Source organism: Camellia sinensis, chromosome 2 (genome assembly GCF_055761805.1).
Source record: "Camellia sinensis isolate YWXY chromosome 2, ASM5576180v1, whole genome shotgun sequence".
Lineage (NCBI taxonomy): Eukaryota > Viridiplantae > Streptophyta > Magnoliopsida > Ericales > Theaceae > Camellia > Camellia sinensis.
Genome location: NC_138962.1, coordinates 228,110,794 through 228,182,882, shown reverse-complemented (window position 1 = coordinate 228,182,882; position 72,089 = coordinate 228,110,794). Strand labels below are relative to the sequence as shown.

Here is a 72,089-nt window from a genome sequence, read left to right as displayed (position 1 = left end):
TTTCCCTACAAATCAATTTTTACAATTTTTTATTACACATTTTTCAATAAAAAGTCAAAAAGTTAACCCAAACATCCATATTTTCAACCTCAATTTTTTAGTCCAAAAAGACAAAAAGTGCACTTTTTTAGTCTTCCCAAACTTGGCAATCTTAGTCATTCATTCAAAAAATCACTTTACTATGTTATTGTGGGTGAATTATATGTTAAAATGTGTCCCACATTATTTGGAGTTGCAATGGAGTTGCCCTACCTGTTCTAGTTATAAGGTTTCAGTTTCCTTTTCCTTAATACCTAGGTTTTAATGAGAAGTGTGGGCCGGGTTTTTCAATTTTGTATGAGAGCTTAGTTGGGTCTGTGATTGGTGTGTGCCGTTTGTCTGACTAGTGTATGTTGTAGTCCAGGAGGGTGTGTTGGAATGTGTTCCACATCGCTTAGAGTTACTCTATCTGTGTTAATTATAAGCTCCAGTTTCCATGCTCCTTAATACCTGTGTGCCGTTTGTCTGGCTAGTGTATATTCCTTAGTGCTTGTGTGCCGTTTGTGTGCTAGTCATAAGGCTACAATTTCCCTGCTCCTTAATACCTATGTGCCGTTTATCCGACTAGTGTCTGTTCCCGGCTAGTGTATGTGTGTGCCGTTTGTTCGACTAGTGTATATCCTGGTCCAGGAGGGTGTGCTAATTATAAGACTATAGCTCCTTTTAATACCTGTGTGCAGTTTGTCCGACTAGTGTATGTTCCTTAATATCTGTGTGCCATTTTTCCAGCCAGTGTATGTCCTGGTCCAGAAGGGTGTGCTAGTTATAAGGCTACAGTTTCCCTTCTCCTTAATATCTGTGTCGTTTGTTCGACTAGTGTATATTCCCGGCTAGTGTATGTGTGTGCCGTTTGTCCGGCTAGTGTATGTCCTGGTTCAGGAGAGTGTGCTAGTTATAAGTTTACAGTTTCCCTACTCTTTAATACCTGTGTCGTTTGTTCGACTAGTGTATGATCTTTAAATTTTGCGTGCCGTTTGTCCGGATAGTGTATGTCTTGGTCCAGGAGGGTGTGTTGGAATTTGTTCTACATTGCTTAGAGTTAATGTGTTCTATATTGCTTAGAGCTGCCCCATCAGTATTAGTTATAAGATTCCGGTTATAAGGCTACAGTTTTCCTACTCCTTAATACTTGTGTGCCGTTTATTCGACTAGTGTATATTCCTTAAATTATGTGTGCTGTTTGTCAGGCTAGTGTATGTCCTGGTCCAGGAGAGTATGTTGGAATATGTTTTACATCGCTTAAAGTTAATGTGTTCTGCATTGCTTAGAGTTCCCCCATCTATATTAGTTATAAGACTTCAGTTTCTGTCTCCTTAATATTTAGATTTTAAAGAGAAGTGTGAACTGAACTTTTTAAGTTTATAAAACTCAAATTGTGGGTCGGTAGCACTTCTCATGCATTTGTTTCTTTGAATAGTCTCTTCCAAAATAATCCTACTACATCCTCATAATTCTTATCTCAAATTTTATCTAAAAATATCATTATATAAGTCAGACTCATTTGGTATATGACCCATAAAACACTCATTACATTTTAATCGCACACAACAATTCTGAAACTATTTCTTGATAAATATTATGGACTATAGCATTAGTGCTTCCAAAAACGAAAAGTCAAGTGCAAAGATCTTCCATGGAACAGGGACACGCGCACGTAAAAAACGAGGTTCTCTCTCCACGTAGCTTTAGATATATCAAGTGCAAAACCGATTTCACATTGACGCGGCCACGTTTGACAAATGTTTTTTTTAAGTTAAAAAGTCAAAAAAATTATTAAAAGAATTAAAAAATTAATAATTTATATTATAAAGTTAAAGTTTTTTTTTTTTATTTTTACATATCTTTTCATAAAAAATTAAAAAGTCATCCCACATATATTAAATTTTTTTACATCATATTTTACCTAAAAAATTAAAAATTACCAAAAAAATTTGTTCCTAAACGAGGCCAAACATCTAGAAACACTCTCCATCTGCCATAAAATTAAAAATATATATATATTGTTAGAAATTCTAAAAATTTTATCAAATATTTCATGAGTGTGGGACCCACACAATGTGAGTCCTACACTATGTGAGAATCATGTAAAACATTTGATAAAAAATTTAGTAGAACTTTTGAAATGTCTAACATTTTTGTTAAAAAAATAAAAATGAAAATGAAAGTGATTTGAAACAAACCATCAGTGGGGACCAAAGAGCAACCTCACATTTGAATCCTCGACACAGACAACCTTGTATGCATTCACATAATTCCAAGCGCACTCATAAATGTATATGTATATATATATATATAGGACCACTTTAATACGTACATTTGTACAATCCATCTTTAATATTCATCCCAAACGTCAGAATATGGTTCATAAATCCACATCAAACTTTGAAAATGAGAATCTTTTGTTATCGGAAAGGTAAAGATGAGAAAAATTAAAACAAAACAGACATATAATGATTTACGAGATTGAACAATAATTTTATGTTTATAGACGAATAATGATCTTATGATGAGCTTATAATCAGTCAACTCTCTGTCTCTTTAGACAAATTGGGCTAGAATAAACCCAAATGTAAATATCGGGTCAATACTATCATTTCTATTTCATTCATTTTTTATAATCTTTACGTTGTGTTTGGTTGGGGATCTGAAAAGAAATTTATAAACGGAAAGGAAAAGTGTAAGTGAAATATAAATATTAGCAGCTATTTTAATATTATAATGTGTTATAGGTTAGGTTTGATTTTCTTTTCTTTCCTTCCAAGTTTTCATTTTATTTGCCTAGTCAAGTCTTCCCCAAGTCAAGTCTCCAAGTCTTCTAAGGAAATTGCCCACCTATTTCATTTTCTATTCTTATCCATCAAGTCTCCAAGTCTTCCAAAGAAATTGCCCACTAATTTCCTTTCCTTTTCTTATCTACCAAGAAAAACCCTCCAAGCTTTCTCTCCTATATATATTAAGCTATCTTCTTATCTTGGTGGAGTGAAGAAGTTTTGGTTGTTTTATTATGTTTTGTGTGAGATTATCAGGGAACTAAAAAAGGGTGTATGTGATAAAGCTTTGGGTTCAATCAATTGTGCAGTATTGGTGAACCATATGACTTAGTCGAACTGTTGTATCCTGAGAGGACAAGTCAAGGTTTTTTTTCGACTGCACCGGTGTGAGACTTTGCCTAGCCGCAGAGGGCTTGAATCTCCTTAAAGAGAGCGAATTTCCTGCGCCTCATCCCTTACAATAGTTTTTGTAATTTTTATTATTTGTATTTTCTGGTGTTTTATTTGTAATTATCACTAACAATAAATAAAATATATTTACATTTCATCTAATTTCACACACATTTTTCTTTTCTCTTCTCATGGCCCTTCCCAAATCGCTCAACCAAACATTGCCTTACAAGGAATTTCCTACCCAAATAATTGATTCAAACACAATTTTATACCATGTTTGGCATTATGGAAGCATAGAATTGGAATTAGAATCTATCTTTAATTCAAAATTTCAGGTACGATAAGCACATGGTATTGAAGACTACACATATGATTCCAAATCCAAAGTTCGGGTTCTATATATTTCAATTTGCAAAAGGATACTGTGTATGTATGTCACTCGATATTTAGTTGTGTTGAATGAAAGCTAATTTAGAGTTTTGAATAGACTCTTCGTTGTCTTTTATTAAGATGAGGGGTCAAGTAAACTTATCGCCAATTCCCAATGGATACCTACCAACCCTATTGTGAAGCGAAACAACAAAAATAGAATTTTTTTTTTAAAAAAAAATTAACATGATAAATACATACATACAATAATAAATACATGGGACCAGCTTTCTTTACAACCTGTAATTTATTACTCTTGTTTCATCATGCATTACCTTTTATGTATATATATATATATATATATATAATGTAAACTATATCTACAAAAAAAATGCAACGAATGGTTAGGGTTAATCTCAAGGGAAAATTAATAAAACATTCCTCTCCAAATTTATATAGTAGGAGGGGTTCAAGATATTTTTATTATTAGTTAAGTTCTTTCAATATTTTCACTGAAAAAATTTGACTTGGAGAAATTTCACTCAACTCATAAAAATTTTGGCCATGACTCAAAGAAATTTCAAAATTTCTCTAGTATGATCACAGAGAAATTTTGAAATTTCTCTATAAAATCAGAGAAATTTCTTTGTAAAAATTAAAAAATTTCTGAGTTAAATAAAATTTCTCTGTAGAAATGTTGAGAGACCTTAACTACTATGAAAATATTATACGTCTTTTATTTTATAAAATCTTAATATTAGGAATTTCAACAAAAATTCTCCTAATCTCAATTATGAAGAGTTCATGTTCAAAATAAATGTAACCTGTTAGTTAATACATTTTCTCTCATCTATTTTGTTTTTTGTATTAATGTTTTTAATATCAACAATGCTATAGAGCTCTAAAAGTAGAGCTCTAAAAAGAGCTCTACTCAGCTGGCAGTCCCAAAAAAAAAAAAAAAAAAAAAAAATTCAAGCTAAAACATCACATCAAACTGGACCCCACACATTTCTATGTCATTAGTACATTATTTAGAGTTCATTTCCTAGAGCTCTCAAGCATTTTTCTTTTAATATATCAAGAGATACATGGCACGAAGGAGTCGAATCTAAAACCTCTGTAAATCAAGGCCAGCTGGACCACAAAACCAGCTACGTTCAGGCTTTAGGCCTCTAAATTTAGGGAGACCTAATGTTTTGATATAATATAATAGGCCATGTGATTCATTATTGAATAAAAATGCCTAAAACAAGGACTCAAACTTTGTCTTACCCCCAAAAAAACAAAAGATAATGCAACATTAGGGGGTATTTTTTTTTGGAGTTTTCTTAAGTGTGCAAGTGCACACCATGTGTCACTTACATAAAAAGTGTAAGTGTAAGGTGTAAGTATAAGTATAAGGTGTAAGTGTAAGGTGTAAGGTGTAAGTGGGTTGCACATGGTGTGCAACCTCAAAAAAGGTGTAAGTGTAAGGTTTAATTTTTTACAAAAGGTGTAAGTGTAAGGTGTAAGTGTAAGGTATAAGGTGTAAGGTGTAAGTTACACACCATAACCAAACCCTTTTTTTTTAGATGGGAATATTTCTTATAGAATATTATTAACAATACCTGTAACAGCTACTTTTGTAGAAAGAAATTTTTTTTAAATTAAGATTGATAAAATCTTACTTTAAATCAACTATGTTATAAGAAAGATTAAATGAATTAACTATATTATCAATTGAAAAAGATTTGTTAGCAAAACTTGAATGTAAAGCTTTAATTAATATTTTTGCATCTCAGAAAGCTAGGAAAATAAATTTTAAATAAAAATTTATTAAAAAAATATTATATAAAAGACCTCATTTTTAATTATTGCTTTAGGCCACAAATTATATAGAGTCAACCTAGCTGTAAATATTCTAATTATATATATTTGTTAGTAAAATTATGATTTGGGATAAATTAATAGGAGTAAATCGATAGCCGTCCACAATTTCACAAGAACAAATCGTAAGAAACAGGAACTACTTCTATAATTACAAACGAAGAACTAATTGCTACGGTTAAGTTACGAAGGAAAACTATTTAATTGATACTCTTATTTTTAACAAATGTTGTGAAATGGATTTGATGATGTCTCTCCCTTTGAATTCCTTCTTTTTGTTCTTTTGCATTGCCTACAACCACTGCAGCCACGGGTCCTTTCTTGATGCATGCAAGTGTGCTCTCTCCATTGCCTGGAAAAATTGTCAAATTTTTTGTTTGTTTGCTTTATCTGATCACAAGTTTCGAAGAAACACTTATCCACTCCACTTCAAGCCAAGGGCGGAGCCAAAACAAAAGTTCAAGGAGTCACGTGACCCCATAATTTTGATATATATATATATATATATATATATATATATATATATTTTATCATTATATAAAAATTGTATTTTTTTTTCCTTGACATGTTCTTTGGCTAAGATTTATTATATTATTCATGAGAGGATAATTTATACTTATAAATTGGGCCGAGCTGGGTAATAGGCCATTATGGGCCACATTGCAAAGGGCCGAGTAAAATGGCCATGAAGTCACTCCGGCTCAAGAAAGGTGTAAAAGTTACTCCGGCTCAAAAGAGGTATAAAAGCTACTCCGGCCCAAGAGAGGTGTAAAGTTACTCCGGTCCGCGAGAGACCTGAAGTTACTCCGATCCCAAAGAGCTTATGGTAAATTTGGTCGTCACTCACAAAATTATCCCGGTTTGTACCAGAGTATTGGTTATTCCGGTCTAAACATACTGTGGTTAGCATTAAAAAGAGCCGAGGTAAGAGCAGTAAATGGAAGAGTCGAGCTAATGTTATCTCGGTCCAATCTGTGGCTTAGCATAACCATGCTTACCTCGGTCATGTAAAGTCTGACCATGGTAGATCCATCTCACTTGGTTTATGCAGTGAGGGGGTGTTGAAAGATAGGCATTATCTTTCAAGAGTATGAATCCTAGGAGGACTCTGCAATGAGGAGTAAAAGTCCTACTAGGATTGTGCCACGCGGAACCTATAAAAGCTTACAACATCACCTATGGAGAGGTAACACACGACTTTGATGCACAGAGCTTTTTGTCTTTGTCTATTTTGCTGACTTAGGCATCGGAGAGGTATCCGGCACACACCCGCCAGCTAGCTCACGTTTGTGTTTTTAGGGAATAAGGCGACGACGTTCAGAGGAGCGCAGACTTGATCAACAGAATTATACGAGAAGGTTTATTTCTTTCCCGTACAATTGGCGCCGTCTGTGGGAACGCCAGACAAAGGACAAAACCTCTTGATCAAGTTTTCCACGCTAAAAGCAATGGCGCACAACGAAGATTTGCCGCAGTCCGCCATCGATGGACAAACACCAGAGGGAGATGCAAGACGCGAAGGCCTACCTTCTATCCCTCCCACGGCGGACTTAGAGCCACAACGACAAAATCCTAGGAGGGATACAAGGGGGAGGAGGCGGACTAACAGCCCCCGTCACTCTCGTTCACAAAGTCCTGACAGACAAAGGCGGAGGATTGATCCTCAAGTTCTGGAGAACCGCGTGAAGCAGCAAGATGAATTAATAAGGAAGATGGCGGCGGACATAGAGGCCATGAAGCGCCAGATGAAGGGAAAAGGAGTGGCGACAGGAGAGGGGCGCAAAAGCAAGACGCCTCCTCGCCGCTCAGAAGACCGTGGAAGGCATTCCACACCATCACAAGCAGAGAGTAGAAGCCTCAGGACAGGCGATACTCAATCTAGAACCTCCAGAACTCGTTACTCCAGGTCTGAGAGAACGAGATCATTGAGGTCTTACACTGAGGGAAGTACCTATCGACCCTCACGCTCGCACCAGACATCATCCAGGCAGACGGAGTTGCCAAGATCGTCCGATTTGCGGAACATGTTAGAAGAAAAGGCACGAAGGAAGGAGGACACTAGGGCGCGCAACCTTCGCAGGGTATCTGCCCTTCAGCGGTTGGCTCCTCGGACGCATGGAAGCGTCGAGGTCGGAATGTCGTTGCCACGCCCTGCCTACGAACCAACGGACAAAGCATTAGCAAGGCTGCAGACCTCACCGTTCGTTCCGGCAATTGAAAACGTGCCCCTTCCTTCAGGTTTCCTTCAACCCAAATTCACCACGTACGAGGGAAAGACAGACCCCTACATACACCTAAGCCACTTCCGCCAGGTTATGGCGGTATATCGGCGAAACGAGGCTTTGGCGTGCATCCTCTTCCCATCAAGCCTTGGTGACCTAGGCTTAACTTGGTTCGAAAAACTTCCGGAAGGCAGCATAGCCTCCTGGGCACAATTGGCGGAGGCGTTTGTCACGAGATTCAGAACGAACACCAAAACCCCGATAGAGATTGACCAGTTACTCTCCATCGACATGGGTGAAAAGGAGACACTAAGATCCTACAATAGTCGCTACTGGGAGACATTCAACCAAATTGGGGACTGCCCCACCAATCTCGCCATTGCACAGTACAAAATAGGCCTTCCAGTCGGAAACAGACTAAGGGACTCAATCACCATGACACCGCCCCTCACCATGGAGGCCTTGATGGAAAGAGTGCATCAGCACATCAGGGTGGAAGAGGATGGCGCCCGTGCCAAAATAAAATCTGGCACGACCGCAGTACCAGATAAAAAGACCACAGCAAAAATCAACGCGGTAGAACGTCCGAACAAAAACGGACGAGGCAGGCGAGACAACGGAGAGAACCAGGATAAAAGATGGTTGAGAATCCGCACAGCCATATCCACGGTATTCAAGAAACCGATCTACCAGATTCTGAGCGAAATACGCGATGAACCTTTCGTTAGATGGCCAGCTAAGCTAAGAGAAGCACAGAAAGACTATGACGAAAGGTCGCGATGCACCTTCCACAAAGAAAAGGGGCACCGCACTGAAAATTGCATGCCATTGAGACAGCATCTGGAGGAGTTGGTGGCAGCCGGTCACCTGAATAAATACATTGAAAGAGGGACGCAACCAGCCCCCCAGGACCACAATAACCCCAATGGAATGCCAATTGACGCCCCACCTCAAGGTGTGATCAATGTGATACATGGAGTATTCGAACCTGAGCGTATATTCGAGCTCAGAGGGTCGATCAAGAAGGCTGAGCACTTAAGGGAGGTACTAAGTGTCCAACCTACCATCAAAAAGGGGAGAACGGAGGCCACGAACGTCATGTCTTTTTCAGACAAGGACTTGGAAAGAATATATTGCCCTCACAACGATGCACTAGTCGTCACCCTCCGTGTCAAGGATTATAACGTCAAGCGAATTCTGATAGACCAAGGTAGCTCGTGTGAGATAATGTACTACGACACCTTCAAACAACTGAAATTAGAGGACAAAGACCTGGCACCAGCTGTATCCCCCCTGATCGGATTCAATTCAATGCCAGAATGGCCAGTCGGCAAAATTATACTGCCAGTCAGAGCAGGAAGTGTGACAAAACAAGTGGAATTTTTTGTGTTGAAAGTCCCTTCCACTTACAGCATAATCTTGGGAAGAACATGGCTCCATGCCATGAAATCAGTAGCATCATCCTACCATCAAGTAATGTGGTTTCCCAACGGAACCGGAGTAATTGAAGAGGTCTTTGGAGACCAGATTATGTCCAAGCAATGCTTTGTCACGGCTAACGGCAGCCGCGCTGTCAAGGGATATGTACATTCGGTGGAAGAACCTGAGAGTAATGAACTGTTCGCAGATGTCGGCAGAACAACTGATCAAAAAGCGGTGGAAGATTTGGTAGAGGTAAGAATAGATGAAAAGAACCCGGATAAGTTCTTTTTGCTCGGTTCGTCGTTGTCCAGCACTGAAAGATTAGAGGTCTTGGAATTATTGACCTCTAACATCGAAGTGTTCGCCTGGACACCCTACGACATGCCAGACATTGATCCAAACTTCATCTGTCACCAACTCAATGTCCACCTGTAGACACCCCATTTTTGACCGTCCTCAAGACTTGGACGTCACCATCGGAACACTTGGTGATTATCCATGTTTGTGTTCGTCTTGAGTTCCCGGAAGCCTTGGCTGCGCGCCTCGTCGCAGGACCTCTCGACTCGACTGTTTTGTGCTTGGTTTGACACCAAACACTTGTGTTTTGCCTTTGAGAGGCAGGGTAGGGCTTGTAGACCATCCCCACCCATCACCGGCCGTGGATTGAGGCCATCGGCTGTGTTTTGTGGCCACCGGCCAAATATTTGGCCGACCGGCACTATAGATGGCCGGTCGACTATCCTTTTTTGGTCAATTGCATCTTTGGCCGGCCGACTACTGTGTATCTACTTTTGTAGATATTTTGACACAGCTGTCTTGCATTTGGCTCCCCTCCATACACGTGTATAGAGGGATCTCTCTCTTTAGAAGCTTGTCTTGTAAGCTTTACAAGACAATAAGCTCTATAAAGAGAGGTCTTCTCTCTAGTTGCAAGAGTTAGACATTTTAGAGAGGAAAACATTGTTAGAAGCTCTGGTTCTAGGGTTAGAGCTTATACATATTCTATCTCTATATCTCTCTCTCTCTTGAGTGTTCTAGGTGTATTTGTTCATAGTATTGCACACAAACACCTACCATTACACCTTCCTTTGACTATTGAGGTTCTAAGGGATTGTTTTCAGAGTTTTGGAGCTGTTTTGAGCTCAAGGAAGGGGCTGGCCCACCATTTGTGAAGAAGGTCAACAAGAGTAACAATCTTATCCCTTTTTATCCCATTCGTGCATACTATTTTTGCCTATCTTAGAACTATTTTTGAGCTTAGTGTATAATATAAAAAAGTTCTATTTTTAGGCCCTCTAAATAGTTTATTTAGAGTGTTTTGTGGTTTGGAGGTGTTTGACCCCTCTTAAGCCTTAAGGGGCTCCATTTTGTGCTATTTTGAGTAAGCTCCAAGACTTTGGTGTTTGGGCCTCCTCACCACTGAAATCTTGAGGGATTTCAGTGGTAAGGATGGTTCCTTGAAGTCCCAAGAAGGATGGGGCCACCCCCTCTCCTTGTTGTCCTTGAAAATGGCCATTTTTGCCTCTTTAATGAGCACCTAGCTTAGGCTCATGTTGACCATGCCTTAGCTGATTTTTGTGCTTATTATGTCATAATATGCCTCTGTTTTTAGTTGGTTTTGATACACCATGCATGCTTAGCATACCTACCTTGTAATGCCATGTTTAGGCCTTAACATGCCTTAGGTTGTAAACCATGGTTCTATCATGTTTTAGGCCTAGCTTTGTGAAGCTTTTGTGCTTATTTTGCTATGTTTGAGGTATGTCCTTAGTCATTTTGGTCGGCCATAACATGCATTATATACCCCCTTTGCATTGTTGGTTTGTTGGCCTTAAGTGTGTGAATGTATAGCATGCATTACTTACTTTATCTTAATGGTTTGGCACCATTTATAGCATCATTTCAGTCCCCTTAGCATGCTTGTATGCTTGCCTTGGATGCCTCTTTGATGCCTCATGAACTTGTGTGGTATGCTCCTTGAAAGTGCATTTGTGCATGCTTTTGAATTCAAGCCATTTAGATGCCATCTAAGTGGTCCTTTGGGCTTTGTTTTATGTGCTAAAACTCGCTTTTTGGTCATTTAGGTCTTACCATGTGTGGTCATATCAAGTGTAGTTCAATGCTTCATTAGCTTGTCTTGAATGCTTGGGCCATTTGTTGCATGTTTAGCTTATCTTGTTTGCTTGGTTTAGCACCATGTTCTTGCATGATTTTCAGAGCTTAATGCATCCCCCATGTCTATGATTATTCCCTTTTAAGTGTGCTTAAAAGATGCCCTTTGATGCTTAAGTGTTTAGGCCTTAACGTGTGCATGTGTGTATGTGTGTTTGGTCCCATCTTCTTAAGCTATTGGCCACTGTTTTGGACCTAACTTAGAGCTGTCCAATTAGTGTAAGTCCATCCCTTGCATGCCATTCAAGTGTTGTTACATTATCCCATGTTTGCTTGCTTTGGTTGCATGTGTTGCATGCTTGAAATCACTCGCAGTTGGCATGCATTCCCTTGGTCAAGTTACTAGCATGTTGCATGATTAGATTGCATCTTGCATACTTTAGTAGTTTGCATAGTTATGGCATGCTTGTTTGCTTGTTTGCCTAGCTTGTGTACCTAGTGTACATTACTTGCCTGTATGTTCATGTTGCATACTAGCTCACATGCCTAAGATTGCATTCCATTTGCATGCATGCTTGGCCTCTTGAAATGCTTGTGATAGAGGTTAAGTCTCATTGGTTTGTTCATGTGCATTGCATTCCATATCAAAAATGCACACTTGATTCTTTGGGTCATCACGCATTGAAATGCGCGCTTGGTGGTCCGAGAACCAAGAACCATATCCCTTTGAGTCGTACACATGATAAGGGATACGATTGGTGCACACATTGCTTGAATTGCATCGCCATACTCTGCCTTGCCCTCTGCTGCTGTCAATTGCAGGTTCTGCAGACATTCTCTGCCGGCCGGCTGTTTTTAGTGTCGACCGGCAATCCTTCCTGGGCCGATAGCTTCATCAACAGCCGATGGTCACATCCTACTGCCGGTGGCCATTCTACTCAGCCGGTGGTGTCTCCCAATGTCCAGGGAAGCAATTCTGAGACTTTTACAGTCTTCAAAGAGGCAGTGCAGGGAAAACAGAGGCAACTTAGGCATGGCAGTGCACTTCCGAGCAAGACCCGAGCATGCGCGCATCGAACCCTCTTCCCGAGGCCCCTTTTATTGCTTTTCTTACGCTCAGTTAATTTGTTAATTAATTAGGTAATTTGTAATAATTAATTAACTTGCGAGTTAGTTAATTTGTATTGTTCTTTCGGTTCCTCCGAGCGAGGGCGAATTTGTAATTAGTGTGGGTGCGTGTGTGTGCATGTCTTCCAATCCCCATTTCTTTCTTCCCTTTTATTTACCTACTTTGATGGTTTGTAATAGGACATGTTTAATTTAGCATACCTTATGCTATGCATGCGTGCATCATTCATCAGTATTGCACGCACCGAGCTCGGCGCATCATGCTAACTGCATTAGTACTTCAAATCTAACTTGAATACATGCTAATTGTGCATTTTCACATGTCATTCATAGAATAGCCGAGCCTACTCTAGTGACATTCCGTATGCGTTGCATTAGACATTTAAACATGGACTTAGATCATGCATTGATTGCTAACGAGTTCTTTGTTTTGGTACGGAGTACGATGTAAGTATTTATGCTTTAGCATCCTTGCACGCGTGTGGGTGTTTCCATGATAGCATGATTACCATGAGGCTAGTTGGTTATGTGATATAAACTGCTTGAATGCCTGTGGGTGAAGGTTGGATTGCCTGAGTTGGAACAGCTCATTGAAATTCGTATTTTAGCCTACTTGCGAGTAGCGAATTCCAAAGCATTTCCTCAAAACAAATGGATATGCAATGCTTGTTCCCAAATTAGGCAATCTAGTCTATACTTGTTTGCTGTACGCATAAACATAGTAATTCTAGGCTAATAACTGGAATAAGAACACATAACGTTTTCAAAAACAGATATCACAGTTAGTAGAGGCCGATCTTCGGATCGGGCGAGAGGGGGTGCACATAGCTGACCTTCCCCGATCGTACCCAAGTTCCCGAGCCGAGGCAACTTTGATGATGACGGACACGTGGCCTTTGGCACCGAGTCAAGGTTTCCTAAATTCCACCATAAAAAATATTTAAGTGGCGACTCTGTATCTGGCAAAGCAGTCCATGTTTGGCACTTCTTTCAAAAATCTGTTTCTCAAAACGATTTGCCGGATTTGGACTCTTTGGTTCAGATTAAGAACCGTGACACAAATCGAGTCTGAACTGTAGCGAGGCCCAACGCGGGCGCGTCTACACCACCCATCTGCCAGACCAATCATTCAGCGCACTTGCAGATCGGCACTCCACCACACCGAGATAGTGGCAGAAGAGGTGGGAAATCTGCTAGAGGCAGGAGCTATCAGAGAGGTGCACTACCCCAGATGGATTTCCAACACAGTCGTAGTGCCAAAGAAGAATGGCAAATGGCGTGTCTGCGTCGATTATAAAACAGTCAACAAAGCATGCCCAAAGGACAGCTTCCCCCTACCACGGATAGATCAACTGGTAGACCTAATGGCGGGGCACAACCGACTTAGCTTTCTTGATGCATACAGAGGCTACCATCAGATTGCCATGTACGAACCAGACCAGGAGGTCACATCTTTTACCACTCCAAGAGGACTATATTGCTATAAGGTCATGCCCTTTGGCCTAAAGAACGCAGGGGTAACATTCCAGAGAATGGTCACCAAAATGTTTGAACCATTGTTAGGCAGAACAATGGAAGCTTACATCGATGATATGGTGGTCAAAAGCAAAGATAAGAACGACCATCTAAGGGACATAGGTGAGATGTTCCAGATTCTGAAGAGACACAAGTTGCGCCTTAATGCGTCTAAGTGCGCGTTCGGTGTAGGATCTGGCAAATTCCTGGGCTTCCTGGTGACAAATTGGGGTATAGAAGCAGACCCCTCCCAGATCAAAGCTATTCAGGATCTGCAGAGACCTAACTCAGTAAAAGAAATACAGCATCTCACCGGCATGGCAGCTGCACTCAATCAATTCATTAGCCGGTCGTCAGACAGACTACGACCGTTTTTTCAAGCATTAAAAGTTAAGTTCAAGTGGGACGAAGAATGCGACCGTGCTCTGGAAAGCTTGAAAGAATACATGTCTTCTCCACCACTACTAGTAACCCCAATACCTGGAGAAGAACTCTTCCTGTACTTGGCAGTCTGTCAGCACGCAATTAGGGTAGTGTTGGTCCGCGCGAAAGGAATCCAACATCTGCCCATCTATTATGTCAGCAAGACATTACTGGGTGGCGAAACAAGGTACTTGCCACTGGAAAAACTGACATTGGCCTTGATGATGGCCTCAAGAAAGTTATCGCACTACTTTCACGCCCACACCATAGTCGTCCTCACAGCTTTCCCATTAAAAGCTTTGTTTGAGAAGGCAAACTTTTCTGGGTGAATCTTGAAGTGGGCAGTAGAGTTGGGACAATTCGACATCAAGTTCCAACCCAGAACCGCGATAAAGGCCCAAGCTTTGGCAGACTTTGTCGCAGAATTCACCCCAAGAAGTCATCATATCTGCCCAGTCGACCTGACTGATATAGCCAAAACCGGGGATAGAAGTTGACACCGGAATAGCGCAACCCCTAGTGTAGGATATTCAGCCAGACCCCAAGGCAGACCAGAATAAAGATAGCAAGGAAGAAGTGAACCAAGCTACACCGAGCTACTCAGCAAAAAAATAAAGACTTGGTACAATCAGATAGCGAGGGGCAGACAGCAAGCATGGACCTTGAAGAAAACACCAGCAACATTCTTGACCCCACGACATCATCTGACCCCTCCACTTACTGGAGGTTGTTCGTTGGAGAGATGTGGAAGCTCTTTGTGGATGGAGCATCTAACCGGCATGGTGCAGGACTTGGCATAGTCCTCATCTCACCAGACGGCCTGGTCGTGGAGCAAGCAATCAACCTTGGCTTCCTAGCATCAAACAACGAAGCGGAGTATGAAGCACTTCTTGCAGGACTCAAATCAGCATTCTACATGAAGGTCACCGAACTAATGGTCTACAGCGACTCACAGCTGGTGGTAAACCAAATTTCTGGCGACTATGAAGCAAAGGATGACAGGATGGCCAAGTACCAAGAATTGGTCAGAACAGAGATCAAGAAATTTGAAGTAATAAGGATAGAACATATTGGCAGGGAGGAAAACAGCAGAGCAGACGAACTAACAGGTTTTGCGTCAATGGCAGATACATCCATCCCTCACCCACTAATAATTGACTACCTACCAAGACCAAGCATTGAGGACCCCGAAGTAGAAGAGGTATGTTGCGCCGAATTAGGCCCCTCATGGATGGATCCCATCATATTGTTCTTAAAAGACAGCATCTTACCGGAAGACAAGAAAGAAGCCAACAAAATTAGAGCAAAGTCACAGCGATTTTGGCTCTCCCCATCTATGGCATTATACAAAAAGTCATTCTCAGGACCTTATCTAAAGTGTGTCCACCCCAGTAAAGTCGAAACATTCTTGTTCGAAATACATGAAGGGGTGTACGGAAGCCACCAAAGAGGAAGATCGTTAGCTTACAGAGCCATTTCGCAAGGATACTGGTGGCCATACATGCAAGCTGACTCAGAGAAGTATGTGAAGAAGTGCGAGAAATGTCAGAAGTTCGCACATCAAATACATTAGCCGGCCAAAGAACTCCTACCATTGACCAGCCCATGGCACTTTGCAATGTGGGGCTTGGACATAGTAGGACCACTTCCAACAGCGCCCGGAAACAGGAAGTTCTTTCTCGCAGCAACAGAATACTTCACAAAGTGGGTGGAAGCAGAAGCATTAGCATCAATCAAAGAAAAAGATGTGAAGAAGTTCGTCTAGCAGAATATCATTACTCGATTCGGCATACCTAAAGCCCTAATATCAGACAACGGCACCCAGTTTGATGGCAGAATCTTTAGAGGCTTTTGTGAAGAATACAAAGATAAAATTCTACAATTCTACACCAGCATATCCTCAAGCAAATGGCCAAACAGAAGCATCAAACAAGGTTGTCTTGGATGGACTGAAGAAAAGGTTAGAGAAGGCAAAAGGCAAGTGGGCGGAGGAACTTCCTCACGTTTTATGGGCTTCCCGCACCGTACCTCGACGATCGACAGGACACACACCATTCTCCTTAGCCTACGGCATGGAAGCAGTAATCCCACTGGAAATTGGCCTTCCCACAATTAGAAGCGAAAATTTTGATCCTGACTTGAATGGAGAAGCCATAGCATTGGAACTCGACCTCGCCGAAGAAAGAAGAGAAAGAGCACTGGTTCACATTGCCTCATACCAACAAGAGTTATCCAGGAAATACAACAAAACAGTGCATCCAAGGCAATTCAAGATCGGAGATTGGGTGCTGCGCAGAGTGATGGGTAATACAAAGGAGGGGCCTCAGCCTGGTTACAAGACCAAAAACAAGAAAAGAAAAATACAAAATCAGTTAAAAAGATCATCTATTTCGGCATCAAGATCAGCATCAATATCAACACGAAGCCCGGTTTCGGACGGTGGCACGACCTCGGTTGATAGCTCGGTGTCAGCTGGAGGTACGGTTTCAGTAGGCAGCTCGCCTGTCAGGTCTTCCACAAACGGCTCCAACCGAACTGATTGTTCGTCAGGGTCACTGACAACCAGAGTATCCTTTGGCGCAGCTTCTTCTTCATCATCATCTGAGTCTTCAAGAAACTGTTGTTGAAGAGTAGCAGCATATTCCGCCATAGAGCCCGGAATGAAGTATGCTGGAGCATTGAAGACCTCGGTCCCTAGATCGTGACCGAGCTGCTCTACAGCCGCCCTCCAACTGTACTTGAAGAAGAGATCCTTGGCAGCTTCATATTGTTTAATGTAAATCATCTCCCCCTTCTTGAAACCCCGAAGCTCGGCGTCATCAACATCCTTCTTCAGCTGCTCTATCTCGGCCTTTTTCTTGCGCTCAAGTTTAGCAAGTTCGCGCAGATACTTGTCTTTGATAACGGCTGCAACCTTTTATTTTTCTACTTCAGCCGAGCTAACAAGACCGGTTAGACGACCGTTCTCGGATTTTAGCTCGGCTATTTGCTGCCTGGCTTGCTCCAGCTCGGCAGTCTTTTCTGTTACTTCGGCAAGCGCTTGCCTTGTAGTCTTACGGAGTTCAAGCACTCGCTTATGAGCGATATGACTCTTCTGCATGGCCTGCAAAAAGAGTGGGACTTGAAATCAAACCAAGATAAAAGAAGTACAAATCAGAAAGATTAAATAGAGACAGCTACTTACAAGCACCATGGATTTGGTGGCCGAGCGGATGGCCTTTAGCTCGGTCAAATTTTTGTGATGTTCCATGTCTGCTAGAAGGCAGACACTCTTGGCAAGATTAAACGCCATTAAGTGATCTTTCTCAGTGACCACTGAGTTTGTGTCTTGTATGTCTCGGTTTTGAAATGTCAGTTTGGGTGCCCACTTGGAGGAGCTAACCCGGTCAGAGCCCTCGGGTTGGTTTCGGTTGAGAGGGCTCAGTGGAGGGCTCAATGGAAGCGTGGTTTCATCTTCATCGACAAGGCATTGCTCGATTTGGGTAGTCCGGGCGCGTTTGCTTGGGCGTGATGAAGAAGGTTGTTGAGATGGAAGGGCCACCACTGTTTCCTGAGTCTGGTTGGATGGTGGTGCTTCGGCTCGGTTGGTTTCGGTTAAGAGGGCCTTCACTCTATTCCGCTTCGCCATTTCTTCTTCTTCAGTAGTGCGAACCAAGTTAATTTGTGGCAAGTTAGGGTCCGGTTCGAGAGAGACTTCCAGTAAGAAGTCTGTTACTCTGTCTTTACGTCGGTCGCTATATCTGTACGTCAGCTCAAAATTCAGTAGCTTGGCCCAACTTCTTTCGGAATACCGAAGTGCGGCGCGAAGTGTGTTTAGGTTGGGGTAACTGTACAGTGACTTGAGGTGGGCTGAATCTGCATAAAGAAGACAACTGTCAGTTCGGTTAAGGAATAGAATACCGAAACAAAACAGAAGCATGCAAAGAAACCGAGGTAATTATACCGGGGCTCCCTTTATTCCAGTTTATTCGGTCACCAGGAATCTGGGCTTCTTGGTCTTCGAAGTTCCCAAAAACCCAGAAGAAATCATCATCGTTCAAGTCTTTATCCGGTGTGTCCGTTATTATTTTCTCTCGACGACGGCGTATTCTTAAATAATACACCCACCCGTCTTCTTTTGAGCCTATAGAATATTGGTGAAAGAGTTCGGCTAAACCGAGGTTAATACCAGCACGACAGTTTAGCTCAGCTATACCATTTATTATGCGGTATGAGTTTGTGGAAAGCTGAGTTGGGCATATCCTGGTTTGCCTAAGGAATTCATAGAGTAAAGGTTGTACAGGGAATCTTACGCCGGTTTCTACAATGGAAAGGAGGGTGAAGGGAACAAAACCAGGGTTTCCCCAGGGTATGATATCTTGTTCGGCTAAGGTAAGGTGGACGTCGTCAGGAATATTGTACTCCCTTCGGAATTCGGCCATGCCGCCAGGTGTTTCTACCAAAAACCTATATTTACTCATTTACTCTTAAGTTATGTATAATTTATCTGTGTTAGCCCGGTTTAAAAAATGACGCTAAGTGGCTCGGTTGAGCGTGCGAAGAAGTGCCTGGCAGCCTAAGTCTTTAAAGCGAAAAAAGAAAGGGGTTATGCACAGATCGATGGACCGCGCTTCAAAGAAATCAAGGTAAAATAAATGGAGTCCTATCTCGGTTAAGTAAAGAACTACGGGTGTTAGCTCGGTTTCAGCAAGGGGTCTGTTAGCTCAGTTTAAGCAAGGCATAGTTAAGGTTTTTAAGGCTTGACTTGTTAAGACCACAAATATAACAATAAAGAGTTAGCTCGGTTGGTTGGTCCGGCTAGACCAACATCCACTACAAACAACTTCCTAGTTCGGTTATATTGTGATTTTGGATCAAAACTAGTGTTTTTTATGTTTTTTCTTGAATCAGAGGGGCTCTACCACTGAGTTTTTGCAGAAGATGAAAAGACAAGGCAGAAAATGGAAGTAAAAAATGTTTTGCAAAAAACACATAAAACAAATGTCATGGGCTAAAAAAGTACGAAAGCTAGAAAAATAGAACAGATTTGTGTTACTCACCAAAGTAAGAGGAAGGAAAGGGAAGTAGAAAGCAGCCACAAACGCGAGCTTCACAGATGCAAAACAGTAGAGATGCAAGCAAGAGAGAGAGAACAAGGGGAGAGAAGATGAATAATGTGGTGAGATTCAAAACGAAAAGTTTTGTTTTAATGGAAAGACCAGAGGCGGGAACTTTTCAAAATTCACGGAGTACGAAGACGGCGTGACAACTGCATTGGGCCAATCAGAGGGGGCCACGTGTCATAGGAATGAGAAGCTATTCAGTTACTGTGATTGAAGAGACGTTTTGACCGGACAGGTACAGCCCGGTGTGAAGTTAGCTCGGTTGAAAAGGCAAAAAGGGTTTTTACTTGGCTGGAAAGGCTAAATGGTTTTAGCTCGGCTGGTAACAGGTAATCCCTATCATGCTACGCAGATGGAATTAAGGGGCAATTGAGAGGGTAATTTATACTTATAAATCGGGCCGAGCTGGGTAATAGGCTGTTATGGGCCACATTGCAAAGGGCTGAGTAAAATGGCCATGAAGTCACTCCGGCTCAAGAAAGGTGTAAAAGTTACTCCGGCTCAAAAGAGATATAAAAGTTACTCCGGCCCAAGAGAGGTGTAAAGTTACTCGGTCCACGAGAGACCTGAAGTTACTCCGGTCCAAAAGAGCTTATAGTAAGTTTGGTCGTCACTCACAAAGTTATCCCGGTTTGTACCGGAGTATTGGTTATTCCGGTCTAAACATACTGTGGTTAGCATTAAAAGAAGCCGATGTAAGAGCAGTAAATGGAAGAGCCGAGCTAATGTTATCTCGGTCCAGTCTGCAGCTTAGCATAACCATGCTTACCTCAGTCATGTAAAGTCTGACCATGGTAGATCCATCTCACTTGGATTATGCAGTGAGGGGGGTGTTGAAGGATAGGCATTATCTTTCAGGAGTATGAATCCTAGGAGGACTCTACAATGAAGAGTAAAAGTCCTACTAGGATTGTGCCACGCGGAACCTATAAAAGCTTACAACATCACATATGGAGAGGTAACACACGACTTTGATACACAGAGCTTTTTGTCTTTGTCTATTTTACTGACTTAGGCATCGGAGAGGTATTCGGCACACACCCGCCGGCTAGCTCACGTTTGTGTTTTTAGGGAATAAGGCGACGACGTTCGGAGGAGCGCAGACTTGATCAACAGGATTATACGAGAAGGTTTATTTCTTTCCCGTACAATTGGCGTTGTCTGTGGGAACGCCAGACAAAGGACAAAACCTCTTGATCAAGTTTTCCTCGCTAAAAGCAATGGCGCACAACGAAGATTTGCCGCAGTCCCCCAATCGACGGACAAACACCAAAGAGGGGTGCAAGACGCGAAGGCCTACCTTCTATCCCTCCCATGGCGGACTTAGAGCCACAGGGACAAAATCCCAAGAGGGATACAAGGGGGAGGAGGCGGACTAACAGCCCCCGTCACTCTCGTTCACGAAGTCCTGACAAACAAAGCCGGAGGATTGATCCTCAAGTTCTGGAGAACCGCGTGAAGGAGCAAGATGAATTAATAAGGAAGATGGCGGCGGACATGGAGGCCATGAAGCGCCAGATGAAGGGAAAAGGAGTGGCGATAGGAGAGGGGCGCAAAAGCAAAACGCCTCCTCGCCGCTCAGAAGACCGTGGAAGGCATTCCACACCATCACAAGCAGAGAGTAGAAGCCTCAGAACAGGCAATACTCAATCCAGAACCTCCAGAACTCGTTACTCCAGGTCTGAGAAAACGAGATCATTGAGGTCTTACACTGAGGGAAGTACCTATCGACCCTCACGCTCGCACCAGACATCATCCAGGCAGACGGAGTTGCCAAGATCGTCCGATTTGCGGAACATGTTGGAAGAAAAGGCACGAAGGAAGGAGGATACTAGGGCGCGCAACCCTCGCAGGGTATCTGCCCTTCAGCGGTTGGCTCCTCGGACGCATGGAAGCGTCGAGGTCGGAATGCCATTGCCACGCCCTGCCTACGAACCAACCGACAAAGCATTAGCAAGGTAGCAGACCTCGCCGTTCGTTCCGGTAATTGAAAACGCACCCCTTCCTTTAGGTTTCCTTCAACCCAAATTCACCACGTAGGAGGGAAAGACAGACCCCTACATACACCTAAGCCACTTCCGCCAGGTTATGGCGGTATATCGGCGAAACAAGGCTTTGACGTGCATCCTCTTCCCATCAAGCCTTGGTGACCTAGGCTTAACTTGGTTCGAAAAACTTCCGGAAGGCAGCATAGCCTCCTAGGCACAATTGGTGGAGGCGTTCGTCACGAGGTTCAGAACGAACACCAAAGCCCCGGTATAGATTGACCAGTTACTCTCCATCGACATGGGTGAAAAGGAGATACTAAGATCCTACAATAGTCGTTACTAGGAGACATTCAAGCAGATTGGGGACTGCCCCACCAATTTCGCCATTGCACAGTACAAAAGAGGCCTTCTAGTCGGAAACAAACTAAGGGACTCAATCACCATGACACCGCCCCTCACCGTGGAGGCCTTGATGGAAAGAGTGCATCAGCACATCAGGGTGGAAGAGGATGGTGCCCATACCAAAACAAAATCTGGCACGACCGCAGTACCAGATAAAAAGACCACAGCAAAGATCAATGCGGTAGAACGTCCGAACAAAAACGGACGAGGAAGGCGAGACAACGGAGAGGACCAGGATAAAAGATGGTTGAGAATTCGCACAGCCATAACCACGGTATTCAAGAAACCGATCTACCAGATTCTGAGCGAAATACACGATGAACCTTTCGTCAGATGGCCATCTAAGCTAGGAGAAGCACAGAAAGACTACGACGAAAGGTCACGATGCACCTTCCACAAAGAAAAGGGGCACCGCACTGAAAATTGCATGCCATTGAGACAGCATCTGGAGGAGTTGGTGGCAGCCGGTCACCTGGATAAATACATTGAAGGAGGGACGCAACCAGCCCCCCAGGACCACAATAACCCCAATGGAATGCCAATTGACGCCCTACCTCAAGGTGTGATCAATGTGATACATGGAGTATTCGAACCTGAGCGTGTATGCGAGCTCAGAGGGTCAATCAAGAAGGCTGAGCACTTAAGGGAGGTACTAAGTGCCCAACCTACCATCAAAAAGGGGAGAACGGAGGCCACGAACGTCATGTCTTTTTCAGACAAGGACTTGGAAAGAATATATTGCCCTCACAACGATGCACTAGTCGTCACCCTCCGCGTCAAGGATTATGACGTCAAGCGAATTCTGATAGACCAAGGTAGCTCGTGTGAGATAATGTACTACGACACCTTCAAACAACTGAAATTAGAGAACAAAGACCTGGCACCAGCTGTATCCCCCCTGATCGGATTCAATTCAATGCCAGAATGGCCAGTCGGCAAAATTATACTGCCAGTCAGAGCAGGAAGCGTGACAAAACAAGTGGAATTTTGGATGTTGAAAGTCCCTTCCACTTACAACATAATCTTGGGAAGAACATGGCTCCATGCCATGAAATCAGTAACATCATCCTACCATCAAGTAATGTGGTTTCCCAACGGAACCGGAGTAATTGAAGAGGTCTTTGGAGACCAGATTATGTCCAAGCAATGCTTTGTCACGGCTAACGGCAGCCGCGCTGTCAAGGGATATGTACATTCGGTGGAAGAACCTGAGAGTAATGAACTGTTCGCAGATGTCGGCAGAACAGCTGATCAAAAAGCGGTGGAAGATTTGGTAGAGGTAAGAATAGATGAAAAGAACCCGGATAAGTTCTTTTTGCTCGGTTCGTCATTGTCCAGCACTGAAAGATTAGAGGTCTTGGAATTATTGACCTCTAACATCGAAGTGTTCGCCTGGACACCCTACAACATGCCAAGCATTGATCCAAACTTCATCTGTCACCAACTCAATGTCCACCCATCTGCCAGACCAATCATTCAGCGCACTCGCAGATCGGCACTCCACCACGCCGAGATAGTGGCGGAAGAGGTGGGAAATCTGCTAGAGGAAGGAGCTATCAGAGAGGTGCACTACCCCAGATGGATTTCCAACACAGTCGTAGTGCCAAAGAAGAATGACAAATGGCGTGTCTGCGTCGATTATAAAACAATCAACAAAACATGCCCAAAGGACAGCTTCCCCCTACCACGGATAAATCAACTGGTAGACCTAACGGCGGGGCACAACCGACTTAGCTTTCTTGATGCATACAGAGGCTACCATCAGATTGCCATGTACGAACCAGACCAGGTGGTCACATCTTTTACCACTTCAAGAGGACTATATTGCTATAAGGTCATGCCCTTTGGCCTAAAGAACGCAGGGGCAACATTCCAGAGAATGGTCACCAAAATGTTTGAACCATTGTTAGGCAGAACAATGGAAGCTTACATTGATGATATGGTGGTCAAAAGCAATGATAAGAACGACCATCTAAGGGACCTAGGTGAGATGTTCCAGACTCTGAAGAGGCACAAGTTGTGCCTTAATGCGTCCGAGTGCGCGTTCGGTGTAGGATCTGGCAAATTCCTGGGCTTCCTGGTGACAAACCGAGGTATAGAAGCAGACCCCTCCCAGATCAAAGCTATTCAGGATCTGCAGAGACCTAACTCAGTAAAAGAAATACAACATCCCACCGGCATGGCAGCTGCACTCAACCGATTCATTAGCCGGTCGTCAAACAGACTACGACCGTTTTTTCAAGCATTAAAAGCTAAGTTCAAGTGGGACGAAGAATGCGACCACGCTCTGGAAAGCTTGAAAGAATACATGTCTTCTCCACCACTACTGGTAACCCCAATACCTGGAGAAGAACTCTTCCTGTACTTGGCAGCCTCTCAGCACGCAATTAGCGCAGTGTTGGTCCGCGCGGAAGGAATCCAACATCTGCCTATCTATTATGTCAGCAAGACATTACTGGGTGCCAAAACAAGGTACTTGCCACTGGAAAAACTGGCATTGGCCTTAATGATGGCCTCAAGAAAGTTATCGCACTACTTTCACACCCACACCATAGTCGTCCTCACGGCTTTCCCATTAAAAGCTTTGTTTGAGAAGGCAAACTTTTCTGGGGCGAATCTTGAAGTGGGCAGTAGAGTTGGGACAATTCGACATCAAGTTCCAATCCAGAACCACGATAAAGGCCCAAGCTTTGGCAGACTTTGTCGCAGAATTCACCCCAGGAAGTCATCATATCTGCCCAGTCGACCTGACTGATACAGCCAAACCGGGGACAGAAGTTGACGCCAGAATAGCGCAACCCCTGGTATAGGATATTCAGCCAGACCCCAAGGCAGACCAGAATAAAGACAGCAAGGAAGAAGCGAACCAAGTTACACTGAGCTACTCAGCAACAAATAAAGACTTGGTATAATCAGATAGTGAGGGGCAGACAGCAAGCATGGACCTTGAAGAAAACACCAGCAACATTCTTGACCCCACGACATCATCTGACCCCTCCACTTGCTGGAGGTTGTTCGTTGGAGAGATGTGGAAGCTCTTTGTGGATGGAGCATCTAACCGGCATGGTGCAGGACTTGGCATAGTCCTCATCTCACCAGACGGCCTGGTTGTGGAGCAAGCAATCAACCTTGGCTTCCCAGCATCAAACAACGAAGCGGAGTATGAAGCACTTCTTGCAGGACTCAAATCAACATTCTACATGAAGGTCACCGAACTAATGGTCTACAGCGACTCACAGCTGGTGGTAAACCAAATTTCTGGCGACTATGAAGCAAAGGATGACAAGATGGCCAAGTACGAAGAATTGGTCAGAACAGAGATCAAGAAATTTGAAGTAGTAAGGATAGAACATATTGGCAGGGAGGAAAACAGCAGAGCAGACGAACTAACAGGTTTTGCGTCAATGGCAGATACATCCATCCCTCACCCACTACTAATTGACTACCTACCAAGACCAAGCATTGAGGACCCCGAAGTAGAAGAGGTATGTTGCGCCGAATTAGGCCCCTTATGGATGGATCCTATCATATTGTTCTTAAAAGATGGCATCTTACCGGAAGACAAGAAAGAAGCCAACAAAATTAGAGCAAAGTCACAGCGATTTTGGCTCTCCCCATCTATGGCATTGTACAAAAAGTCATTCTCAAGACCTTATCTAAAGTGTGTCCACCCCAGTAAAGTCGAAGCATTCTTGTTCGAAATACATGAAGGGGTGTGCGGAAGCCACCAAAGAGGAAGATCGTTAGCTTACAGAGCCATTTCGCAAGGATACTGGTGGCCATATATGCAAGCTGACTCAGAAAAGTATGTGAAGAAGTGCGAGAAATGTCAGAAGTTCGCACATCAAATACATCAGCCGGCCAGAGAACTCCTACCATTGACCAGCCTATGGCCCTTTGCAATGTGGGGCTTGGACATAGTAGGACCACTTCCAACAGCGCCCGGAAACAGGAAGTTCTTTCTTGCAGCAACAGACTACTTCACAAAGTGGGTGGAAGCAGAAGCATTGGCATCAATCAAAGAAAAAGATGTGAAGAAGTTCGTCTGGCAGAATATCATTACTCGATTCGGCATACCTAAAGCCCTAATATCAAACAACGGCACCCAGTTTGATGGCAGAATCTTTAGAGGCTTTTGTGAAGAATACAAAGATAGAATTCTACAATTCTACACCAGCATATCCTCAAGCAAATGGCCAAACAGAAGCATCAAACAAGGTTGTCTTGGATGGACTGAAGAAAAGGTTAGAGAAGGCAAAAGGCAAGTGGGCGGAGGAACTTCCTCACGTTTTATGGGCTTACCGCACCACACCTCGACGATTGACAGGAGAAGCACCATTCTCCTTAGCCTACGGCATGGAAGCAGTAATCCCGCTGGAAATTGGCCTTCTCACAATTAGAAGCGAAAATTTTGATCTTGACTTGAATGGAAAAGCCATAGCATTGGAACTCGACCTCGCAGAAGAAAGAAGAGAAAGAGCACTGGTTCACATTGCCTCGTACCAACAAGAGTTATCTAGAAAATACAACAAAACAATGCATCCAAGGCAATTCAAGATCGAAGATTGGGTGCTGCGCAGAGTGATGGGTAACACCTTGGTACCAGGAGATGGCAAGTTAGGGCCTGATTGGGAAGGACCTTACAAAGTGGTCGGATTAGCTGGCAAAGGGGCATAGCACCTGGAAGATAAGGACGGCAAAGCCATTCCTAGGCCATGGAATACTGCCAATCTCAAACTATTTTATTTTTAATTTTTTTTTTATAAGTATGTGTAATTTTTCTTTTTCTCAATAAAACAAAGTCGATTCTTTTCAGCATAGTTGTTTTTTGTAAGAGATTGTATTAGTAAGTTAGGGACATCAAAAGCAAGGTTGGCTGGAAAAACCAACACCCCTCCTAAGCTCAGGATAAAAATCCAGGCTGCAGGACGTTTGGCCGGAATAACCAAACATTTTACTCTAGGTTGGTTGGAAAAACCAATCTATAGGTTGGCTGGAAAAACCAACACCCCTCCTAAGCCCAGGATAAGGATCCAGGCTGCAGGACGTTTGGTCGGAATAACCAAATATTTTATTCTAACTTGGCAGGAATAACCAATTTAGAGGTTGGCTGGATTAAACCAACTCTTAATACTCTTTAGCCAAAGAAAGGACATCGGCTAGAGAGTGGTTGGCTGGATTAAACCAACTCTTGGTACTCTTTAGCCAAAGTAAGGACATCGGCTAAAAAGTAGTTGGTTGGATTAAACCAACTCTTGATACTCTTTAGCCGAAGTAAGGACATCGGCTAAAAAGTGGTTGGCTGGACTAAACCAACTTTTAAGTATTCTTCAGCTGAGGTAGGGACATTGGCTAAAGAATGGTTGGCTGGACTAAACCAACTCTTGTACCCTTTAACCGAAGAAAAGGACATCGGCTAAAAAGTGGTTGGCTGGATTAAACCAACTCCTAGCACTCTTTAGCCGAAGAAAGGACATCGGCTAAAGAGTGGTTAGCTGGACAAAACCAACTTAGAGGATGACTGAATTAAACCACTCTTGGTACTCTTCAGCCGAAGTAAGTATATCGGCAAAAGAGTGATTGGCTAGTAAGGTCCGTCAGACTGCTCAACTAAGACCGGAAAAAATTATCTCGGCTGAAAAATATTGTGTTTCGTTCAAGTTGCAGTTAGAAAGCAAGCACAAATAGGAAAGTAAACCGAGATAACAGTTGGAGCAAAAACTTCACCGAAAAACTCATTACAAGTGCAAGCATACAGATCAGAACCGGAATAAGTGTCCAATACAAAAGATGATCTTCATTGATCAAATTCAAAGAAAATACAAAGGAGGGGCCTCAGCCCGGTTACAAGACCAAAAACAAGAAAAGAAAAATACAAAATCAGTTAAAAAGATCATCTATTTCGGCGTCAAGATCAGCATCAATATCAACACGAAGCCCGGTTTCGGACGGTGGCACGACCTCGGTTGATAGCTCGGTGTCAGCTGGAGGTACGATTTCAGTAGACAGCTCGCCGGTCAGGTCTTCCACCAACGGCTCCAACCGAACTGATTGTTCGTCAGGGTCACTGACAACCAGAGTATCCTTTGGCGTAGCTTCTTCTTCATCATCATCTGAGTCCTCAAGAAACTGTTGCTGAAGAGCAGCAGCATATTCCGCCATAGAGCCCGGAATGAAGTATGCTGGAGCGTTGAAGACCTCGGTCCCTAGACCGTGACCGAGCTGTTCTACAGCCGCCCTCCAACCGCACTTGAAGAAGAGATCCTTGGCAGCTTCACATTGTTTAATGTAAGTCGCCTCCCCCTCCTTGAAACCCCGGAGCTCGGCGTCATCAGCATCCTTCTTCAGCTGCTCTATCTCGGCCTTTTTCTTGCGCTCAAGTTTAGCAAGTTCGCGCAGATACTTGTCTTTGATAACGGCTACAACCTTTTGTTTTTCTACTTCAGTCGAGCTAACAAGACCGGTTAGACGACCGTTCTCGGATTTTAGCTCGGCTATTTGCTGCTTGGCTTGCTCCAGCTCGGCAGTCTTTTCTGTTACTTCGGCCAGCGCTTGCCTTGTAGTCTTACGGAGTTCAAGCACTCGCTTATGAGCGATATGACTCTTCTGCATGGCCTGCAAAAAAAGTGGGACTTGAAATCAAACCAAGATAAAAGAAGTACAAATCAGAAAGATTAAACAGAGACAGCTACTTACAAGCACCATGGAATTGGTGGCCGAGCGGATGGCCTTTAGCTCGGTCAAATTTTTGTGATGTTCCATGTCTGCTGGAAGGCAGACACTCTTGGCAAGATTAAACGCCATTAAGTGATCTTTCTCAGTGACCACTGAGTCTGTGTCTTGTATATCTCGGTTTTGAAATGTCAGTTTGGATGCCCACTTGGAGGAGCTAGCCCGGTCAGAGCCCTCGGGTTGGTTTCGGTTGAGAGGGCTTAGTGGAGGGCTCAGTGGAAGCGTGGTTTCATCTTCATCGACAAGGCGTTGCTCGGTTTAGGTAGTCCGGGGGCGTTTGCTTGGGCGTGATGAAGAAGGTTGTTGAGATGGAAGGGCCACCACTGTTTCCTGAGTCTGGTTGGATGGTGGTGCTTCGGCTCGGTTGGTTTCGGTTAAGAGGGCCTTCACTCTATTTCGCTGCGCCATTTCTTCTTCTTCGGTAGTGCGAACCAGGTTAATTTGTGGCAAGTTGGGGTTCGGTTCGAGAAAGGCTTCCAGTAAGAAGTCTGTTACTCTGTCTTTACGTCAGTCGCTATATCTGTACGTCGGCTCAAAATTCAGTAGCTTGGCCCAACTTCTTTCAGAATACCGAAGTGCGGCGCGAAGTGTGTTTAGGTTGGGGTAACTGTACAGTGACTTGAGGTGGGCTGAATCTGCATAAAGAAGACAACTGTCAGTTCAATTAAGGAATAGAAAACTGAAACAAAACAAAAGCATGCAAAGAAACCGAGGTAATTATACCGGGGCTCCCTTTATTCCAGTTTATTCGGTCACCAGGAATCTGGGCTTCTTAGTCTTCGAAGTTCCCAAAAACCCAGAAGAAATCATCATCGTTCAAGTCTTTATCCGGTGTGTCCGTTATTATTTTCTCTCGACGACGGCGTATTCTTAAATAATACACCCACCCATCTTCTTTTGAGCCTATAGAATATTGGTGAAAGAGTTCGGCTAAACCGAGGCTAATACCAGCACGGCGGTTTAGCTCGGCTATACCATTTATTATGCGGTATGAGTTTGTGGAAAGCTGAGTAGGGCATATCCTGGTTTGCCTAAGGAATTCACAAAATAAAGGTTGTACAGGGAATCTTTCGCCGGTTTTTACAATGGAAAGGAGGGTGAAGGGAACAAAACCAGGGTTTCCCCAGGGTATGATATCCTGTTCGGCTAAGGTAAGGTGGACGTCGTCAGGAATATTGTACTCCCTTCGGAATTCGGCCATGCCGCCAGGTGTTTCTACCAAAAACCTATATTTACCCATTTACTCTTAAGTTATGTATAATTTATCTGTGTTAGCCCGGTTAAAAAATGACGCTGAGTGGCTCGGTTGAGCGTGCGAAGGAGTGCCTGGCAACCTAAGTCTGCAAAGCGAAAAAAAAAAAAGGGTTATGCACAGATCGATGAACCGTGCTGCAAAGAAATCAAGGTAAAATAAATGGAGTCCTATCTCGGTTAAGTAAAGAACTACAGGTGTTAGCTCGGTTTTAGCAAGGAGTCTGTTAGCTCGGTTTAAGCAAGGCATTTGATAGCCCGGTTGAGCCTCAAGGGGCAGCTTTTTTAGTTCGGTCTAAACTTAGAAGGCTAGTCTAGCCCCTAGACTCAGATCGGGCATAGTTAAGGTTTTCAAGGCTTGACTTGTTAAGACCACAAATATAACAATAAAGAGTTAGCTCGGTTGGTTGGTCCGGCTAGACCGACATCCACTACAAACAACTTCCTAGTTCGGTTATATTGTGATTTTGAATCAAAACTAGTGTTTTTTATGTTTTTTCTTGAATCAGAGGGGCTCTACTACTGAGTTTTTGCAGAAGATGCAAAGACAAGGCAGAAAATGGAAGTAAAAAATGTTTTGCAAAAAACACATAAAACAAATGTCATGGGCTAAAAAAGTACGAAAGCCAGAAAAATAGAACAGATTTGTGTTACTTGCCAAAGTAAGAGGAAGGAAAGAGAAGTAGAAAGCAGCCACAAACGCGAGCTTCACAGATGCAAAACAGTAGAGATGCATGCAAGAGAGAGAGAACAAGAGGAGAGAAGATGAATAGTGTGGTGAGATTCAAAATGAAAAGTTTTGTTTTGACCGAAAGACCAGAGGCGAGAACTGTTCAAAATTCACGGAGTACGAAGACGGCGTGACAACTGCATTGGGCCAATCAGAGGGGGCCACGTGTCATAGGAATGAGAAGCGATTCAGTTGCTGTGATTGGAGAGACGTTTTGACCGGACAGGTACAGCCTAGTGTGAATTTAGCTCGGCTGAAAAGGCAAAAAGGGTTTTTACCCGGCTGGAAAGGCTAAATGGCTTTAGCTCGGCTGGTAACAAGTAATCCCTATCATGCTACGCAGATGGAATTAATGGGCAATTGAGAGGGTAATTTATACTTATAAATTGGGCTGTTATGGGCCACATTGCAAAGGGCTGAGTAAAATGGCCATAAGTCACTCCGGCTCAAGAAAGGTGTAAAAGTTACTCCGGCTCAAAAGAGGTATAAAAGTTACTCCGGCCCAAGAGAGGTGTAAAGTTACTCCGGTCCGCGAGAGACCTGAAGTTACTCCGGTCCCAAAGAGCTTATGGTAAGTTTGGTCGTCACTCGCAAAGTTATCCCGGTTTGTACCGGAGTATTGGTTATTCCGGTCTAAACATACTGTGGTTAGCATTAAAAAGAGCCGAGGTAAGAACAGTAAATGAAAGAGCCGAGCTAATGTTATCTCGGTCCAGTCTGCGACTTAGCATAACCATGCTTACCTCGGTCATGTAAAGTCTGACCATGGTAAATCCATCTCACTTGGTTTATGCAGTGAGGGGGGTGTTGAAGGATAGGCATTATCTTTCAGGAGTATGAATCCTAGGAGGACTCTACAATGAAGAGTAAAAGTCTTACTAGGATTGGGCCACGCGGAACCTATAAAAGCTTACAACATCACCTATGGAGAGGTAACACACGACTTTGATACACAGAGCTTTTTGTCTTTGTCTATTTTGCTGACTTAGGCATCAGAGAGGTATCCAGCACATACCCGCCGGCTAGGTCACGTTTGTGTTTTCAGGGAATAAGGAGACGACGTTCGGAGGAGCGCAGACTTGATCAACAGGATTATACGAGAAGGTTTATTTCTTTCCCGTACAGTTCACAACAAGTAGTTATTTGATAATTTGGGAGTACTATGTGGTATTATTTATATAATAATCTAAACTAATAGTGTAACAAGAAATCTTATAGAATGGATATAATGAACTCACTATTTTCAAGTAGTTGATAGACCACTTAGTATTATTTGAGAAAATGGTTAAAAGTTGACTTTTAATTTTTTTAACTTCTTTTAAAAAACGTATAAAAAATATGAGAGATAATGTAACCAAAATGAGTTAAAGGTTTTAACCATCTTTCCAAAAAAGCCTATGACTTCCATAATAATTTCCATTTGAAACACATTATTTATAACTTATATCATCTCTAATATTTTTCTTTCAAAATATATTTTACAATAATTTATTTTATAAAGGATGTGTTTTTATTTTTTAAAATTAGGAATTTTGATTCATAATTTTTATACTAAAATTATAAACTTACATCAGCAGTCCGCACCTAACTATTTCACACTATTATAGAATTTTGATTTGATGCTATTAATAATGAATATTTAATTTTTTATATTTAAATTTAACTCATAAAATTCTTATTATTTTAACGACAATGCTACGTAGCTCAAATTTTGTGGTTCAAAAGTGGCTCAAATGGTCAAAACGACGTCGTTTTGAGTACAGAACAACATAAAAATAGCCAAAACGACGTCGTTTTGGCCATTTGAGCCACTTTTGAGTCACAAAATTTGAATTACGAGACATTTTTCTTATTTTAATATTAATTATAATTTTTTTAAATAAAAAATTATAATTAATAAATATTCTCTCCAATTTAAATTTTTAGCTCCGCTACTCCTTCAAGCCATCAAGAAATGATCTCAGGCCATGTCATCGTTTCTGTCAACATATCAATTTTCATATTTTAGTACCAACAATATTATTATAGCATGTGATATATAATTTTTTTTTTGGTCTACAAAGTTCAATGATTCGTAGTGAGCAATAAATCTTTATCTTGAAGTTTGTGAAGGAGTGAAACTCAATGAACGCAATAAACATGAAACATGCATATCTATATGTATATATATATATATATATATGTGTGACTTTTGCTCTCTCTCTCTCTCTCTCATCCACGTAACACCGGCCACCAACCCACCTTTCTCTTATCTGAATTATCAAGCTGTAGCTCCGTTCGAGAAATGTGTTAGTTTTTTGACTTTATAATTGTTTTAATTATTTTAATTTAAAGTTAAAAAGTCTGATTTAAGAAGGATTTTTGATTTTTTAAAATTAGCATATTACCCGTGCTATGTACGAGTTGTATTTATAATTATCTATATATGTGAATTGTGATTTTTAAATATCTTCTTCTTTTTTTTCTTTTTTTATATTACATGAAAGTTTAATATTTTGATAATAATCATATGTGTTGGACTTTTTGAGGAATTAAATGTCTTTTTTATATATATATTAGATTAAAGTTTAATATTTTGATAATAATCGTATGTGTTGGACTTTTCAAGAAATTTTTTTTATACTTGTTCTTAATACATTAAAGTGTTATTATGAAGGATAATAATCATATGTGTTGAGACTTTTCAAGAAATTCAAATGTGTTGGACTTTTCAAAAAAAATTTCTTATGCTTGTTCTTAATGCATTAAAGTGTTATTATGAAGGTAAGACTTGGGGGTAGGGAGAAGTTAATAAATGCTAAGGTTTTTTTTTTTAAATCAAAAAATCAGGAAATTTAGATTGGGATATTAGAACTCCCACAAGACTTGGGGGTTAGAAACCCCTTTTTCCTTAATATATATACTAGCATATCACCCGTGCTATTCACGGATTGTGTTTACTATTATCTATATACATGAATTGCGATTTTTAAATATCTTCTTCTTTTTTTTTTTAAATGTCTTTTTTTATATTATATTAAAGTTTAATATTTTGATAATAATCATATGTGTTAGACTTTTCAAGGAATTAAATGTCTTTTTTTATTATTATATTATATTAAATTTTAATATTTTGATAATAATCATATGTGTTAGACTTTTCAAGGAATTAAATGTCTTTTTTTATTATTATATTATATTAAATTTTAATATTTTGATAATAATTATATGTGTTGGACTTTTCAAAAAAAAATTTTGATGCTTGTTCTTAACGCATTAAAGTATTATTATGAGGGATAATAATCATTTGTGTTGGGACTTTTCAAGGAATTCATATGTGTTGGATTTCAAATAATTTTTTTTATACTTGTTCTTAATGAATTAAAGTGTTATTATGAGGGTAAGACTTGGGAGTTGGGAGAAGTTAATAAATGCTAAGGTTTTTTTTTTTAAATAAAAAAATCAAAAAATTTAGATTGGGAGATTGAAGCTCTCACAAGGCTTGGGGTTAAAAACCCCATTTTGCTTAATATATAGTATAGATTTTTTGATTTTTTTGTGAGAAAAAGAATGTAATGATTATGAATTGAATGTGATTTTTGTGTTATTAGGTTAAAAAGCCTATTTTATTTTTTGTGACTATTTTAGCCAAAAAAACCCACAAACCAACTTCCCAAACGGAACTTATTGTCAATAGATTTTTGGTTTAAAAAAACATAAAAAAATATATAATTAATTACATAAATTAATAAGATAAAATGTCACATTTAAATCAAAATCATTATATTTTTACTCTCACAAAAAATAAAAAAACAAAAATAAAACCAAACTAGACTAGACTAGACTAAAAAACCAAAATAAAATAGTCAAAAACTCAAAAAATAAAGTTATTTTAGCTCCTTCCGAAGACTCAACGGCACGGGTTACCCGAATTTGGATGGCAATTTGACCCGACTTGATGTGACCCACTCTGCCCCGCCTCAATAGGAGTGTTTTTGAAAAATTCAGATGGTATTTTAATTTAATTTTTATTAATTAAAATAATAATTTTCGGTTCTCTGTGTTAGATTTTGGATGGTACTTTGTTTTGAAACTTATATATGGATTTTTAGTTTAAAATAAAAATTTGCCAATATTGCTCTTCACAACTACTGATCATAAAATGATAAGGATCAAGTCCATTGTTTCGCGTTTTAATGCATGTTAATATTATTATTTTTTAGATGGGAATTTTAATATTATTAAAATAATAAAAGCATGTTTTAAATTTGTTGAAAACTAGATAAATCCAACTCTAGGCAGATAATATAATTGTAGTCTCTAATAATTAAATAATAATATTTACATTTTACTTTTGAATCTATATATTTTCATTGTGGAAAGCAAAATAATGAAGAAAAAAATTTTGAGGCGTTAAAAGAAAAACATGCGTATCATTTTCAATAATTTACACAGAAATTATTTTTATATAATTTTTATACAATAAATATATTTAAAATGATGTGACAATGATATTTTGTAATTATAAACCAAAATAGTGAGTCTTTTAATTTTCAATAAAGAATTATATATAGGACATATCATCCTTTTTTTCTTTTTTCTTTTTTTTTGACCTTTTATATATTTCTGAGCTTCTTGAATTTAAAGAGGTACTTTTTTTCTAAAGGCTTGTTAGAGGTTTCTATTCCACCCTACAAGCTTTAGCTTATTTTGATAAATAGATTAAAAATTGACTTTTTAATTTTTTTTTAAAAAAAATATGTAAAAAAAAAAATTAAAAATAATATAATTTAAAAAAATTAAAAAATTAAAAATTAACTATTAATCGACTTCTCAAAATAGACCTTTATAGTTAAGTTGGCAAACATAATATTAGAATTGACAAAAAAAAAAAAAAAAAAAAAAAAAAAAAAAAAAAAACTAACCTTTGATATGCTTAAATCTCGTGTGAAATTGGCATAGATTCCTTTGACATGATTGAAAGATATGTTAGATTTGATTAGTTTACCTATGGGTGAGCATAATCTAAATTAGTTTGAATTAAAATAAAATCATGATCAATCTTTTATTTACTGTTCTCTAAAAATTTGAATCAATCCAATCTAACTTGTTTGAATCGTGAAATTAATCTAAATAAATCCATTTAAATACGAATTGGATTGGTTTAGAATTATGGATTCACATAATTAAATAACAAAAAAAAAATATATAGAATATTTTAATTTTATAAAAACATAAATATAGTATCATATTAGTTCCACAATAATAATATGTCTTTCAATAATAGTGATATATTGTTCTAGAATTTAAACAATTATAAGAAAACTGGTACCATAAGTATTTAGACCATTATAAATTAAAACTAAAAATGAACAAACAAAAGTAATAAAAGATGATACTATGCGGGTTTAGATTTTATATAAAATAACAGAAGACACTATGCAGGAGAGTGTATAATATAAATATAAGCTATTTGTATATGGTCAAGATCGAATCCGATCCGGAACTCTGAGTTTCAATCCGGAATCGATCCATGGACGGTAGATTTTTAATTTTTCAATCTAAAATCAAACCACAGATTCAAAAAATCAATTCAAACCTATTGTATTAGGCTAAACAGGATTAAATTACGGATTTTACGAATGTATTACTTAGCTCTAAATTTAACAGTTCATTTTAAAAAAACTCATTATAATTATTGAAATAAAAGAATTTAAAAAATAAAATAAAATAAAAAAACAGTAACCTGAGTTAAAATTGGCCAGATGCACATGACCTAAGCGATGACGTATTGTTTCTTATTCCACATTGAAAATGGGCAAATTGGGCTATGCATGTTTTCTGTTTTTTATTTTTTTATATTTTTTGTGTGTATATAATCGGATGCCTGATTTTAGTACAATGTTTTGTTTTTTTGTGCCTATTTGGATCCCCATTTTTGTCGTGGACCAACCTCCATTTCCACAACTACACGCTACAATCACTGTTCAACTTTCTTTAGTTCTTTCTTTCCTTCTCTTTCTCCTTTTTTTTCTAATATTATATGCATTAAAAAATTGTTAAATTACACTCGCACTCTGATGTTTCTATGAGTGATTTGAGATGATATAAATAAGTATACTTTTTAAATTTTTATTCCTTTTGTCTCAAAATAATGGTCTTTTTTAGGGGATCTAACTTTTTTTGGTAGTACAATTATTGTATTTGAAAAAAGTTGATTTTTCAAAATTATCCTTTTAATAGTACATTTTTTAGGAATATCAATGTCATAATTGTACTTTTTATATTGTTTATTAATTTAAAAGAATGGCAAAATAGGAAATTTATATTATTTTTGTACTTGATTTTTGAAGAGTGACTAATATTTTGGGATAATGAAAAATAAAATAAGGGACTAATATTTTGGAACAGATGGAGTATAAAATATGAGTTAAGTATAGGTTAGGTTTGAAATGATGTGATAGACATGTGATGTAATTTAAATAAGATGATATAACTTAAATAAGATAATGTCTTTTTTACTTTTTTAGAGTATTCCAAACAAGGCCTAGTATAGATTTTTCTTTACATTTAAAAAATTACAGTTGCGTTTAGTAGAGTTTTGTAAATATGATTTGAGAGTATTAGTTGTATTTTGAATTTGTGAGTTTTGGAATTATGATTTGAATGTGAAAATTTTGTTTGGTAAAGAGTTTTGAAAAGAGTTTTGAACTGAGTGAGAAATTTTTGATGTGACATATGATGTTTGATACAAAAACTTACAACTCATTACCAAACATACAACTCAAAATTCTATTAAAACACATAAAAAAAATTTTAAAATTCGGAAAATATTTTTTTTGAATATATAAAAATTAACATATGTAAATTGTTAAAATAAAAAAAATAAAAAAAATCACTGTTCCGGTCAACAGGTGGGACGACCGGTTAGGCAGAATTTGAAGAAAAAAAATCCGAAAACCGTGTCTGACACAAAGTGTTTTGTGCAGAGTTTTTGAAACGTGTTTTGAGAATCCTAACCAAACATGATACTTGAATGAAGGTGTAGAATCATGATTGCAAAACACAACCAAACACAGCCTACATTTTTTTTTCTGAGATTTGTAATCTCCTTATAAATTATTTTTGGATTACTAATATCATACCTAAATTGACTATTTTGTCATTTTTTTACTATTTCTTCTTTCGGTCATCATGGCTATACTCTACAATTTTTCATCATTAAATTCTATCTAAACATATTCTTATTGAGTAATGATATACAAACATAAAATTTATATAAAATTTTCAAACATAATGATATAACTTATTGGTGACATTTCACTTTAAAACAAAATACCCATAAATATGATTTATATTTACAACAACATCACTATCACAATATTTTTATAATGTTTTTTTATATAAATTTTTATATATGAATAGAATTTTTCATTTTTATTTACACTATTATTTTTCTTTCTCGTCTATTCACTAACATTTATTACAATATTACCAAATACCGTCATTCACATTTATTACAGTACTACTGAATTTTTATATTTTCTATTCTTTTTTTGTATTGGGTGAATTTAAAAAAATTATAAAATATTATACTTTTTAAATATATCTAGATTAGCTATGTATAAAATAAATATATCTAGATTAGCTATGTATAAAATAAATAAATAAATAAATAAATTGCTTAAATTATTAAAAAAAATCAGCGAAAATAAAAAATTAAAAAAATTATTTTTTTGTATAAATTAGATCAAAGGAGATAATTATTATTTCCCTTGAAATTATATGGACAAAATATTAATATTATTTTATTATTTTATATATAAAGATTAAGAGATAAATATGTTGTTTTAATATAATAAATGGTAAATGTAATTTTTTTAAATATAAGAAGAAATCTGTATTGAACAGTAACCTTCGAAATGTCAGTATAATTTATTCATTGTTAATCAATAAATCCAAGATGTAATACATTAGTGATAGAATTACACAAAAGCTTATTAATAAAATGGTAGCGTTTTTTTAATAATATAGTAACAGCCAAGTTTAGCATACATAGAATAATTTATTTTTTTATCTTTTTATCTTTTTTTTTATTACATCACATCTCTATTTTTCTGCACATTTTTTCATAAAAAAACAAAAAAATGCATTTATTTAGGTCATTCCAAACATGAAAGTTATCTTATAAGATATTTTATTTTAAAATATTAAGCATGTCTAAAAAAAGATAAAAATTCAAAAAATTATTCAAAAAGTTAAAAAGTTATGGGCAAATTACATATACACCCCTCCAGGTTTGACAAAATTACAGATACCCCCCTGAGGTTTGAGAAATTACGAATTCCCCCCTGAATGCTATATTTGCATAAGAAATTAGGGGGTAATTTGTTATGAAATATAAACCTCAGGGGGTAAATTGTTATGAAAATACAAACCTCAGGGGGCGGGATGTAATTTCCGAAACCTCAGGGGGTATCTGTAATTTAACCAAACCTGGAGGGGTGTATATGTAATTTGCCCAAAAGTTATCACTATCACCAAAAAAATATTAAAAAATTAATTTTACATACAAAATTACAAGACAGATCTAATCGGTTCAGATCTATGCCTACGTTTCTTAAGAAAAATTAGACAGTTGGGGTGCAATTTTAACACACTGTTGTTCGGCCCGTAGGGGCCATCACAGGTCCCGTTTTGATAATCTGAACCGTCAATGTGCAGAACTTGTCGAGTACTATATGTCTGTAAAAAATCACATTGATCGGATATCGCTAACTATATGATCAAATCAATTTTGTATACAAAAAATGGATAGTGTTATAGTTAACGGTTAAACAAAAACCAATCTGATCAGACAGCTATCGATATCTGATCAACGTGATTTTTTACAAGCATATAGTACTCGACAAGTTCTACACATTGACGGTTCAGATTATCAAAACGAGACCCGTGTTGGCCTCCACGGGTTGAACAGTATCGTCCAGTACAATGTCTGAAAAGTAGCCAATCATTTCTTAGCATCAATTCAGCTGTGCAGGTAGTACGGCTATACACCTCACATTCCTAATATTCTCCTATACATTAATTTATATAAATTTTTAGAATAATACTTGGTTGCTCGAAATTTAGTGGCCCGATTTTAGCTCAAACCCAATACGATGTCGTTTTGGGTTTCGATTTTTTTTTCTTATTTTTCTTGCGTTCAAATACACAGAGAGAGAGAAAAGAGAGAGAGAAGGAGAAAAGAGGAAGAGAGAAGAGAGAAGATGAAGAAAAGAAGAGGAAGAGAGAAGACTACGGAGGATGAGGAAGACATGGAAGATCTGTGTATGTAAACATAGATCTGTGTATACACACACAGCAGACAGCGGCAGACGGCACACAGTAGACGGTGGCAGACGGTGATGCCCGTGGGTCTCTCACCTCTACTCTCTCTACTTTTTTTTTCTTTCTTTCTTTTCTGGTGGATCTGGATCTGAAGATGAAGATGTTGATGATTTGTTGATGATTGTTGTTGTTGATGATGATGTTGTGTTGTTGGATTTTTATTTTATTTTTTCAAATTCGACAATTTAGATTTTTTTTTTTTTGTGATTGCTGTTGTTGATGAATGTATGATGTTGTGTAGTTGAATTTTTTTTTTTTTCATATTCGAAAAAAATTATGATGTTGTGTTGTTGTTGTTGTGTTAATAAATGCCCATCTTCCTTTTCGCTCTTTCCTCTTCTTTCTTCTTTCTTTCTTTCTTCTTCTTTGTTGAAGAAGAGGCACAGATCAGAATAGAGAAAGGGGGAGAGAGAAAATATATATATATATATATATATATCAATACAACGTCATTTTGATTTTAGGGCCAATCGAGCCACTGATTTTCAAGCTATGAAATGGGATTGAATTTTTTAATACACATTTTTTCATAAAAAGTTAAAAAATTAAACTAAACAATCATCTTATTTTTTTCAAACTTTTTAGTCTAAAAAGTCAAAAAATGCACTTATTTAAAACACTCCCAATAACTCCTAGTCTCAATTCAATTAAGGGGTTATTTGGAATGTTCTAAACAAATGCACTTTTTGACTTTTTATGAAATATGGGTTGGATTGAAGTGATGTGATAGAAAGGTGATGTGACTTAAATAAGATAGTAATTTTTTGATTTTTTTTTTAAAATGCCAAACTTAGTCTAAATCATACTGTATAAAATATTTGTGTATAATCAATCTATTTACATATGAAAAATGAGTGAGAGCACTAATTAATGCTATCACAGTGCTGTTGTGCCTTTTTTTTTTTTTTTTAATGAATGCCAACTCATTAGAGTTAGTTTAGAGGACCACTTTTAATAGTCTCTATCATTACTGTTTGCATATATTTTACTCTGCTGTTTTGGTTTTTTTTTTTGTGTTTTTTTTTGGACAAATTACATATACCCCTCGAGGTTTAGTAAAATTACAGATACCCTCTGAGGTTTGAGAAATTACAGAAACCCCTTTGAAGGTATTATTTACATAACAAATTAAGTAGTAAGTTGTTATGAAAATATAAATCTCAAAGAACAATTTATTATGAAAATATAAATCTCAGAAGAATATCTATATTTTCTAAAATTTTAAAAGAGTATCTATAATTTAATTAAATTTTAAAGAGGTTTATGTAATTTGTCTCTTTTTTTTTCTCGATGCTATCTAGAACAATACTTTGATTGAAATAAATAAATAAATAAATCTTTCGTTGGAGGAAACGGTCCGAGCCTATTGCCTATACCTACGGTACGGGCTTTAATAAAGGTAGTAGTCATAAGCCACCAATGAATAAAAAGTAGGGAGAGCAGCGATATTGGTGTTTCAGGCCTCCTTTCTGGATGAGTAAAGTTAGAGATTCTAAATATTTTATTAAAAGTTTTATCAAATATTTTATATAGGTGTGAAATTCACACAATGGGGGTTTTATGTGGGTCCCACATCCATGTGAGATATTTAGTAAAATTTTTGGTAAAATATTTGGAGCCTCTAGTATTTTTGTTTCTGAATTATTCATTCGGTAATGATACATCTCATTAAAAGTGATGTTCTAATACATTATTAATGAGTTGATAAGTATTTAAATTTAAAAAAAAAAAACAAGACAGAAGCAGTGGGTTCCGTCCACTGCCACATCACTAGTGGTGTTTTTAGAGCACTACTTTTAGTGATCTTAAACATTATTGTTATTCATTTTAGTCGACGAGTAAAAATTCACTATAAATTGTTACGTAACTTTTTTTATATTTTTTTTATAAAAGATTAAAAAAATATTAAAATAATTTATTTTCAATGAGACCTGAGTGAAAATATTTTTTGATTTTTTTTTTAAATGTGATTCGAATAGTTCATATTATAAAATTCGTTGGATAAATTATTTATAAAAATTAAATTAAATTGATTGAAAATCTAAAACTTTATAATAAGAGCATATTTTTTTTTAAATGAATGGTTAACATTATCTTAATAATTTTTGTAAAATAATTTGAATCTGATCATAAGTTGTAGATTTCTGATGAAATTGATTTTTATATAAATGATATACTCAACGAATCTTTCAATATAAACAGTTTGAATTACAAAAAAAAAAAAAAAAAAAAAAAAAAAACCTCTGTTGGAGCAGCAGAGATCTCTGCTATAAGTCACAATAGAATTCTCGAATCCAAAAAGTAGTGGTAAGTATCTATCTATATAATAAGGCAAGAGGGATTTTAAAAATGTATCAAAATGTATGTGAGATACATTTTGATCCAATGGCTTAAATTACTTCATCTAAGTCTCAATGGTTAGGATGTCTTTGAGCATCAACGGTCCAAAATGTAATGGTCCAAAACTCTCCTCTCTGTCACAGTATCTTCTCTCTTTTTTGAACTCTCTCTCACTCTCTCTCTCTCTACCGTGCGATGACCACAGACCAACCACCTCTCCTCATTGTGTCATCCTCTCTCTCTACCATAATGGGTGTTCCGGCTGAGTCACGGCGGAGAAGTCAAGGCCGACGGGAATTGCGATTGACGCCGGAGATCTACGGCGGAGGACGGTGAAGAGATTTATGGAAGATCTTGGATCTGTTGTGAGCGATGAGGAGAGAAATGCGATTGATGATGCGATAAGGCATGTGGTTCAGGAGGTCAAGTTATTGGCTAAGAAGGAAGATCGGGAGGGTTTGCAAAGGTTAATTTCTTGCTTCTTTGTAGATCTGTTTTCATTGAATAAACGTTTCTCGCTTTTGATTATTTTATTTCTTGCTTCTTTGTAGATCTGTTTTCATTTAATTTCTTGGATTCATCTGTTGTGTGTTTTCTTTTTATTTATTTTACTTCTGTTTGTTAGAAGAAAATTAGGAAAATTAGAAGAAAATGTTTATTACATATTGAGCTGTTTCTTTTTAGAAGAAACCCATTTTTCTTTTTATTCAAGAAAATGTTTAGAAGAAAATGTTTTTTTCCCTTCGTTTTCTCAGCAACCAAACAGGGTCGGGAGCTTGCATATAGTCAGTGACAGGGCAGAATGATTTATTTATTTATAATGTAATCAACCTACCTGACATGTGGGTTGATCTTCCAACTTAAATGGATTGATCAAGCATTTTTCTGATTTTTAATTTCTTAAATGGATTTAAATTTTTTGAAAGTTTTGGGTCTGAAATGGGTTTAATTTGTATTAAGGCTAGGAGGATCTGGTGAATATTGAAATGGAGACATTGTTCTCTGCTGCATTGGACAACGAATGTATAAATGGGTTTCACTTGATTTTGTGAAAAGGGTTTCACTTGATAGTCCAGTGTATAAATGGGTTTCACTTGATTTTGTATAGTCCATTGTATAAATGGGTTTCACTTGATTTTGTGGGTTTGAAGAACATGTGGATTTTCCTTATAAAACAATGAATGAAAGGAAACCTGATTTCACCTGATAAAACAGTGATTGATCAAGTGTGTATGAAACAGTGATTGAAAAACAGTGAAGAAATACCAAGTGAAACCCATTTATTCTATATACAAAAAGGAACCCATTTATTCCATTTGTAGCTCTGTTTTTGTATAAATTTAAGTTTCTTAATAGGAAAATCAAGTGAATGAAAGGAAAATAGTGAAGAACATTAAATTTAATGAAACCCATTTATTCCATTTGTAGCTCTATTTTTGTATATATTCTAATGATCAATCACTGTTTTTTAATCATTGAATCATAGTTTGAAGAACACAAAAACAGAACTGAAGCAACAAAAACAGAGCTACAAATTAATGTTGCAATGATGGAGATTGGCCCACTGATTCACCTAAAATGCCGTTCTAATTTTGATAAATTCCACAATTTTGTAGGTATGGTATTAATAATCATAGGTATTTTAAATGTCGTTCTAGCGTATGCCCGCAAAAGGGAACAATGGTGGATTTCATGTAGGAGCTTCATTTTGACTTATCTTCTAATTAGATTATTTGTCACTTGATATTAGATTGAGAAAGAAACTAATTTCTGTTGTCAAGTACTTTCATTTTTTGCTTCCTCCTTATCTCTTGCATGAATTAAACAGAGGAAGTGGATGATTTTGAACTTATTTTCCTTATCTATCAATGAGAAGTGATGGGACTTTGCAGAGGATACAATGCTGATGAATAAATTGCTGAAAAGCATCTTTCTAAGACTTTATTTTGCGAAAAACATCTTTATCTACCTCCTTTTCTTACTGGATCAATCACAAAATTGTTATGGCATGCAGATTTCTCGACTTTTTTTTATCAGTTTTATTAATGAATCAAATTAAGAAAATGAAGAACTTCACTTCAAATCTAGAAAAAGAAAAAAGTTAGTAGCTTGCAGTTCTAAATGCATCATGCAGAAGATGGCTTTACTGTCAGACAAACAACAAATTTCAAGATTTTAATTTTTTTGCTTTGCAAAGCCTCATTTTGAAATGCGATGCAGATTCGAGCACAATTGGCTGCCTGTGGTGCACCGATAGTGGGTGACTCAATGTACGTGCTTGCTGCAATTGCAGAGATGATCAGTCCTGGGCTTAATCCATTTGGAAAGTACAAGAAACAATGCACAAGTGAGTATGATAAAGCAATGGCTATGCAGGAGTGGATTTCATACGGTTCAGGTGAGCAAACCTGGGCTTTTTCTTTAGTATTTGGGTAATCTTTGGATAAACTTTACTCTAATCTTTAATTTTTGGATAATCTCTACTCTAATCTTTTGATTGAAACATTAATTAATCTTTAGTCTTTGGGTAATCTTTGGATAATCTTTACTCTAATCTTTTGATTGAAACATTAATTAATCTTTAGTCTTTACTAAACTCTAATCTAATTTTATAATCTCTAATCTCTAATCTTTAGTCTTTACTAAACTCTAATCTAATTTTATAATTAATTAATTAATTTCAACATTAATTTCTGTGATTTAAACATTTAAACATTGATTCGGACATTTTTTTTGTATGTCTTTATTTATAAATTAACTACATTGGTTATCATTTTTTTTCAAAATAAAAAGTTTAAATTCACAAAATATGTTTGAGACACCGATATAAGATAAAATATGAGCCTACATGCGTGAATTTCAAATTAAGAAAATGAAGAACTTCACTTCAAATCTAGAAAAAGAAAAAAGTTAGTAGCTTGCAAGAAAGTTAGTAGCTTGAAAAAAGTTAGTAGCTTGCAGAGATGATCAGTCCTGGGCTTAATCCATTTGGAAAGTACAAGAAACAATGCACAAGTGAGTACGGGAGAAACGTTTTTGAAAATGTCCAAAATATCTATATAATAGATTGAGGTAAATAGTATAATGGTTTCTTAATGGTAATGTTTTTTTTTTTTTTTTTCCAGTTAAATTCTCAATCTTAGAACTTTCTTTATTTTTTTAATTATGTTGTATGTGTATTTTTATTTTTATTTATTTATTTATTTTTGTTCTAATTCTCAACCATAGAACTTTCTTTTGTTTTAATTTATTTATTTAATTCCGATTGTACGAACTTTACTCTCTCGAATTGGATGTACTTACATTTGTTATATATTATTGCTGCGTGGTTTACTTTATGGATTACCTACTGGATCTGTTTGAATGATTTTGATCAATTCTGGTGTTTAACTGACTATCTTTGATTGAGTCCTGTATGAATAGGATTGCTGTAACGGTGGTTTATGATAAAAAATTTAAAACAATTTTTTTTATTTTTTTTTTATTGACTATTTTCCGTCTGTTGCAATTCGGGTTTGAACTATGTATAATATTTTGTTTTGCCTCTGATTTGGAGATATTATCTGCTTAATTTTATGGTTTCTTTGTGTATGTGGACTATGTATGTATGTATTTAGTTCATTTGTGAGGATGTAGGGGATTGCAAGGCAAAAACTTGGAGCTGGAGGATTTCCTGTTCCGGTAGGTCTTTCAATCGTATGTTTTGATTTTGAAAAAGGAAGATTTTTTTTGCATCTAATAGATAGTATTTAATTTCAGATTTTAGAACAATCCTTGCAGAGGATACAGCAGCCTGCAGTATCCGTGTTGAGATGTTATTCATCTGCTACCAAAGAGGTAGTTGTGGATTATGTTCATCGTGTTGTTGTTCAATTTTTTTATTTTTCTTTGATGCTTATTTGGTTGTTTAGATATGTTAGAATTAATTTTATTTCATGAGCTAATTTTTCCTATTTTGAAAATCATGAAAACATCAATTAGGTTATTGAAAACTTAACTTCTCACTTTATTTTTTATTTTTTAAATTTATTTATTGTCAAATACCATGACCTGATTCTAACAGTTGAGTAATCCACTATTTCCTCTTTCTGCAGTTGAGTAGTGTTTGCTTATATTGTGATGAACACAGAATGATTTGGTCCAAACCATACAAAAAATGTATTGCTAGGAGTATGCAGCCTATCAAAGCAACTGCAATGCCTCCTATAGTTGTTTTTCAACCAACATCCCGTACTATTCTTTGTTTCAGTTTTTTATTGACTATGTATGTAATTAATTTTCCTTCGATAAAAATTTGACATCATCTTTGGGATTCTTTGTGCTATATAGTAGAAATCTGCTGATCAACATTTGGTAAATAAATATTATATACCCCTACTTTTGTTCAGGGTATGTCCAGTGAAAGTTACCTGTTAACTTCTGTTTCATCTTTAGATTGGATGTTCCTTATGTTTTTTCGCTCTTTTTGTTCAATTCCCCCACTGGTATTTGCCAGATGAAGAAGATCACTGTGCTGAGGTCCACAATAACCAATATTCAGCCTAAGGTAGGGTCCATACTTCTAACTCTTTTAGTGTTGAATTTCTTTTGTGGTGTGTAGTGTGGCTATGTAATGATCAGCTGTTGCAACCGCTGCTTCTGATAGATCTTACTTGGATTAACACTTGAAAATTTCTCTGTAACCATATATATTCTATATCAGGGATTCAAATGTGGGTCTGACAAACGTAACCCATTGTCTCTGTGATTGATTTGAATAGAAGTAGCTAAATCAGTTGCACAATATTATCTTGAATAGTATGATTACCCAATTCTAGAAACAGTTCTACATTTATGATATTTTTTATCACTCATTAATCTCAGTTGTTTTGGGGTGGTCCATTTACCATATTTATTGTGCCTTATATTTTCTGTAGGCAATCATTTTTGTTTTATTTGTATTTCTTTTAAATAATGTATTGTTAATGTTAGACAAAAGAAAACACCTAAACTGATATGGAATATGATAGTGAAAAAAATGTCAATTTTTCTCTATACTATACAGTTAAATAATGTATTGTTCCTCTTGCTATTAGGCTCCATTTTCAAGTTATCTCTATACAGTTAGGTTCCATCATCTGAGGAGGCATCTTATATGCCATGCATATGTGTATTTTAATGCATGAAAGGTGTCTACTGATGCACTAATTCTGTGATTACATGTCAAAATGATATATAAATTTGGTGTAAAAATTGGTAATCATGGAAAAGAATACTCTACAAAAAGTAGGCATCTTGCATTTGGAGATGAAAACAATTTTGTTCAATGATAGAATAGATGTGTGTGCGTTATATTTTCTAAATTTTGTGGTTACCAGATGTCATAGGATGAATTTTGTTGTGAAGCTGCATACCATCTATAGATTTGATTCACCGGTTCTAATTTCTCTTAGAGATTTGATTGGCAGCAGTAGCACTAACTGGTTTGCATTTTAATTTTAATTTCTTTTAAATTGTAGAGCATTGACTGATGTGCATTGTAGAGTACAGTCTGTTAAATATATTTTTATAATTGCATTTTAATCTTAATATTATTTACACCGTGCCTTTAGGCACGGGCATACGCTAGTACTATCATATTAAGCGAACTACAAATTTAATCTAGTGAATTTTTTCTCATGTGACATTTAGATAATAAATAATGAAAATATATTTTATAATAATTTTCCATTTAATCACATTTTGCAAATAATTACTCTACAATAATTTCTTTTTTTCTCTAATAATTTACTTTTTATCATTTTTCTTTTCTACATTCTGTATTCTTCCTCTCTTTGTATAATGATTCTCTTTTAAATAAAGTATAAAAATATTTGATTCATTTATGGCAAAGAAAAGGGCATTGATTTAGACCCTCTTAAAACGCCCACCCCCACAATTTCCTCACACACATGGAGGTTGGGGATTAGGTGAGAAGAAAAAAAAAAATAAAAAATTGACCAATCAAAACTAAAAGGGATCAAAGAGGTAAGGGGGTCACAACCTTTATGACAAATGAAGTATAAACAAAATGAATTATCTTTTGTTTCTTTTAGGTGCCGTTTGGTAACACTTACGTTTTTAGTTTTCTGTTTATATTTATAAAAATTTAAAAAACTCAAATAAAAACTTGTTTGGTAAAATTTTTGATTTATAAATCAGTGGTCTCAGTTTATAAATTTGGCTAAAAAATGAAAACACAAAAAATGTGTTTTCGTTTAGAGTTTTTTTTTTTTTTTCCACCCAACACTAGCCACCACCCGTCACCATTTTCCACCACCGTCTTCCGCCCACCGCCACCTGCCACCACCACTCACCACCCACCAGCCACCAGCCGCCACCACCCACCAGCCGCCACCACCACCACCACCAACGCCACCCACCACCCACCTGCCATCCACCCGTCACAACCCCCCACCCGCCACTATTACCCATCACCTACTTGCCACCACCACTCACCACCCACCTGCCACCACCACTCACCACCCACCACCCACCACCCACTCGCTACCACCTACCACCCGCCACCGTCACCCACTCACCCACTACCACCACCACCCGCCACCTACTTGCCACCACCCACCACCACCCGCCATCCGTCACCCACCTGCTGCCACCACCCGCCATCAACGCTACCACCCGCCACCGTCATCCACTCACCCACCACCACCACCACCACCACCCACCACCTACCTCCCACCACTCGCCATCCGCCACCCACCTGCCGCCACCACCCGCCACCAACACTACCACCACCCACTCGCTACCACCAACCACCCGACAACGTCACCCATCCACCCACCATCACCACCCACCACCCACCCGCCACTGTCACCCACCCACCCGTCACCACCACCACCACCCGCCGCCACCCACCTGCCACTACCACCAGCCACCACTGCCCACAACCCGCCACCACTGCCCACCACCACCCACTCGCTACCACCCACCACCTGCCACCGTCACCCACCCACCCACCACCGCCACCCATCCGTCACCACCCACCACCACCAGCTACCCATTACCCACTGTCAGTACTTTCCACCACCGTCTTCCACCGTCACTTGCCACCACTTGCCATTTCTCACTTTTTTTATATTTTTAAATTTTTTTTAAACATTTTGTTAATTACCAAACGCGTTTGTAGTTTATGTTTTTCTAAAAATAAACAAAAAATAAACAAAAACTAGTTTATAAAATTTTTATAAATATAAACTGAAAACGTAAACGTTACCAAACACACCAAGTGATCTAAAGTTTTATTTTTTATATACTCAATAACTCAAACTTTTGTTTATTTGTTTTCTTTTTCTTTTTCTTTTTTTTAATAAATTTTGTTTATTTTTTTTCTTCATTTCGTTTTACAATCATTCTGTTATATTAGTTTTTTTTTTAACTTTTTGATTTTTCAGAGTAGGCGATTGAGTATGTTGAAAATATCTAAATGGATCGAAGAAAAACAAGAAATTAAGAAAGAAAGAGATGTAATAGAAGAAGAATAATTATTTGATTTAGAGATTGAGAAAGAGGTCTTTATATAATTTTTTTTTATATACAATTTAAATAAATACAGAAGAAAAGTTCTTTACTTCTTTTTACACGGTTAATAAAGAAGTCAAAAAAAAAAAAAAACAAAAAGGGAATAATATTTTTTATTCATTGTGTTTTCAATTGTTTTCTTTCTACTTTTCTTTAACACATAGGCAAACTATTTTTCAATTTTCAAACTATTTTCAAAAAAGTAGTATGCCAAACTTTTCAAAAAAAAAAAAAAAAAAAAAATTACCCACGCGAAAAAAGAATGGATATGTTCTAAAACAAATTTCAAAAAAATTAATAATAATAATAATAATAAACACGAAATTTCTTCTTCTTTTTTTTTTTTTTTCATGACTGAGAATAGTAAGTTGAAAATATATTATGACAGTTTACTTATTTTAGAAAAAAGAATGAGGAATAAATAGAAATTCAATTTTTTTTTTGAATTTCAATGTTTGATAGGATATATATATACACTCACATATATTTCGAAAGTTAATTATTTTAGAAGAAGAAGAAGGAGGAGGAGGAGGAGGAGGAAAAACAAAGAAATAGATATTCAAAAATTTATTTCAATTTCAAGATTTGATATGATATATATAGACACACACTCATGTATTATTTTCGAGTTTTATAAGATATATATACACTCATATACTTTTGCATTATTTTTGAGTTTTTTTAAACTATTAATTTTTTAATTTTTTAATTTTTTTTTTATGTGCATCAAATCTCTTTGATTTCGAATGTTTATGTCATGACCCGAACCCGCCCTTATGGGTTTAGGACATAACCGGCCAGTAATCAAGGGATTACCTACGGCCTCAAACGAAACCAGACATAACTCATCAGAGTAAAGGGGCCTAACGGAAGCAAAATTTAAAATTTTGTCCATAGAGCTGTGCTTACATGGCACATCATAACAAACCATGCATATACATGTTAATAACTCACATCAAAATATGTACTAATACAAATAACTCTGTACATACAAGATCATTCAGTCTGGGTCAGCCAATCAAAACTATATACAAACATAAACCAAGGTCCTCGCCGACATGACAAAACAAAACAAGATAGCAAAAGGGCGAAGACGAGTCTCGTGCGTGAGACGTAAGGGCTGACTCTTCAAAACCTTGGTTGTTCCACACGGACTTCACTGAGGCTGGATTGGGACCTCTCTTCGCTTATCTACAAACACATGAATGAGCGTGAGCGAAAGCTCAGTGAACAATATCAATAAAAAAGTTACACAAATGGTATTTAGAACAACATGTTTTAAACGGCCTTGGGCCCAATTCGCATTTCTATCCAACATATGTACAAATATATGTGAAAACCCATCTTTTAATTATTCTTTAAAGAAAATTTATTAATTAATTTTGTCTACAGTCTATCTGAATTATACATTAGTGTAAAAGTTAGTTTTAAATTGACTCAATTCAATCACTAACAAGACATTATTAAGAATAATAATTTTGTGGGTGTTCAATATTTGTTGTTTATAAATTATTTTAGTTATGATTCAATATAATAACTATTCTTACTAAATATCTTAGTTAAAAATCTTAGTGTGTCAATTTTCAGAAACCCACACAAAAAAAATAAAAATAAATAAATAAATAAATAAATAAATAAATAAATACAAGCAAACAAACCATGGGCAAACAACCCATAGTTCCTACCAAACCCACCATCTCTTAGAAATTAGGAAACCATAAAATTTAGGGAAAGCCATGGAACTTGGAGAAAGAGAGCAAAGAATTTAGTGAAAGCAACATTTCTTAGAACTTGGAGAAAGTGGATGGATTTATTAAAAAAAAAAAAAAAATGTGTGAGAGGGAGGGAGAGAGAGCTAGCCTCAGAGAAGATCTATAAAATGCACCTAGTGGTCATGCACATTTTGAAGGCTAAGCATAAACCATATACATCCAATTAGAGGGAATTCTTGTGGAAGAAGAGGAGGAGGTTGAGGTTGCATATTTTCCTACCATTTCATTATTCCATTTCAATCCTACTACTAAGTAAGAAAACCCTCTCAACCCTCTCATTTTTTTTTATAATTGAAATTTTTCCGATTATTTACATTTAATACATTGTCTAAAACTGTGTTGAGAATAATCTGTCTTGAATCTGCCAGCATGTTACCCGAATTTTTAGACAATTTTATACTCAGAATTTCGAGATGATTTCTTCTACAAAGTTGTTGATAATGATGTCTAGTTTATCCAGAAATTTTTGGAAACAATTTTCGAGCTTTCTCGGTACTCCGACTCTCCGGAGTACCGAGTGTGGGCCCCTAGCGTCTCTCGGTGCATGTGGGCGGGCTTGCGAGCTGGCAGGCTACTGCACGGGGACGTGCAGCCTTATGGAGGGTGGATTGTAAGGCCCTGGTGTCCCACATCGGGAATGGAGGGGGAGTTCCTGGCTATAAAAGTAAAAACTTGGACCCTTATATAGCATCGAGGCCTTTTCCCAAGTGGTGAAATCCCTATTAGAACTCCCCAGTTAAGCGTGCTTAGGCTGGAGTAGTTCTAGGATGGGTGACCCACTGGGAAGAACAAATCCATGCGGGCATGACCCAAAGCGGACAATATCGATGACGTGTAAAGGGGTCGGGGCGTTACAATATAGGTCAAGTGATTGCGGTCCCAAACACATCATACGGCCTCGGGTCCAATTCATTCATGTCATACGGCCTCTGGCCCACTTATCTTTCATACCTGTCAAACTGGCCTTTGGCCCAATTCATACTTTCATGTTAAACCGGCCTTTGGCCCATTCATACTTTCGTGTCAAACTGGCCTTTGGCCCATTCATTCTACCATGTAAAACTGGCCTTTGGCCCATTCATTCTATCATTCAGATTATACTGGCCTCTAGCTCATTTATTCATTTATATCAAACTGGCCTTTGGCCCATTCATTCTATCATTCAGATCATACTGACCTCTGGCTCATTCATTCATTCATGTCAAACTGGCCTTTGGCCCATTCATTCTATCATGTCAAACTGGCCTTCGGCCCATTCAAACTAGCATTCAGATCATACTGGCCTCTGGCCCACTTATTTGGCATAGCAAACATTGTCCACCAATCGAGTCAACGAACTTATAAAACTTACATAGGAGTAAGCAATTGGACAATAACATATTTCAGATATCTTTGTTAAGATATACTCACAGTGATTGGTTGGTTGGTTTGCCCTGGAGCTTGACCCTACACATCACATAACACATACGGGTCACAAATGATTCAATCCGTTCTTTAATTCACATATTCCTCTTTAGGCTTTATTCTTATCCCTTTAATTCATTTACAATGCTTAATGTATGCCTAAGAGTACTTAGAAGTGAAAGAGAATAGAAAACGAAACACAGAATGCACTTTCAAAATTTTCAGAAACAGGGTCCCCGCTCGAGCAGACCCATGAGGCCTGCAAAAGTACTGGTTATGTCAATTTTACGCTCGAGCTTGAAATCTGGCGCTCGAGCGAAAGGCCTCACTACATGACTCCCCGCTCGAGCGTAAACTTTTCTGCTCGAGTGGACATCCATGTCTGCAAAAATACTGGGAATACAAATTTTCCGCTCGAGCGGACATCATAAATTCTGGGTTTTCCAGAATGGTTTTTTAGCTCAAATTCATCATTCCAACCAACATTTCTTGCATATTATGGCTCAAACTTCATACATACATGTACTCACATGGTACAAACACCAAATTACAACACAATGAAGCTCAATTCCTTGAATTACCTACATGTATGTTCCAAATTACACCAAACTTGTTTCCATCGTAACAATTCCATGTATTTCAAACTTATATTCTCATAGATGGTACATGCATGTGGAACACAACTTCTATTCTCAACTTGGGTGATGAAGAGATGGTCAAAAACATGAGCTTCAACTAAAAACTTACATGGATCATACAATTTGTGCTCAAACATGCAAATTCAAAGCAATTATACACATGAATGCATACATTGACCTTCAATTCAGCAGGATCAACTCAATTTCATTTCAATTCTTACTCTTGTTTACCCAACTAGCTTGAATACACAATTTACAAATTTATACTTTTGAATTCATGCTCACATGCTTACCTAGAGGTTCAATTCTTCCAATCTATAGCAAATACTTGAGTAATCTTCAAGATTTCGAAGCTTCTTGAGCAAACCCTCAATTCCTTACACTCTTTCCCTCTAATTCGGCTCTCTCTCACACTCAATAGCCCAAAATTAGCCAAAATGAATCAAAAAGAGAAAGATTGAGTGTATATGGCCCTTTATATAGCCCCACTAAGTCAATTTATCAATATTAAATAATTGAGCACTTAATTAATCGTTCTGAATCTAATTATTTTGATTCGAATCAATTTTTAATTAAATTTCACCGTAAACTCTAAAAATTACGCTAATCACAATGGCGTAATCGATTTCGGGTTTCGTGGCCGATAAGGCCTTCAATTTAATTTCCAAAGCAGATAATCAAACAGATATTTCTACGGTGAACATATAGAAATTCAAAATCACATATTTTCACATAAATGACACACAAAATTATATCAAACACGTAATCATATTTATAATAAGGACCAATTAGCATAATACGGAACAGGGTTATCACAGTTTAGTCTTTGGATTTGTATTTAATTATTTTTATATTTAATTTTTTAAAATTTGTATTCAATTAAGAATATTAAATTTGATTAAAATTATTTTTATATTCAATTTTTTTAATTTATATTTTTAATTTTTTAATATATTATTTTTTATAAATTTATACACCCATCACGTGTGTCCAATCACTAGTTATTGTTATTATATATCCTACCTTAGCACGTGTTGCAGGTGCATAAGTTTTAGCATAATGTCCAAACAAATTTTAAAAAGGTTAAAAAAATAAAATAAAATAAATAATGGTGCATCTTTTGGTGGTGGTGTGGGTCAGGAGATTCCATTGTCCCAACTCACATAAAGCTTACTACTATGTTATATTTTGGCCACACAAACAAAGGCAGGAAACAATATTATGATATTTGTGGCCTAAGCAATCTGAGACAGAGAGAGTGTCTGTCAGAGAGAGGGATTTTCTCACTCCATCAAGGTAACAAATATCTGAGTTCGAAAAAAAAAAAAGAAAATGTAATAAATATTTTTCTTTTTTTCAACAATTAATAATTGTGAAAGAGTGACTTTAATGTATTTTAATTTTCAGTTAACTAATAATTTAGAGAAATTTTAAATTCAAATTAATTTAACAACTACAAACTTCTGATTTTAAAGATATGTTGCAAGTTTATGTTTTAAAATATAGATTTTCTATTTCAACTATGTGATAGAAAATATCTACATTATTAGAAGAAAAAAAAAATATTGAGTGTACATTGACACTTTTTTACATTACATGGAGTTATCAATTAATAAAAAATTACAAATAAAATTATGTAAACAAATTTTATCTTTTACTAATTTAATCATATTATATTCTCTATTAAAAAATGATATTACTTATTGTCCGGTGATGTTATCATTATATTCAAATATATGTTCAGAGTGAGAGAGAGAACATCCTAACAAGTTTAGATCTATTGTAGATTTAATAGATATTTGACATAATTTTTTGAGGTAACAGAGGAGTGGGTGGGGTAGGGTGGGGGGCATATTATGACCAACTGCACAGAACAGAGGAGTCGAGTGTGGGTGGGAAAATTATTTTATACTTCTGAACCATTGTTAGATAGTGTTTTAAAATAGTAATTGTTGAATTAAATTATGAAATTTATCACTTTTGTGTTAGAGATTCACACTATTTTTATGCTAGAATTATCTGAGACAATTGATAATATGTTTAACCTGTAAATGAAAATGAAAAGAAGTAATATAATACTCCCAAAACTTTGAATAATTTTTCGCGTGGGATAGGCACTTTCATAATTCCCCATTTGACTGAGCTTACTTGGTCATCTATTTGATTTTAGGTCAAGTTTGGCTACTACAAAATAATCTATCTTTTTATCTTTTTTTCATCACATCACCTCTCTACTTTTCTGTATATATTTTCGTAAAAAAATAAAAAATATACTTATTTAAGTCATCCCAAACAATTCCTACTTATTATTTCAAGCCTTTGTGTGCCACAAACTCAGGTAACACAAACAAACAGTTTTACAACACATGTACAAGTTTCATTCCAAAGACAACCTCCCCATTGCTTTAACGCTGTGTTTGGTTGGGGGTTTTGGGAAGGGAAATGGAAATGAAAGGAAAAGGAGAAAGAATTAATAGAATTCCAAATTCCAACTATGTTTGGTTGTGTTGGTCATAAAATAGAATTGATGTCCTAAAAGGTATCCTATTTCTTTATTTATTTCTCACCCCTTTTCTTTTCCCATATATTTTTTATTATAACCAAACATAAATAGGATTACATTTCTCATTCCTTTTCCAAATCCCACCTCAAAAACTCCAACCAAACACAGCATAAGGGATGGGAAGGGAAAAATACGAGGATAGGATATAGTTAAAATGGTTAAAATTTTTGGAGATTGAGGATCTCTAACTAGTAGATTAATATTAAAAAAATTCTAAAGACATATATAATTTGATTGTAATACAACCCTCTCACTCACATATTTAGATGAATTATTCACATAAAAAAAAAAAAAACTAGTAGATTAGTCCTATTAATATTAATAATTCTTCTACATGTATTCATAAAATCAAACACGATTCTTCCATATAAATAAATGAATACATGTGACACCGAATGAAATTTATTGTAGTAAAAATTGTGTGATTAGATTAGATAAGGCGCAGTGGAATTATTCTTAGACTAGACAAACCTTGTGAGGAGAGCTGCTTTGAGTCCATCCTCAGTGCTGAAACCATCAGGAGCCCTAATGACAACATCTTGAAGCATGAGATGGTTAACGCTTGACATGCTGGCATGGTAAACCGGCAATTCCAGATCTCTGAGCGCATCCATTAGCCTGGCTGCAGGATAATTAGAGTTGTCCGATTGAACCCTAATCATTGCATCGGACCCAACAATCTTGACTTCAACCTCTAAACCCCCCGATTCAGAATTATTAGCCGTCCTAATTTGCTCCACCGAAGTGGTGGCGCTCTGGTTGTCGGCGGTGGTGTCCGCCACCTCCGTCTTCACTTTCTTTAACTCTCTCTCCACCTGAACTTGTTGCGCTTCCAACTCCTCTACTTTCGCCTTCAGCTCGTTGATGTATGAGACCGCGTCCGACAGCAGCGATGCCTTGTCCATCCTCGACACGTTCGGCACAACCGCACGCAGCGCGTAGAACCGGTGGTTCAGCTTCTCTCGCCGCTGCCTCTCTGCTTCCACGTGATTCAGCGGCGTCTCCCTCCCTACACCCGGCTTTCTCCCTCTCTTCTTCGGCGCCGCTTTCTGCTGCTCATGTGCCGCAACAAGAGGACAATCCGAATCTGAAAGCTCAGATTCGGCATTGGTTTCTCGTTTGTTGATGACGTTGATGTTGATGTTGTTGATGTTGTTGTTGTCAAAACTGTCATCGTCGTCTTGTAAACCTGCAACAATTCCGATATCGGCAAAAGAAATGTTTCTCTCAAGAAAGTGTACAGAGCCACTGCCATTATTACTAGTGTTTGGGAGTTGTTTTGGGAGATCTGAACCAAACAGTGACTTGGCTTGTTGCACCAAACCCCAGTTTTCTTTAATCACATCGCTCGAACCCAATTCAACAACTCCATTACAGGTTGGAATACAAACAAATGTCTCAATGCCATGGATCTGAGCTTCTTTAGCTCTTTCACAGTTGTAAAATTTAAGTTGGTGGCCTCCACATAACCAAACCAAGGAGCCAGAACTAAAAGACTTCCCGGGAACGCCGTCTCCGGCCGAGAAAGACCGAGTTAACGACATGGAATAGAACCACTCGGCGGCGGTGACGTCACCGTCGCCGTCGGAGGGAGAGTTTTGTTGACAAGTGGTGAGGATGGATGGTAAGGGCCTTGTGAGCTTAGTCTTTCGGTCTCTGATGGGTTTGGTGGGGGGGAGAGAAAGTGAAGATGAGGAGGAGTGTTTGGTTCCCTGGAAACGGCCGTCAAGCCAAGAGAGGAAGAGACGGCCATTGTGGTCGGTGGAGGATTGCCAGAAAATGGCGTAGACCCACCAGTCTGGCTGGGTCTGGAGGATCAATTGAAGCCTTTGTTGGAGTGTTGGTGGTGGGTTTTCATGGGATGATGATGATACAAATGAAGAAGATGAAGATGAGGAGATAATTAAATCTGCCATGGTATGTTATGTTTACAGACAGAGAGAGAGAGGGGGGGGAGACGGTCGAAGATCTAAAAGGGAGTGACTGAGTAGCAAACAAGTGTAGTTGGGTGGGGGTGTGAATCGCTTCCTTTTTGCTTGCTTTTCTTTTCTTGTAATTTAAAAAGAATACTCTGTAGGTATGGTGCTGGATTCCTAAGACACATATATATATATATATATATATATATATATATATATATATATATATATCTATATTATTATAAAGTGAACGTCCTGAAGCTTTACTCTTTTCATGCTATGTGGCAGTTTTCATGCCATGTGGGCAAGGCTTGAACCCATGACCATGGGTTTAAGTACGAGAACTCATACCACTTAAGCTAAGTACACATTATAATATTAATTTCATTATTATTATTTTTTATTCCTACTTATTTAAATTGCACACACATCATGTGTGTCACTCACTAGTATATATATATATGCGGAGACTTTCAGATTTAATTGTTAATTTGTGCCGATTATAGAAGCAACTAATCCACCGTTGTGTTTTTGGGAAGTCAGTGAAAAAATTTATTTTTTTATTTTTTTGTGATTTTTAATTTCTTTATGTAAAAAATATAGAGAAGTGATATGATCTAAAAAAGTTAAAAAGTAAAAAAAATGAATTTTTACTATGTTGCCAAAACGCCCCATAGCAAAATGATACTCTTACAAATTTATTTTTTAAATTCAATAATAGGTAAAGATATAATTAATTGATAATTTTAAAAGATATGACCGAAGGTATTGCCTTTAATATATTAATTAATTTCATATTATTAAGTTTAAAAATTATTTCTATTTTTTTTAATCTTCAATAGCATTACTGGTCCTACATAAAAAATAAAAATATAAATAAAATAAATAAAAACCTAAACCTCTAACCTCTCATTAATGAAAAATAAATAAATAGTAATATATTTACTCTCTTCAAAATTATTAAGGTGTTTGACATCTAATTTAAAAGAGTAATCCATTCAAACTGAAAAATTAAATTTATTTTTCAAGTCCAACCACTCTTATGTGTTATTCTTTTCTCTTATCTTTTTTAATTATCAATTAATTATTTTAATTACACATCATTAAATTTCTAAAATAATAAAAAATAGACTTGTGTATCGTTTTTTAATTTAGAATTGTTTATTCTTTTTTTTAATGGACCATCTTACTCTTAACTTCTGTTCAAACTCTCTACAAATAGTATTAATTTAACTAAATTAATATAATATAAAAATTAATAATAATTTTTTTTTTAAAATATTGCTATTCAAATCTAAAAATTATACTTATTTTTTAAATTCAATGTTGTGGTAATCAATTAGGATATATATGATAACTGTATCTCTCATCAATGTACTATTATAACTGCAAAGCATTGTTAATAAGGCTGAAAAAGTTACAATTTTTTTTCTCATTCTTTTGATTTTGTTTTATTTTTATTAATATGTGTCACAATATGATTGGTCAATAAATTAATTTATATTTTTAAAATAAAATTTTAAATTTAGATTCCTTAAATTATGTTATCATAATTGGAATAAAATCAATATTCATTCCATAATTTATGCATTCTTTATTAAACTATAAAATAAAATTTTAAATTTAAATTCTTGATTAAATTATGTTACTGTAATTAAAATGAAATTAATATTCACATGTGTCATAATATTATTGGTCTAAACATAATATGTTATTAAATACACGTGTTCAAATTGTTAAATGCTATTAAAAGTTTATATTTTTATTTTTTGTTTTAAATTTTATTAAAAAAATTATATTCTTCTAAACTATAAGGATTTGAACAATAAATTTTTTTAATACAAATATTTTTTTTAACAAAAGACATAAACATTAAGAAAATGAATGACTTTTTTAACACTTGCAAAAACTGGTGGATTCTGTTAAATTTTTTTTAATCTCAATTGTTAATTAAACAAATTAAAATAAAAAAATAAATTTTTTAAACTTAAATAGTTAAGAAGTGACTTTTGCTAAAATCAAATAGAAATAAACATTATTATTTTTTAGTTAAAGTGATAGTTCGAGAAAATTATTTTTTTATATAATAAATTTTTTTTATGTAATAAAAAAATAGGAGTTATATGAGATTAAAAATTCACACTTTCACCTAAAATAATTTGGCAAGGGAGTTGGGCCTATGTCGTTCAGTTTATAACAAATTCAGAGTTCACACATATGATACCACATCAAGTGGGAATAATTGTGAGTTTCAAACATTTTCTTTATTATTCATTTAGACCTTTTTAGCACTTGTGAAATATGGTGGATCCATTAATTTTTTTTTTTAATCTCAATTGTCAATTAAACAAACTAAAATAAAAAATATTATTTTTTGGCTCAAATTACTAAAAAGTGACTTTTGCTAAAACAAATAGAAATAAATGTTATTTTTCTATTAAAAGTGATGGTTCATAAAATATTTTTTTTATTAAAAAAATGACGTGATAATTTATTGGTTATTTAAAATTAGTTTTAGATCTTTTTTTGGGTGGGTAATTATTTTCAGATCAAATGAGAATATCATTCTAAATTTTCTTCTTACTTTTTTTTTTATCCATATACTTTTATTTTGTAAGAAATTTAATTTTATTATATTTAAATTATTTTATGCCATTATAAATATAATTTTTTAATATCAACTTAGTAGATAATCTCTTTTTGAAAGGTGTATTTTATAAACATAATAAAAAAATTCGATTAAAAAAATTCAAGAATATTGCTTTTGTTTTGGTTCACCAATATTAAGATTTTAATTAATTTTATTTATTATTAAAAATAAGTAAAATTAGCAAATAATTTTATATATTTATATATACAATTTCGTTTCAATTGCTCTGGTTATTTTGTGTCTCCGCCCAAATCCACTCAAATTTATTTGAATTTTTGAATTTTACATAAGTTTTCGCCAAATTAAAATTTATGTTGTCCAATCTTTAAAAAGTTTCAGGTTTGACTCGAATTGTTTGGGTTGAACTCGCCTGAGTTTACAACTCTAACAAGGGGTTTGAAAGTTATATGATTGAAATTGTGATAAATAAAAAATTAATACATAAATTATGATAAAATTGTCAAACTTAAATTGTAGGTTTCAATATTTTTTTTTTGTTTTAACAATTTACATACAAAAATCTAACTATTTATATTATTTTATATAAAAATATTTTATTAATTTTTTCATATCCTATGCAGAGTACGGGTTTTCACTAGTATTTTTTTTAATTATTAACTAATTATATTATTTACACATCATTAAATCTAAAAAATACATTTAAAAAGTGAGCTCGTATATCATTCTCTTTTATTTAAAGGTAAGTTACAAACACACTCTCTAAGTTTTGCTTAAAATATAAATTGTCTCTATAGTTCTGAAAATTACGTTCCGTTGCTTGAAATTTTTAATTTTATAACAAATTGTGCTTTTTATTAATAAATTATCAAGCTAATTAATAATTTTTAATGATATGAAAATTTTATTTCAATTAATAATTTAATTAATTTTACTATTTTTTAGAATAATAGTTTAAGAATTTTATTTTTCAATTAATTTTATTAAATAAAAAATTTTGATAATGAAAATTATAAATATAATTTATATTTTAAATAAATCTAAAAAGGTATATTTTGTAATAGACCTTTTATTTGAATAAATATGAAATTCAAACATGTGTGTCCCATCTGTGTGTTGTTTGTTTGTGGGTGTAGCCAGAGAGTGCACGTGATAGGAAAGGGATGGGGCAGTGACTGGTGGGGCAGACTTATTCCCTGTGAAGTTATTTGGTGATGTAAGAATATTATCCAATATTATTTATTAAAAAATAAATATTTAATTGTATTTTAAAAAATAAAAATAAAAATAATAAATATCATTATCTATACTATATATTAAGTAAAAAGAGATTTTTAACCCCCAAGATATGTGGGAGGTTCAATATGTCAATCCTAATTTTCTAATTTTTTATTTTTTTTTAAAAAAAAATTAATCTCAACATTTATTAACTTTTCTCAACTCATAAGACTTTTTGACTTCTCTCATAATTATTGTAGTACCTTTTTAAAAACAAATAATTTGTATATTAAAAAAAATTTAAAACAAATATAAATATCTATATCTATATCTATCTATTTATTTATATCTATCTCTAACCCACAAGTTTTGTGGGAGTTCCAATATCTGAATCTTAATTTCTTAATTTTTTTGATTTTTTTTTGAAAAAAAAAACTTAGCACTTATTAAATTCTTCCAAATCTTTTTCATTTCTCCAATACACACTCTATTTAACTTTTTACAAACCTATTGCAAACAGTGAGTCTTCTTTTTGTTTTCTCCTTCTTGACTTCTCACTTCTACACTTTCAACTTCAGTGACCACGTATACAAACAGCAAGTCTTCTTTTTGTTTTCTCCTTTTTGACTATTCCTTTTGTTTACTGTTTTAATATTGTAGTTGGAGTTCCAATATTTGAATCTTAATTTCTTAATTTTTTTATTTTTTTTGAAAAAAAAAACTTAACACTTATTAAATTCTTCCAAGTCTTTTTAACTTCTCCAATACACACACTCTATTTAGCTTTTTATATACCTATTGCAAAGAGTGAGTCTCCTTTTTGTTTTCTTCGTCTTGACTTCTCACTTCTACACTTTCAACTTCAGTGACCACTTATACAAACAGTAGGTCTTCTTTTTGTTTTCTCCTTCTTGACTATTCCTTTTGTTTACTATTTTAATATTGTAGTTAGATAGCGCATACAAATATTTGTGATTTGTCTAGCGAATAAAAAATTATATTTTGATTTTTTAATATGATTGAAATTAGATAAATATAAATCCTCACAAAGAGAAAAATGTGATTATAATTAATTGAATGATTCTTTTTTTTAATGTGATTCAAGTTAATTTAATAGTTTTTTTTTCATTTATTTATTTTATTATGGGAAAAATGTGATGTGATTGTAATTTGTTCAATGGCTCTTTTTTTTAGTATGATAGTTGTAGTTAGTTCAATGTTTTTTTTTAATGTTATTTAATCTTTTCATTTACTATTTTAATTTTATTTTTAATATGATTGAAGTTAGATAAACATAAATACTCACAAAGAAAAAAATGTGATTGTACTTAGTTCAATGGTTCTTTTTTTTTAATGTGATTGTAGTTAGTCAATGGTTCTTTTATTTATTTATTTTTTTTTTATTATGAGAAAAATGTGATGTGATTGTAATTTGTTCAATGGTTCTTTTTTTTAATGTGATTTAATCTTTTATTTACTATTTTAATGGTTTTTCTTTACAATTATTTATGAAAAAAATATGATTATAGTTAGATAGCATAAAAATATTTATGATTTGATTTGATTTTTTTCTGATTTGATTTTTAAAGTACCAATTATTGATAATGAGTAGATTATATTTTGAAAAAAAATTGTAAATGATTTTTTTAACTCACTGTGTTTTTTGAAAAAAAAGTATTGTGTTTTTTTAACTATCAAGTCACTTAATTTGTGATTTGATTTTTAACTCACTGTGTTTTTGAAAAAAAAAATGGATTGTACTCATTAGGGTCACATAATGTACCAATTATTGATGATAATTAGATTGTATTTTGACCCCAAAAAAATTGTAATTGATCTTTTTAGCTCACTATGTTTTTTGAAAAATAAATTATTGTGTTTTTTAATTATCAATTGGCTTAATTTGTGATTGATTTTTTTAATTATTTATGATGATTAGATAGCATTAAAAAAATTGTGATTTGTATGATTGAAGTTATCTCATTTTGTTTATAATTTTATTTTTTAATATGATTGAAGTTAGATAAACATAAACACTTACAAAAAGAAAAATGTGATTGTAATTTGTTTAATGGTTCTAAATAATTTTTTTTATTTACTATTTTAATGGTTATTTTTTTCAATTATTTTTTTTATTATGAGAAAAATGTCATTGTAGTTAGATAGCATTAAAAAAATTGTGATTTGTATGATTGAAGTTATCTTCTTTTGTTTATAATTTGATTTTTTAATATGATTGAAGTTAACTTACAAAAAGAAAAATATGATTGTAATTTGTTCAATGGCTCTAAATAATATTTTTATTTACTATTTTAATGGTTCTTTTTTTCAATTATTATTTTTTATTATGAGAAAAATATTATTGTAATTAGATAGCATTAAAAAAAATTGTAATTTGTATGATTGAAGTTATTTCCTTTGTTTATAATTTGATTTTTTTTAATATGATTGAAGTTAGATAAACATAAACACTTACAAAAAGAAAAATGTGATTGTAATTTGTTCAATGCTTATAAATAATCTTTTTATTTACTATTTTAATGGTTCTTTTTTTCAATTATTTTTTTTTATTATGAGAAAAATGTGATTGTAGTTAGATAGCATTAAAAAAAATGTGATTTGTGTGATTGAAGTTATCTCCTTTTGTTTATAATTTGATTTTTTAATATAATTGAAATTAGATAAATATAAATACTCAAGGGGGTTTTTAAGCAAAAGGGGGTTTTTAACCACAAGGTCTGTGGGAGTTTCAATATCTCAATCTGAATTTTTAAAATTTTTTATTAAAAAAAAAACTCAACATTTATTGATTTGGTCAAAATTTCCTGATCAGCATTTATTAACTTTTTTCAATCCACATGCCTACATTTATTGATTTGGTCAAAATCTCCTGATCAGCATTTAAAATCCCCTCATATAAATAACTATAGATGCAATCTGTGTATCAAAAATGCTAGAGGTCCCAAATATTCTACCAAAAATTTTACCAAATGTCTCACATGGATGTGGGACCCACATGGGACCCACATTGTGTCGGTCCAACACCCATGTGAGAGATTTGGTAAAACTTTTGGTAGAATATTTGGAGTCTCTAGCATTACTCTGCTACAAAAATGCTAGAGGTTCCAAAAATTCTACCAAAAATTTTACCAAATATTTCACATGGGTGTGGGACCCACATGGAACCCACATTGTGTGGGTCCCACACCCATGTGAGACATTTGGTAAAACTTTTGATAGAATATTTGAGGTCACTAGCATTACTCGTCTTTTTTTTTTTACTCCATGTTACATCATTAATGTCATTATTAGAACTTCAAATTTAAAGCTCTGAATCATTGCTCTTGCCCTTGATGCATGCTCATACGTCATTGCAACTATTATTTTAGGTTAGGTTTGACATTTCTTAAAAAAATCAAAAAGTCACTATCCTATTTAAGTCACATCATCTTATTTATGTCACACATCATATCTCTACCACATCACTTCAAATCTAATTTATATTTCATAAAAAGTTAAAAATATACTTATTTAGGGGTTGTTTGGGGTGTCCTAAATAAGTGCACTTTTTATCTTTTTAGACTAAAAAGTTGAGGTTGAAAATATGAATATTTGGGTTAACTTTTTGAATTTTTATGAAAAAATGTGTATTAAAAAATTATATAAATTAATGTATAAGAAAAAATTAGTATTAAGAATTGTGCAGCGATAATTATTGACTTTTTAATAAATAGTAATAACTTTTTAATTTTTTAAATAATTTTTTGACTTTTTAATTTTTTAAAAACTTCCCAAACTGGGCCTTAATCAATCTCTAGTTTTGTACTATGTATGTAATTGCATATGTTTCATAGGTAATCAGCATTGTTAACATCAAATCCAATCACTAATCTCTTACTTTTTAACAATCTTCCCCCATCACGATGTTGTGTCAGTGTTCATTATTATTTTAGTGAAGATAGCAAATGGCCTATCTCACTTGTTTATCTGAATTTGATATTTGGAATTATCAGTTAAAAAAACGTGGTATAATTACTAAAACCTTGCCTAAATGTTGAATATTCTTGATGTGATCGTGACACCACATTTCAAATAATTTTTAAATCTGAAATGATAATCTCCTTTCTCAAATGCCGCCTTTTTTAATTTTTATTTTAGTGAATTAATATATTCATTGATGTATCAACGTTTTTAAAGCCTAATATATATTAACATTGTTTTTAAGATAAATTATATTTACATCTTTTAAGATTTTTGATAAATATAAAAACTTTCTCTATACTTTCAATAATTACAAAAAAATTTCTTATTTTAAGGCCTATTTTGGCAACATGATTTGTAGTCACTTTTTTTTGTTAGTAGCAAAAGTCAAAAGTTGACTTTTTTTTTTAATCTTTTTTTCCATTTGGGATGTTGGTTTTTAGCCAACGGTGAAATTACAATTTTACCCCTCATGGGTCAAAATGTGTTACATAGGTGAAGTTGTAAATATTTTAAATAAATGGGAGTAATTTGGTCATTTTATTATGATTTGACATCATAAACTTTTTACCAACTTCCCAAATTATTTGTCTAAAAAAGTCAAAAATTTGGTTAAAAACCAAAAAGTCACTTTTTATCATCTTCCCAGAACAACCCTAAATGACAATATTACTTGTATCAATTATCTGAGAATAATACTAGATTTCAAAAAAGAAATGTGTTAAACAGTTTTATAAAGATTCTCCACTATTAAATTAATTTATAATATTTTATTATATATTATACAATCATATATATTAAATTAAAATATATTAATTATAGAGTACTATAAGATAAAAATAAATTTATATTATTTGTAAATTAAGATTTCAAAATTAAAATATACTTACATTAAAATAAGTCATTTTTCTTATTTTATTACTTACTTAAATTTTTTTTTAAAAATAAAATATTTAATAATTCATTTGGGATCTATAATATTTTCCATACATGTAAATAAGGTGTAGCTGTGTACATGCACTAAAGTCGAGAGATACTATAAAGAATAATGTTTGAGAGCTCCAATTTGGTCCTTCCTAATCCCCCTAATCCCCAAAACGACGTCGTTTTGGGAATTTTTTTCTTTTCTTTTCTTTTTTCTTCTTCCATGTTCGACTCTGCAACAGCTCGGAGGGAGAGGGAGAGAAAGAGAGAAGAAGAGGGGAAGAGAGAAGAGATCGTCGCCCAGCCCGTCGCCCAGCTCCGATTGTCGCAGCAGCTCCGCCGTCGCCTCCGGCCCCGCCTCCGCCTCCGCCTCCTCCCATTGTTATGGCCCCCTCCACTCCACTCCTCCTCTTTCTCTTTCTCCTTCTTCCTCCTTCCTCCTTCCTCCTTTCTCCTCCTCCCTTCTCTTCTCCTTCTCTGCTTCTGAAAAAAAAAAATCAAGATTAGGGAGATTCGAGGGAGCTCGTTAGCTCCCTAACACGATCGTACTATAAAAGCATATAGTATTGGTAATCTCCCAAGCATATATAGGGGTGTTTTGAAAAGATGGCTAAAAGTTAATTTTTGATTTTTAACTAAGTTTTTTAACTTTTTTTAAAAAATTATTTGAGAAGTTGATAAAAAATTACTTTTTAATTTTTTTACTTAATATTTATTTATTCTATCACATCAAATTAAATGATCAAAATATTCTTATTTATTTTAAAAAATAATCACTTTTATTCATATGGCTCATACGAACAAATATAATTATAATTTCACAAATAATTTTTAATTCTTTTCAAATGATTTGATGGCACACACAGCTCTTTTTTTGTTTTTGTTTTTTTTTTTCACATAGAGCCATAGTTAGTACGAAAAGGTCACATTCAAATTGAATGAATGCACGTAACAACGCGGACAGAAATGATTCATACTTTTAATTTAAGAATTTAACAATGATTCCAATTATTAAAAATAAAAAATCATTAATGGTATTGATATATTGAAAATGTCAAAAAATATATATATATATATATAGGCAATAGACGGGGTCTATTATAACATTATTAGTGGTGCTATTATAACATTATTTTTGGTGCTTTTAATTATTTTTTTAAAGAGTTTTAACCGCTTTAATGTAGATATAATTGTAATTTCACAAATAATTTTTAACTATTTTTTCAAATGATTTGATGGCAAATGCAGCTGCTTTTTTTTTTTTTTTTTTTTTTCAAAAAGAGCCATAGCACACATACATCAAATCATTTATGAGTGAAGCCCACTACCACATAAGTATAAATTAAGTACAAACCTAACCTAACCTAACCTAAAATAAGTAGAGCTCTCATTAAAATTTTACTTTTAGTGCTCTCATACATTTTTGTTAAGGACAAATTACACTAATAATTTCTATAATTTAGGACTTATGTCATTTTGATTTTTGATTTTTTAATTGTAATATATTTAATCTTAAATTTTGAATCTTATTCCAAATAAAGACAATCAAAGATGACATTACTCAATTTTAATGGCAAAATCATTAATTTGATAAAATATAAATTAATTTAACAAAAATAAATGTCAAAAAAATATTTTTAAATTTTTAAAAATTATTTCTACTCACTAAAGATAAAATTATGTAAAATTAATAAATCTTTTACATATGTATTTGGATGATGATTATGTTTTTATTTTCCTTAAATTAGTTTTTATTTTTTCAAAAGTTAAATATGGCAATAACTTTGATATTATTATTAAACCAATCTATTAAATCAAAAAATCCAAAATAAAAATATTTCATGTATTAAATATATCGATTACATATTAAAAGCCTAACAATCACCCATTATATGATCATCATCTAAAAACATAATAAAAATTAATTTGGTAAAATAAATAAATAAATAAAATCTTAAAATATTTATCAATTTTACATAATTTTATCTTTGATGGGTAGATATAATTTTAAAAAAATCAAAAATATTTTTTTGATATTTATTTTTATCAAATTGACGACTTTGTTATTGAAATTGAGCAATGATCTTTAATATTCTTTATTGGGAACAATATTCAAAATTCATGGTACATAACTTTATCTTTGGTGGGTAGAAATAATTTTAAAAAATTAAAAATATATTTTTTTGACATTTATTTTTGTCAAATTAGTTTATATTTTATCAAATTAACAACATTGTTATTGAAATTGAGTAATAATCTTCAATTGTTCTTATTTAGGGTCAAATGTGTCAGAATTAAAAAGTCAGGGACCAAAGTTACACGAGTTCCAAACTATAGGGACGGTTAGTACTTTATTATATATATAAAAAAAATACTAACATATATTTATGGGTGAATTATACTAACAATTCTTATAGTTTGGGGTTCGTGCCACTTTGGTTCCTTACTTTTCAATTGTAACACATTTAACTCTGAATTTTGAATCTTGTTCCAAATTAGGACAATTGAAGACCATTGTTTAATTTTAAGGGCAAAATAGTCAATTTGATAAAATATAAACTAATTTGACAAAAACAAATGTCAAAAGAATATTTTTGAATTTTTTAAAATTATTTCTACCCATTAAAGATAAAATTATTTAAAATTACACAAATGCTTGCGACCACTAATTAGTGGTGGCATTAATGATGTGGCAGTGGGCCCTACCCACTGCCACAGTGTTGCTATGCTTTTTTTTATTTTTTATTTTCCACTTCATTAGTAGTGGTTTAGTGGTACCAAATTAGTGGTACCAATCACTACTGTTAAAATTAATAAATCTTTTAGACATTTATTTATTTTATCATGTGTTTGGTTGATGATTAGGGTGGTTGTTAGAATTTTAATATATAATCGATATATTTAATATATAAAATATTTTTAGTTTTGGATTTTTTGATTTAATGGATTCGTTTAATAATGATATCAAAGTTATTATCATATTTAACTTTTAGAAAAATAAAAATTAAAAATAACTACTCATTATATGATCATCATCTAAACGCATAATAAAATTTAATTTGGTGAAATAAATAAGCCTGTAAAAGATTTATTAATTTTCCATAATTTTAACTTTGATGGGTAAAAATAATTTTAAAAAATTTAAAAATATTTTTTTGACATTTATTTTTGTCAAATTTAGTTTATATTTTATTAAATTGATGATTTTGCCCTTAAAATTGAGTAATGATATCTTCAATTGTTCTTATTTAGAACAAAATTTAAAATTTAATGTCAAATGTGTTACAATTGAAAAATTAAGAATCAAAATGACACAAATTCTAAATTATAAAAATCATTAGTATAATTTGTCGATGCATTAATTAACAGTGTTAAGCACAGAAAAAACAACCTTGAAATAAAGAATTTCGTTCAGGAATTTGACTTGAATCATGTTGTTGGTGCTTGGCGTTTATGAGAGGTGGGTTTAAATATTTGACTTTTGATTCATTCTTGCCAATATGGCGATTGACATGCGAAACACATGCTAAATGATCCTATCCCATTGCTTTCACCTATTTCTCTCTCCTCTTGGTTTTGGTATGTTGGCTTGATTCTTGAAGCTCCGTTTGGCAAGTTAGTGTAGAGGATTTTTTAGTTAAAATAGTCATAAAAAAATAAAATAGACTTTTTAACCTAATAAGACAAAATATCATTCAACCCATAATCATTATATTTTTTCTCTCATAAAAAAGTCAAAAAAGCTAAAAATTCTTTCCAAACTAGGCTTTTTAATTTCAGATTAAAATAGTCAAAAAAATTAAAAAACCAACCCACTTTTCGCTTGAATATGTTTTGCCGTTTCTTCATTCACCATTGATGTGAGTATATATTAGACTTGATAAATGGAGTCCAGAGCTAGTCTTAGCTTGAAGTTGGTTTAATTAGTCCATATTCAAACAGACAATAATGTTATATAAATAAAAAAATAATTATGTAAAAGATTTGTACAGAGTGATGTGATTGAGTTTTGAATCTATTATTTTAAAATAAAGGAACAATAAAATTGTTATTTAATTATAAAAATGCTATGATTATATCATTCTGATAATAAATTTTTATATAAATTTTTATTATAATATCACTAAAAATAGCATATAGAATTTCTTTGACACGTCTCATCAAACAACAAGTTCTACAAACTTACATATTTATCAATGAAAAATTTATCAATAAGGACTAAACTTATATGCATTACCCAACCAACAACAAAAAAAAAAAAATCATGTAAAAGTAGATTTACAGCAAAATGGAGTTTTGTTGTAAAATATACAAATAATAAAAGGTTGAAAATTGTAGAGACTTTATTGGAGTGGTGATGAAAGTGAATTTACACACGTTTATTTAGTTGATTTTTTTTTTTTTTAAATTCATGTTTATTTAATTAATATTACCAAGGACAAGGACGCTGTTTGACACAGACATCAAACAACAAGTAAACATTCTATAAACTTCCATATTTATCACACAATGAAAATTTTATCAATAAGGACTAAACTTATAAGCATTACCGAACCAACAAAAAAAATTTCATTTAAAAAGTAGATTTACAGCAATAGGATGGAGTTTTGTTGCAAAATATACAAATAATAAACGGTTGAAAATTGTAGACTTTATTGGAGTGGCGGTGAAAGCGTATTTACACACGTTTATTAGTTGATTTTTTATTTTTAGATTCATGTTTATTTAGTTGATATTACCGAGGACAAGGGCGCTGTTTGACACAGCCATGTAGATTAAGGGGCCATCTTTTCGCACCTTTCATATTTGATTTCAATATCTCATTAATGTATCAAGAATAATGGTAGGAATATTAAATTTTTTATCAAATAAATGATTAAATATTTTACATGGGGTGAGGTCTGCAATTTTGTAGACCCCACACCCATGTGAGACATTTAGTCATTTGTTTGGTAAAAATTTGAAGCCTATAGCAATTTTCATATATCAATTTAAATCAGGAGGTAACATTTCATTTGCATAAATGTTAGAGGCCTCAAAAATTTTATCAAATATTTCACATGGACGTAGAACCCATATGAGACCCACATTGTATAAGTCTCATACTAACATTTAATAGAATTTTTAATAAATTTTTTGATGTCTAACATTAATCTTTCATTCGTGGCTTGATAGTAACCACCATTGCCATCTTATTTATTTCTATATTAAACTAGTTGTTTGTGGTTTTGGAGGAATGCGACCATAGGCCTAGTTTGGGAAGACTAAATAAGTGTATTTTTTGACTTTTTATGAAATATGGGTTGGGTTTGGGTTGGGTTTGAAGTGATG

The 72,089-nt window shown here is 35.1% G+C and overlaps 1 protein-coding gene and 1 long non-coding RNA gene across 4 annotated transcripts; one reads left to right on the top strand and one right to left on the bottom strand.

Moving 5' to 3' along the window:
• The first annotated feature begins 44,384 nt into the window (after positions 1-44,384).
• LOC114295064 (uncharacterized) lies at positions 44,385-46,957 on the top strand. 3 transcript variants are annotated; one of them, XR_014362760.1, is made up of 4 exons: positions 44,385-44,572; positions 45,792-45,855; positions 45,934-46,011; positions 46,670-46,957. It is a non-coding gene; the product is annotated as an uncharacterized LOC114295064 (long non-coding RNA). The 3 variants fall into 3 exon arrangements; XR_014362762.1 differs by lacking the exon at positions 46,670-46,957 and adding an exon at positions 46,269-46,578; XR_014362761.1 differs by lacking the exons at positions 44,385-44,572; positions 46,670-46,957 and adding an exon at positions 46,269-46,578 and having other exon boundaries at positions 45,230-45,855.
• A 9,463-nt stretch (positions 46,958-56,420) lies between these two features.
• On the bottom strand, positions 56,421-58,202 carry LOC114266457 (transcription factor MYC2). The gene has a single exon (XM_028207363.2). It carries the CDS (start codon positions 58,022-58,024, stop codon positions 56,570-56,572), a length of 1,455 nt encoding a protein of 484 aa, XP_028063164.1. The 5' UTR covers positions 58,025-58,202; the 3' UTR covers positions 56,421-56,569.
• Between the last annotated feature and the right edge of the window lie 13,887 nt (positions 58,203-72,089).

Excerpts from the sequence above, each read along its gene's own strand:
- LOC114266457 (XM_028207363.2), bottom strand. The coding sequence starts at position 58,024 with ATGGCAGATTTAATTATCTCCTCATCTTCATCTTCTTCATTTGTATCA.